We start from the raw sequence: 72089 nt of genomic DNA on the forward strand, positions 1-72089 counted from the left end.
ATCATATTTTCAAAAATCCTTTTTCAAAATTCAAGTGATCTTAAATATCTTTTTCAAATTCTATTTCAATTCCTCAATTCTATCTCAATTTAAAAATTCAAATTTCAATTTCAAAAGTCCAAGTTGACTTTGGAATTTCAAAATTTATTCTTATATTCAAAGTTCCATCTCCAATTCAAATTAAATTTCAAAAATTCAATTCAACTTTGAAATTCCAAACTCATTTTGTTTAGGATTCAATTTCAAAATTCCACCTCAAAATTCAATTTCAAAGTTCAAATTAACTTTGAAATTTCTGATTCATCTTCTTATTCCAAATTCAAACTTCAAATACAAATTCCAAATCGACTTTGAAATTCATTTATATATTCAAAACTCAATTTCTAATCAAAGTTCAATTCAACTTTGAAATTCCAAATTCATTTTCAGGAGTCAAATTCAAGTTCAATTCAAATACCTCAAATTCAATTTCAAAAGTTCACAGTAAAGCTTTGAAGTTCCTGATTCATCTTCTGATTTCTAAATCCAACCTTCATTTTGGATCCCAGACTTTGGATCCAACTCCATTTAGGATTCCGGAATTCACCTTCATTTTGGATCCCAGACTTCGGATCCAATTCCATTTAGGATTCCAGAATTTAATCTCATCTTGGATCCCAGACATCGGATCTAATTCCATTTAGGATTCCAGAATTCAATCTCATCTTGGATCCTAGACATCGGATCCAATTCCCTTTATGATTCAGATCTTGTATTCAAAATCCATCTTGGGTCCCAGATTTTAAATCCAATTTTCCCAATTTCAGATTTCAAATCCAAATCTCTTTTAATTTCCAAGTTTCAAATCCAAATTCCATTTTCAGATCCCATCTGGACTTCTTAAATCCAATTCTATCTTCAAACTCCATTTGGATTTATCAAATCCCACCCTGATTTCAAACTTTAAATATGGAATTCAATTTCACTTCAAATTTCATTTCCTTTCCTAAATCCAGGTTCAAATTCAGAAGTCCATTTCTGACTCTAAAACTTCATTTCTTTTTATCTCAGCTTCAAATCATTCTCTTCAAAATCCGGATTTATCTTCCCAAAACCCTGATTATTTCAAAGACTTAGAACTTCAAAAATATCTTTTCCTGATCTATCTCAAGTTCTAAGTTAGATTCAACTATTCAAAAATCATCTCTTTATTCCATCATCACATTTTCACTTGGAAAGTCTCAGATTTCCAAAATCATTTTTTTCAAAAGAACATACATCCTTGCATTGTACAAGCATGATTCTTTGTGCATTTAGACTTAGAATAAATTCTTAGATAATCTTTTAGCAAAGCAAAAAGGCATAAATTCGACCCTTAGTTTGATTACCCCTAGTAAAGGCCCCAGGAACGGTCGAACCTCGTATCGACGAGCGATTCCTGTCTCCCAATTTTCCCGCAAACATTTCAAAAATGGAGGCGAGTAATCTTTAATTTTTTTTTCAAAATTAAGGTCAAGTGAGACCTTCGCAAAAGAGTGCCTCTCTCTCTTCTTTCTTTTCTTTTCTCTTCTCTCTTCTTTTCTTTCTTTTTATTTTCTCCCTTCAAAAAGGAGGAAATAGAGGCTGGAAAGGAAAAGAAAAGGAAGAGAGAGAAAAACCACAAGAGGAAAAAATTTGCGATGATCACAACTCTCTCCCGAACTATGGTTCAGTGAGACAACCCAGCAACGTGAAGACCGGGACAATATAGGTAGGGAGGTTTTCAAAAACATGTTCAACATGCAATAAAACCAGAAAGCTCTAATGCAATTCCTAAAGAGATAGATTTATATGAATAGAAGCATACACTTGCATACATTGTTTACATTCAATCCCTAGAATTGAGGAGAGTTGTATTTCAGACCTAAATCTAATGTGAGCATAGAATAATCTCCTCAATATGGTCCTACCAAACCATACTTAAATCCTATATGCAATGATGTCATCTTAGGACAGAGTTTAGGCTCCTAAGAATTACATGGAAATGAAGCTGACATTTGTTAGAATAAAGACTTAGATAATATTAAAGCAAAAGCAAAAGGCATAGATCCAACCGGACGAAGACGTGTCCCATCACGGTCGCCAAAGCTGTGATCATCGCAAAAAAAAAATTTATCTCGTGTTTCTTTCTCTCTTCCTTCTCTTCGCCTTTCTAACCTCTATTCCCTTTTTGAAGGAGAATAAAAGATAGAAAAGAAGAGAGAATGAGAAAAAGGAAGAAGTAAGAGAGGAACTCTTTTGCGAAGGTCTCACTTGACCTTAATTTGAAAAATATTTAAAAAAATTACTCGCCTCCATTTTGAAATATTTGCGGGAAAAATTGGAGAGACGGGATTCGCTCGTCGGTACGAGGTTCGACCATTCCTGACGCCTTTACCAGGGGTAATCGAACCAAGGATCGAATTTATGCCTTTTTGCTTTGCCTAAATATTATCTAAGAATTTATTCTAAGTCTAAATGCACAAAGAATCATGCTTGTGCAAAGTAAATGCATAAATATATGCTTTTGAGAAAACACTTTTGGAAATCTGAGTTTTTCCAAGTGAAAATGTGATGATGGAATGAAGAAATTATTTTTGAATAGTTGAATCTAACTTAGAACTTGAGATAGATCAGAAAAAGATGTTTGAAGTTCTAAGTCTTTGAAATAATCATAGTTGGAAAAATAAATCTTTGAATTTGAAAAGAATGGTTTGAAGCTGAGAGGAAAAGAAATGAAGTTTCAGAGTCAGAAATGGACTTTTGATTTTGAATTTTGAACTTTGGATTTAGGAGAAGAGATGAAAATTTAAAATGGAATTGAATTCCATATTTGAAGTTTGTGAAATCAGGATGGAATTTGGATTTGAGAAATCCAAAATGGAATTTAAAAATAGAAAAGAATTCCAGATGGGATCTGAAAATGGAATTTAGATTTGACATCTGGAAATCAAGATAGATTTGGATTTGAAATTTAGAATTGGGAATGGAATTGGGTTTAAACTCTAGGATCCAAGATGGAATTTGAATCCAAAGTCTGAATCCTAAATAGAATTTGGATCTGAAGTCTGAGATCCAAGATGAAGTTGAATCCTTGGAATCCTAAATGGAATTGGATTCGAAGTCTGGAATCCAAAAAATGAAGTTGAATTCTAGATCTATAATCCTAAGTGGGATTTGACCCGAAGTCTGGGATCCAAAATGAAGATTGGATTTAGAAAATCAGAAGATGAATCAGGACTTTCAAAGTTTTAATTTGAACTTTTGAAATGGAATTTGAGGTATTTGAATTGAACTTGAATTTGAATCCTGAAAATGAATTTGTCATTTCAATGTTGAATTGAACTTTGATTGGAATTTGAGTTTTGAATATACAAATGAATTTCAAAGTCAATTTTGAATAGAAGATGAATTTAGAAATTTCAAAGTTAAATTGAACCTTAAAATTGAATTTTTGAGATGTTGAATTGAATTTGAAATTGAATTCTGAAGATGAATTCGGAACTTTAGAGTCATTTTGAACTTTGAAATTTGATTTGAATTGGAATTGGAATTTGAATTTGCAAATGAATTTTAAAGTCAAATTGGACTTTGAATTTGCAAATGAATTTTAAAGTCAAATTGGACTTTGAATTTGAAGTTAGAATCTAAAGATAGTATTTGAATTTACAAGAATTGAAAATTGATTTGAAAAGTGAAGAAGATATTTGAAGGAAATCACTTGGATTTTGAAAAAGAATTTTTGAAAACATGATATAATTTTATCCTAAATGATGAATGAATTTAAAGAATTTTAAAATTGGATTTGAAAGGCATATTTCATTCTTTAAATGAATTGAAATAAGATTGAAGATATAATACACTTCTGACTATGGTTATTTAATGTATTATATAATAATCATATTTAAATTCAGATGAAGAATAACATATATTTTGGTGCTTTTACAGAGTTTAAAATGAAATTAACTCTCAATATATCCTGACTATGGCCATTGATATATATTTTGAGTTAATTTTAAGCTAAACTCTAATAAAGGAAGAAAATATTTAAAAATATGATGATTTTTGAAAGGGGACCCAGTGTGGATCCAATGTTATTCCATAAAAGATGAAAATCCTAAGCATTGTCCACATTTTGACTATGACCATCAATGTGGGTCATTTGCTTAGGATTGATTACCTCTTATTAGAATGGTGCATATGTCATTCGTGTTTCACCATTGTGGATTTTCAGAAATAAAAATGAAAATGATATGGAACACACAATTCTATCAAAGTGTATGCTCATACATTCTAATCTATGTTGGAAAGCAAATATTCTCATTGATATCTAGCTATTACATCATTTTAAAAAGAGATTTGAAATGATAAAATTCTAATCTAAGAGAGGAAATCAATGTTTTTCATACATCCCTGCAAAACAAGGTCAATGTGAAGCAATAGGCCAAAGATATGGAATATACCATGACAAAATTGACATATTTAAAGATAAGTGTGACATCTACCCCTGATATATGTATGTATGCTAATGAGAGAAACATATGCAGATATATACATTGATTAAAGAGATGTGTAGGCAAGTATTCATGCTAAAGGGGAAAATACATATGAAAAGAAATGCTCATAGCATGAAGAAAGATGTACATTCTAGGCTAATGAAAGGAACACCTATATATATACATATATATATATATATATATATATATATATATATATATATATATATATATATACATATATATATATATATATACATAGAGAGAGATACACGTACATATATATATCCAAGCATGAAATTTATATACATATGCTCCTATTCAATATGTGTGACATATTGTGATAGCAAATGAATGACATCTGCCATGAGAGTGAAGATGTGATAATGAATATAGCAATGGAAAACTGAAATGGCTGGGTGCTATATGATTGCCGTGAAGGTATCATGATGGTGAAGATGCATGCTGCAGTTGATAAGAAGTGATAGCTAGATGTTGAAGGAAATGAAGATATTATGTACAATGTTATGTATAGGAAGGGATAGATGTGTTGGGTAGTGGTACACAAGTGGGTGACAGAAATGTGCAGTGCTGTATATGGGGGATGCTATGACAGATGGACCGAAATACTATTGAGGGAGTGAGAGTGTACAACAGTGAGGCAGAAGGTGTGAGATATACTGTGTATTGATGTGATGTAACAAGTGTTGGTGAGTGTGGATGTGAAGTAAAGAAACAATGTAGTTTACAGATGTTGTTTGGAGGCAGTGGAAAAAGGGATGCCTTGGAATAAACAAAGGTGATAATATAACATACGACTAATTTAAAACATGAAAGAGAGGAAATCCTAACCAAGGGAATCTCATTTTTTTGCTGCTATTTCAGTTTAACCTAAGACATCTTGCTAAAGAGTACTTCAACTAATGGAATCGGGTTTGCTCAAAAGTTAACAGATGGCAATTCAGCATAGTATGTTGTTGTAATCGATGGCACAATGCTTTTATCAAACAAATGCTTCTGTCTTTGAATAGGGGATCATTGATTATCACATCTCTTTTTCCCCTGAGATCCGAACTTGAACGAATTTTAGGAATAAGGATGACATTCAGGTAGCCCCCTGTATCCTATCTATGTCATAATGTTCCTGAACTTCATCACAAAACCCATATGTTGCGATGAACAATACTTACCTTGTCACTTAATAATTTGATCCAGTAAGGCCCTCCTATACGCCATATCATATGGATGCTTTTTTTTTTATTATTCCAGTTCTGCATCCTTACATGTTAGTCACATCAAAATAAAATTAAAAAAAAATCTATGAAGATTGATAGATTTCAAAATCTCTAATTATATCCAAGTGATAACTATTTTAATAAAATAATCTAAATATGAAAGGCATATTCCTAGATGAATTCCTCTCATCATCCTACTGATAATCTACAGTTCAGGTCTTATTTAAGTTTAGCTATGTTGATTAGAACATTGTAACGACTATAGTGTAGAGAAGAGCATATCATGTTCAAGCATACACTCTACCTTACCAGCAGATGTACGATTGCAATGCTTTAATTCCAAAAGGAGAATATCTGACGATTTCAAAATCGCACTTAAAGAAAGTTTTGATTCCGTAACAAAATCTCCCACACGCAAGAGCATTGGATATGTTCATTGATGGCTTCCATTCTCAGTTTTTGAAATGTGAACAAATGGCAGTGAGCTTATCTAAAATCTCACATATATTATACAATCCTGAGGCATGCATACCATATCCAAAATTTCTATAAACAAGGGAAGCAGGAAAATAACATGAATAATTGTAAATCAGACTGTGCATAAGGGTTAAATGAATATTATAACTGAATCAATCTTCTTAAAATCGAGATATGCATGTTACCATGAGCGTATGGTCGATGGCCACAAGAAAAAAAAAGACTAGATAACAATGCAGAATAAACTAGCATACTGATATCTTATATGCAGAATAACTTTATCACTTAAAAGCACCCACGATGTCTGGTTAGAGAACATGAACAACAGGTTTTGCTTGGCTGGAGGTAGAGATGGTATCCACTTCAATATAATATTTATCAAATTCAGTAAAACTCAGTAAGATTTAATTAACGATATTCAAATCTGATCCTTATATCTGAACAAAGCTTGTCAAATGACCTTTGTTGGAAATTAATACCAACTCTTGCCTGAGATCAATAATCTGACGTTTAATAATCAACAATGGAATTCAAGCACGATGATGCCATTATTCAGATGCCTCCAATGGCTACAGGATTCCGGCAGATGAGCGTCAGATCAGAGTTCCGACAGGCTGTCTACAACAGATCCAGAAGACTCAGGCAGGTTATCCTCGGCAGATACAGAGGATTCAGACAGATGAATCACTGTATCCGGATTCCAGCAGGCTAGATTTCAATCTAGGTTTCCGATTGTTACCAGGAATCTATTTCAATTAGATTTGGAAACAAAAACGCCGAGAATCGATTGTAGTTCCAAGGATTAAAATAATGAAGGGACCAATAATCGATCAAGGAATCAATTATCTTTCAGATGAACCATGCTTCAATTATCGGGAATCCAATGATCGATTGCTGGGAACACAGTGATCGATCGATTAATCTAAAAAAAAAAATGCCGAAATCCCACGAATGCACAAAACACAGATCTGATAATCTAAATGCAATACTACTCTGGCCCAGATAGCAACAGAAAATACCAGAGTTCTAATGCTAATGCCTCGATGAATTTAAAATGTAAAACGGAATTGAAGTTGGCATTGATACTTACTAATTTCAAGAAATCGTAAAGAAGTAAAAAGAAAAACAAAGGAAAGAGAAGAAAAAAAAAGGGGAAAAGAAAGTGTTGGAATACAATTATCCCATTGATGTTGCAACATGTAGGTTGATGCTGCTATATGCAGATCAAGCCTACAAATTATGCTTCGTGATGAATCGTAAAGATCAAAATAAAGAAATATAGGATCAAAACGAAGGATCATAAATTTACAGAAAAGGAAAGAGGAAGAGATAGAATGGTTATTTACCATGGCTTCGTTGTGGAAGATTGGTCTCCTTGCCTTGAGAGATCGTGAAATGGAAGAAAAAGGAGTACCTGATTTATCTGCAAAGGGGAAGAAGGAACGCTGCCCAACTCCCTCCAGAAAACCAGAGAGAATGCTTGATAGAGAGAGTTGTTTGCCTGGCTGTTGATATTAAACGAAACTCCTTCGGTGATGAGAGGGAGAGAGAGAGAGAAAAAGCTCAGAAGAATGCGTAAGTCTGAAGGGGTGAAGGCGGATGGATCCGGGTGAATGAAGTGGAGAATGGATGCGGAATGGATGGCAGATGAAGTGGTGGAGAATGGATGCCTCTCTTGACCCCCTGAGGGCCGATCTTTATAGGAAGTGGCCGTTAGGCCCCTTTCAGATCGGGTCCCCCTTTTCTATCAAATTTTCCAAAAACGGGGGTTTTAACAAAAATTTTCTAAAGAGTGTTTTCACAAACTCGGTTTTCAAAAAGGTGCTTTTAAAAGGGCCATTTCTTGGCATTTTCTTTTTCGATTTTCTTATTTTTTTGCTCTTTTCTTGAAATTTTTTATATTTTTTTGTATTTTTTTAAAAAATAGAAACTCTAAAACTATGGGATTTCTAAACTATTTATAAAATTTTGCAAATATTTACAAAAGAAGGCTTTTCTGAGAATTCGAGTTTATTTTTAGAAACTTTCTTTAGAAGATGGGTTTGGATCCAGTTTTTGAGAAAATATTAGAGTTTTGAACCTCAAATTGAGGAATATAGTGCGATGGATCCAAACGGATACCGAACAAACTGTCTAAGCCTTTCAAAAGGTTATTTTGGTAATTTTGAGAATTTTGATTTTAAAAATTGGATGACAAAGCTCAGATTTGGATTCTGATATCGGATCCAGATCCGAAATAGAGTCAAATATACATAAAATGAATTTAATTTCAGTAAAATTTGAGAAATAAGGTGGAATTTAGATTTAAAAGTGACTCAATTACTCAGAAAATGGAATCAGGGGCAAAAAGAGAATTTTTACAAAATTTAGAAAAATTTGCGGTGTTCACAAATCACCAAGAACAACATGGGTTCGGTAGGGATTCAACCTAAGAATGACATTGGTTCAGTTGAGAATGACATTGGTTCACTAGGAACGACATAGGTTCAATAAGAATTCAGCCTAAGAACGACATTGGTTCAATTGAGAACGACATTGGTTCACTGGCAACGACATGGGTTCAATAGGGATTCAGCCTAAGAACGACATTGGTTCAATTGAGAACGACATTGGTTCACTGGGAACGACATGGGTTCAATAGAGATTCAGCCTAAAAACGACATTGGTTCAATTGAGAACGACATTCGTTCATTGGGAACGACATGGGTTCAATAGGGATTCAGCCTAAGAACGACATTGGTTCAATTGAGAATGACATTGATTCACTGGGAACGGCATGGGTTTAATAGCGATTCAGCCTAAAAACGACATTGATTCAATTGAGAACGACATTGGTTCACTGGGAACGACATGGGTTCAATAGGGATTCAGCCTAAAAACGACATTGGTTTAATTGAGAACGACATTGGTTCACTGGGAACGACATGGGTTCAATAGGGATTCAGCCTAAGAACGATCAATTCCATAGGGATTTAACCTAGGGATCGCATCGGTTCCGCAGGGGTTCGACCTACGAACTATCAATTCCATAGGGATTTAACCTAAGGATCACATTGGTTTCACAGGGGTTCGACCTACGAACTATCAATTCCATAGGGATTTAACCTAAGGATCGCATCAGTTTCGTAGGGGTTCGACCTACGAACTATCAATTCCATAAGGATTTAACCTAAGGATCACATTGGTTTCGCAGAGGTTCGACCTACAAACTATCAATTCCATAGGGATTTAACCTAAGGATCGCATCGGTTCCGCAGGGGTTTGACCTACGAACTATCAATTCCATAGAGATTTAACCTAAGGATCGCATCAGTTCCGCAAGGGTTCGACCTACGAACTATCAATTCCATAGGGATTTAACATAAGAATCGCATCGGTTCCACATGGGTTTGACCTATGAACTATCAATTCCATAGGGATTTAACCTAGGGACCACAATCTAAGAAGGAAGGGTTCAACTTGTGGGCTTTGAATGAACCAGGTGCTAAACTGGGTTTTTAAGGAAGATTCGAATCAGAATTCAAATCTTTAAGGGAAAACTAAATGAATTGGGTTTTGAAAGAAAATTTGAGTCGGGACTTCTATCTTCTAGACCAATTACTAAATTGCAAAAAAGTTTGAGTAGGAGTGCAAACCTTTAAAGGAAAGGCAAGCAAATCGGATTTGAGAGAAAATTCAAGTCGAAACTCTAATTTTCTAGACCGGTTCTAGACATTTGAATTGGATTTGGAAGAAAATTTGAGTCGGAAGTCTAATTTTCTAGACCAATTTAGTAGGAAAATAAAACTTGGGTCGGAACTCAAATCTTCGTAGGAAAACTAGATCCATTATGGAAGGAAAAGAAATTTGAGTAAGAACTCGAATCCTGAAAGAAAAGTAGATCAATTTGGAAGGAAAAGCAATTCGTGTTAAAACTCGAATCCTGAAGGAAAAATAGATCAATTTGGAAGAAAAAGAAATTCGAGTCGGAACTCGAATCCTGAAGGAAAAGTAGATCAATTTGGAAGGAAAAAAAAATCGAGTCGAAACTCGAATTCTGAAGGAAAAGTAGATCAATTTAGAAGGAAAAGAAATTTGAGTCGGAACTCGAATCCTGAAGGAAAAGTAGATCAATGAGGACACTGAATTTTAAAGAGTACCAGTGTAAGCACTGTGTTTTGAAAAATTACCAGTACGAACACTGGGTTTTAGAGAATTATCAGTATAAACACTGGGTTTTAAAAAATTACCATCACGAACATTGGATTTTGAGAAATTACCAGCACGAATACTGGGTTTTGAAAAATTACCAGCACGAACACTGAGTTTTTTAAAAATTACCAGCATGAACACTGTTTTTTTTTTAAAAATTACCAGCACGAACATTGGTTTTTTAAAAAATTACCAACACGAACACTGGGTTTTAGAAAATTACCAGCACAATCACTGGTTTTTGAAAAATTACCAACGCGAACATTGGTTTTTTTTTTTCAAATTACCAGCACGAACACTAGGTTTTTTAAAAATTACCAGCACAAACACTGGGTTTTTTGAAAAATTACCAGCACGAACACTGGTTTTTTAAAAAATTACCAGCACGAACACTGGGTTTTGGAAAATTACTAGCACAAACACTGGTTTTTAAAAAATTACCAGCATGAACACTGATTTTTTTGAAAAATTACCAACATGAACGCTGGGTTTTTTAAAAATTATCAGCACGAACGCTAGTTTTTTGAAAAATTACCAGCACGAACACTAGTTTTTTGAAAAATTACCAGCACAAACACTATGTTTTGGAAAATTACAAGCACGAACACTGGTTTTTAAAAAATTACCAGCACGAACACTGGGGTTTTAAAAAATTACCAATTGATTCTGACAGAAGATTTTCAGTCTTCACCCTCACAATGACTTGGACAACTGTCGGGGTCTCAGGATTTATCCCTTATCCTGAATGGGTAGTTCAGGTTTATCCCTTAACGTGAAGGAGAATCTTGATGCAAATGCAAATTGATGACAATGAATGCAGATGAATGTGAATGAATGCATGCAAATGCAAATGTATGCAAATGAATGTGAATGAATACATGCAAATGCAAATGTATGCAAATGAATACACGCAAATGCAAATGTATGCAAATGAATACATGCAAATGAATGCAAATGTATGCAAATAAATGCAAAATGATGTAAATGGATGCACATGCGTGCAAAATGAGAGATTTGTTTGATCTTTCCTGCATACAGGACGTTTTGAAGACAATTTTCAAAATAATGCCCCAGTGTAACTGAGAAAGAAGAATTTGACCATTATTGAAGAAAATATATTAAGGAATTACAAAGGATGGAATAGAGGATTTAAGTATAGAAAATTTTCAAATGTTGAGCATTGATGGGGTCTGATAATTCCACACCATCGGCATTGATGAGCAGATATGAATTGCGGGGTAATGCTTCCTCGACAACATAGGGTCCTTCCCAATTCGGCGACCATTTGCCACCTGGGCGGTGCTTGAGATAAGCCATGGATCTGAGCACTAGATCATTGACTCAGAATTTTCTTTCAATTACAAATTTTGCATATTGTCTGGCTACCCTCTGTCAATATGATTGAGTGTGCTTTGCTACTCTGAGCCTCTTTTCATTGAAAAAATCAAACTATACTAGCCGCTATTGCTGATACTGATCAAGTGGCAGCTCCAGAAGTGATGCAAGTTTCAGAGCGGGTTTCTGAACATGTAAAGGTAGTACTACTTCAATTCTGTAGACAAGTTCTGATGGAGTAGCATTAGTTGGAGTTTGAATGGTGGTTATGTATGCTCACAATGCATCATGGATCTTCTCATGCCAGTCACGACCTGTTTCTAAAGTTCGCTCCAGGATTCTAATCAGAATTTTATTGGTGGCCTCTGCCTGACCATTCCCTTGAGGATAATAGGGAGCAGAGAAATGATGCTGAATTTTGAACTTCAAGCAAAATGTCCTCATTCTCTCATTCTTAAAATGACTGTCATTGTCTGACACGATATCATGCTGTATGCCAAAATGACAAAGGATATTCTTGTGGATGAATGAGACCATGTGTCGACCTTCTACTGTACGCAAAATGATAGCTTTGACCCATTTAGCGAAATATTCTGTTGCGGTAAGAAAATATTTGTAGCCGTTTGAAGCAGGAATGATGGGGCCCACAACATCAAAGGCTCACATAGAAAATAGCCATGGAGAGATGGCGGTTTGCAAATATGTTGTTGGCGCATGAATAGAAGGTGCATGTATCTGGTATAGAGCACACTTCTTCATAAAATGGTAGCAATCTTGCTGCATAGTCTTCCAATAATATCATGCTCGGATGATTTGCTTGATAAGAGTTTGGTAGCCGACGTGACCACTGCAAATGCCTTAGTGTACCTCCCGCACGACTTCTTTGGCATCATCTTCGTCTAGGCATCTGGAATATTCAGAACTGAATCCATGATGATAGAGGACATCAACGAGAATAAAATATCGGGCAGACACACGCCAAATCGCTCATTACTCTTACCAGTGATATTCTGAGAGAAGGAGACATATGTCTTTTCCTTGATGGGAGCCTTTCTGAGACTGTCTTCAGCTTGCTCAGACATCATCCTAATCATCATTTTCTTGAATATCTGATATGCAGCAGGATCAATGTCATCCCTATCATTCAGACTCTGTCTTCTAACAATTCTTGGAGAATTCATCTCTTTTTACTTGATGCTTTAAAAATCACGGATGCACTTGATATAGCAACGTCTTCTTATCTGATCTGGACCACTTGAGAATACCAATATTCTCTACAGAATGTGATGGATGATTAAATTTTGATGATGAAGATTCAGGATAGAAATGAATATAGGAAAAATATTTAATGAGAATTTGGTAGATAATTGGAAGAACATCCCATTACTAGAGATTGGGTCACCGCTAGAGTCACGACAATTGTATTGCCATTCTTTGCGAGGAGAACGAACAACTGCAAATGTGCCTTGTCACCTAGGCGAGGTCGTCAAACCATGATAGAATGAAAATTGAAAGATTTTTTTATTGAACGAAAAATATGATTGCATCAATAGTGGACTTGAGAAAGAGGGGGGCATATAGACAGTCTGCCACCATTCTTAATGATCAGCAGAGACACGAGGACCAGCGAAAAGAGTGAGAATGATGAAAGAATCCCAGCCATATCTAGAAGAATGGTATGTTTCAGACCACTGCGCTGATGCAAGGTCAAACTCTGGCATAACCCCTGATAGTAGCCGAGTTTCTACGCGCTTCTGTCTCTGAGAAAATTGTCTGACACATTACTCTAGATAGTAGTAGGTACAGGAAAATGGGTCAAGTAGCTTGAACTGCTTGCCATACACATATGTATATCTGGAAAGAAAGTGAGCCCTGCAGTGCATACGACCATTGCATACTGAATTATTTCTTGAGCTGTTTTGGATAATGAGCTGACTTCTGCGAATGCCCCATACTGTCGGTAGATCTCAATCAGGTTCACATATTCATTCCCATTTTCTTCAATCAGTGGCCAAGACTTACGTCCTGTCATGCAAGCTAAAGCATCTTTAGGGTCCAAACCCTTAACATTGATAAAAAATTGCTGCTCCAATGGATCTCCAGGTTGACTGGCTGGCTCGGGCAATCCCATGATCTCTAAAAATTCATCTATCAGCAGGGTCATCTCGCCCCATGGGAACCAGAATGTGCAAGTGCGTGGATTCCACCACTCTGCCAGTGCATGGATCAGATTGTTATTGACTGTCAACTTTCCCATTGCGGATGCGAGTTCCAACCCGCAATCGCTTAAGTGGTTCGAAAACATACGGGAGAAGTTTTTGAACCAAATGTAGTACCACTAGGGGAAGAAGGGTCCTGTGCTAAGAGCTTGATGCTCGTGAAGACTTTGTCGCACCTCGTAGAAGATGTGACCTTCAGGAAAGACAAAATCGAGCTGAATGGATGCCATTGGACTGAAAGATAGGAATATTGGAATTAGACTTAGGAAAAATACAAGAATTTTGAAAATTGCAGGAAGGATAAAATGGAGAAGCTGAAAATTCGAAGTCTAGAGGAACGAAAGAATGGAAAATCACCTGAAGTTTTGAAGAAAAAGTGGATAATTTGAAAAAATTGTCCAGGGTTTACAAAAAAATGTTTCATAAATTGGAAAATGAAGTATTTTGGAAAATTGTCCAGTATTTTGGAAATTTTGGAAAAATATGGGAAAATAAGATGAAAATGAATATCATATATTCAATCACAAACAATTATGCACATATAACATTCCCTAAGAAGGTGACTCTAAATGCATCAATTTTGAAAGAGCTTTAGGATCCTAATCCTCACTCTAGGCTCAGATCAACTGTGTCCAATCATGCTATGCCGATATACTCGAGTCGAAACTCGAAGTACATGGCATAAAAATCCATCTTCGGTTCTAGGCTTGTGTTTTCCCAACAGCCTTGAGCGCCTGCTGATATACATTAGACTATGACCCTTGGTACGTGGCAGGGGGCGTTAGCCCAAATAAGTGGCCCAGTTGTGAGGCTCTGTTCCGAACTATGGTTCTGGAAGAGAGCTCAGCAACATGAAGACCGAGTAGACATAGGTGGGGTGGTTTTTGAAATATGATCACATGCAAACAAAAGGCTCTAAACCTAAAGAGATAGAGATTTTAAAAATTTTGAGGGAGCAAACATTGTTTTCACATAAATCCTACATTAAGGAGTGTTGTATTTCAGACCTAAGTCTAAGTGAGCATGAATAATTCTCCTTAATATGGTCCTACCAAACCATGCCTAGTCTACATGCAGTTCATGTCAGCTGGGTTCAAGTTTAGGCTCCTAGGCTCACATGATATCAGAAATTAAAAGATGACACTTCATAGGGCATGATTTTGATAATTGAACTAAGTCAAAGCACATAATTGATCAGACGAAGATAGGTCCCAGCATGGTCACCAAACCTGTTATCATCGCAAAATTTTTCCCCTCTCCCTCTACGAGAGAGAGAAACGATTCTGCGAGTCAAACTCGACCAAAGTTTTTGAAAATGGTTTTGAAAATTACTCGCCTCCATTTTGAAAATTTGCAAGAAAATTCTGTGGAATGGGATCCGCTTGTCTGTACCAGGTTCAACCATTCCTGGCGCCTTTACCAGGGGTAATCGAACCAATGATCAAATGTGTGTTTTGACTAAGTTAAATTATCTAAATTATGCTCTATTTTCCTAGAATGCACAAAGAATCAGGCATGTGCTATGAAATTTTGAAAAGATGCAAGTTTTGAAAGAATGATGTTTGCTTGGAAAGTTGAAATATGCTTGGAAAATGATTGGAATGTGCCTTGAAAATGGAATTCCTGGGAAAATCATTGAACTTAATTGGAAATCAGAAATTTGCATTGAAAAATAGATTCTTAGGAAAACTTGGACTTTAGGAAAATCGATTTTGAGATTTGAAAATGAAATTCAGAATATGGAAATCTTGGAAAATCTTGATTTGAACTTGGAAAATACTTTGAAATCTCATGTGAAAACTTGGAGTTCTGAGAAAATCAGATCCCGAGAAAGACTTAGAAATTTTTGGGAAAACTGATTTTTCTGAAATAGAATTGGAAAATGAATTTGAAAATGAATTTGAAAATAGTGCAAATTGAATGAATGAATGAATTTGAAAGAGAATTTCATTGAGGAATTGGGAAAATCTTTTTGAGTTTTGAGAAATGCAGTGCATTTTTGAAGTTAGCCTAAGAGTTTAGGCTAAATGTGGCTAACACGAAGATCATAAATCTTGGTTTTCTTCGTATTCTGACTATGGCCATAAATACGAATCCCACCAAATTTGTGAACTTCATAAGAGATTGTGCACGTGTCAACCATAGTGATTTTAGAAAATGTGCATACGCAGCATATATCAGATATCAATTTTTTCAGAAATTAAACTATATGCAATGCAATCCTATTCTAAGCTGAAAAGTAACTCATATTCCAAATTATTACAACTTGATATTATATTGAATTGAAATAAAAGAAAATAGTTAAGTCTTCTTCTTGAATGTTCCTGCAAAACTAGAAAACATGTTAGCACAAAAATGTAGGTTTTCCTGAATTTATTTGAAAATATTGGAAATTATCAGATATTATTCAGATATAAACCCAAATTTATACCCCCTTTGATATAAACATAAGAAATAATGAATAAATTTTGAAAATAAACTTGGAAATTTGAAATTGAGGTCAAAATGACCAAAATGCCCTTAATAACCTTGAAATCTGGGTTTTCTGAAAGAATTTTTATAAAATTTGGAAATTTGGAAATTTGAAAATCAAATGAAATAAATCAAACACAATATGATGAAATATGATAATATGCATGAAAATTTATGGAGTTAAAAATTAGAATTTCGAAATTTAGGTCAAATGACCAAAATACCTGTGATAACAAGACTATGGCCTTAAAACCAGGGTTTTCTGAAATAAATTTTGCAAAAATGAGAAATTTAAATATAAATGACATTGAAATTAACTCTAATATGATATGACATGCTTATTTACATGATGAAAACCCCAAAATGGCGAAAATATCATAAAATATCAAATTTAACATGATTTTCGCTTCTGAATTTAAAATAAACTAACATACAATGCAAATGAACTTGGAATTGAGCCAAATTTGGCATGGACACCTAGAATAATCCTAGAAACAGAATGGAATCCGAAAATATATTTTTTTGGTATTTTTAAATATGGAAATTCAAATAAAAACCTTAATTTTTGTGATTTTTGCCTAAAATACTAATTCTAAATTGGATTTTGGATACTAAACTTCCATAAAAATTTCCTAAATTTTATGGGGTGATAGTGGGAAGTTAGGAAAGGATTTTTGTCTTTTACGCATTCTGGTTTTTACCTATGGTCGGAGCTGGACAACTCTGGCAAGTCGGATCGGAATCCGACGACTCTAGGATTTAGAGCAGACAGACAAGTTTTGGGAGAAATTAAGAGAAAAATAGAAGGCTGATGGAAAAATGGCTGAAATTATGGGAAAATGTCTCTGACAAATAGAGACAAATTTCATCTTTTTACAGCATTGGGATTTGGATTACGGTTTGGAAATGAGCACACTATTATCAGAGACCTGAATCTCTGGAATTCTCAGGCATGAGAATTTGTCAGACAGAAAAGATAAATCCGAAAAAAATACTTGGACAATCCCAAAAATTCCCAAATTTTTGTAAATGACAAAGGAATGGGTTAAGAACAACTTTTATGTTGAAAGGTTTTGCATTTGGACTACGGATTGAGCGAACACATCACCTTAGGATCTGTCTATACCCTGACAAGGAAAAATTGAGGTTTTCCCAATGCCCTAGGAAAATCGATTTTTAACAGAGGTCAAATCTACTTATAAAGATCCCAAAATTTTTAGAAAATTAGTAGATTCCACGTGAATTTATGGTAAATTTTAGAAGGAGATTGGGATCTCCCATCTAGGGGATCTCAGGCCGACAAGTTTGCTGAAACAGAAATTGGAAATTCCAGGGGGGTTAAAATCTGGTTTAGGAGTTCGATTTATTTAGGGGAATTCTGGAACCCGAATTAATCCAAACTTTAGGCAGGAAAACAAAGACAAGGGCTAAGAGTATTATGCATTGCTTTGGATTTTTTTAACGGAAAATTCTACATAAGATCATAACTGGACTGCATACGCTTAAAACCATATTTCCTTAATCAAATGCTAACTATGAATAAAGCTATTATGAAATGATGAAAATATCCTATATGTAATATGCAAACTACACGAAACATGCTGATTAATCAGAAACAAAAAAATGGGAGATATAATATTTCATTAATGTTGGCTATGGGTGAGAAACTTCATCCATAGAACGAATGAAATATCTCATTCGATAGCCTTATCATGATAAAAAAAGAGAAGAATAAACAAAATTTCAATAAACCAAAGGAGTCTCACCTTGGGTTTATGCTGTCACCGGCTGGAATGGTTGCAACGGAAGGTCTGAACCTTGCAGTTCTTGCTGGGGAAGGAGGAGATGCAGATTGCTGTGGTGGCTGTCACCACTTTGATGTAGATGAAGTCACTGCAATGAAGGGACTGGAGATGGCGCTGGAGCAAGGATGAAGGTAGTTGAGTTGCCGTTTAGTGGTGATGTTTGGGCTGGCTGGAGCTACTGCCATGGCTGGAGGTTGGTGATGGCTGAAGCAGATGGTTGGAACGGATGCTATGCTGCTAAAGACGGTGGCTGAAGTCCTGGAGGAAGTGACACCTGCTGGAGGTGAGTGGTTGCACTGCTGGAAGAGAAGGTGGCTGAAGTAGTGGCAGCACTTATTGGAGAAGATGGGGGCTACCGGTGGGGGGCTGTTGTTGTGCTGCAATAGAAGGCTGAAGATGGCAGCTGCTGTGATGTTGTTGGGTGATGGAGATTGAGATAGTACTGAACCAAGAGAGGGAGAAAGGGAAGATAGAGAGAGGGAGTTAGGAGAGAGGTGAAAAGCATCCACTGTCCCTTGCTTGGGTGATGACTTAGGGAAATTAAAATAAAAAATCCCTAAGTTTTTAATGGGAAGTAGGTCTAATTAGAGGGAATGAAAGGTTTACATGAGATGGGCTGGAGAATAGGAAAAGGAATGGAACGGAAGAAAGAAAGAAAGAAAGGAAAGAAAAGAAAGGAAAGAAAAAGAAGGGAAGAAAGAAAAGGGGAAGGAAAAGGGAAAAGGAAAGAAAAGAGGGAAGAAAGAAGAGGGAAAAGAAGAGAGGGGGGCTGGAGGTTTGGTTGACCACCTTGTGGGTCCCACCTCTCTAAAAGCGCAAAATAAAATAGAATAAAAATAAAAAAAATAAATAAATAAAAAGAAAATTGAAAAGAAACATATATATATTTTTAATAAAAAGAAAATGCAAATGAATAAGCCATCTCAGAGTGGGCCCATTTGTCAAAATTTAAATTCGTTTTGAGAATCATAGGGGTAGGATAGTCTTTTTAGAAAATTTTCGGACAAAATGAGCTATTTTTGATAGTTTTTGAAATGAGCTCGGAATTTGAAGTTCAATACCCCGTTGCGAAGCAAATCCAGTGTAGAATTTGAAAATTTGAGTTTGAAAGAAATCCATATTGTTTTTCTCAAGAAAATATTTCCAAATTTAGACACTCGGGGGTAAAAATATCAATTTTGAAAACCCAGGGTTTGAAATTGATTTCTGAAAACTTTTAAAACTCAATCTGGATTGAAATTTATAAGACTGGAGTTTTAGACTTCGAAAATGAAATGAAATATGATGAAATGTTATGAAATGCCAAGAAATGATATGAAATGATGAAAAATGACATGAAATGTCATGCAAAATGCTAACCCTGAATGAAGAATTTTGGATGTTAGACCCCGATTGGTAGTTGTACCAGTTCAAAAATTGTTAAAATTGATAAAATTTGCAAAATGATTCAAGAAATGGTTTTTCGACTCTACCGAGCTAGAGTGACACTGAAAATTAGGGTTTGAGCTGAATTGAACTGAAATGAGCTGGGTTTTAGAGTTTCAGAACTCAAATGAACTGACAAGACACTGACTCAACTAAACTCTCAGACTAAATTTTCGAGAAAAGCTGCCATTTGTAGAGAAATTGTACAAAATGGTCACTGGAGTGAAGTGAATTACAAACCTGAGTTGGGTTTAAGCGAAAACAAAGGTCAGTAATACTAAGATGAATTAAAATCAAAGCTCGAACACTAGCTCAAATGACTGAACTCAGCTCAATTTCAGCTGAAAGAGCTGAAACGGGCTAAAATGGGCTCCTAGACACTAGGAAATAGTTTTGAACTGAAACTGGAGCACTTGAACTTCTGGTGAGCTCAAGTTAGACTCTGGGGAATATGACTGACTCAGAGACAATTGGCTTGGATTTAAGTGAGAAATGATCCCATTTTGGCAGGAATGGTCAGGAATGAAAACGGCCTTCTCACTGTGAGCTTAGGTGAGCTTAAAATGACTGATATTCTAATTGTTCTGAACTGACCAATGAGCTTAGTTGACTCCGACTGACTGGGGTCCAGGATGACCTAGGGGTAAAATGGTAATTTTCGTAATAAAAGTGTGTAAAATGGTAGTTTTCTAACACAACCGCGGGGTTTGACTCCTACACTGACTTAACAGGGTTGGCACTGCACGAGGAGGATTGTATGAGAATGGATGAGGAAAATTTGGGGTGTTTACAGGTCAGAGCTAGACAACTCCGGCAAGTCAGATCGGAATCCGGCGACTCTAGGATCTAGGCAGACAAATAGGTTTCGGAAAAAATTATGGTAAAAATAAAATACAGATGAGAAAATAGCTAAAATTCTGAGAAAATGACCCTAACAAACAAAGGAAAATGTCCTCTTTTTACAGCATTGGAATTCGGGTTATGGTCTGAGAGAGAGCAGAGGGTTATTTGAGGCCTGGGTCTCTGAAATTCTCAGACATGGGAATCTGTCAAACAGGGAAATTAAATTCGGGAAAAATACTTAGTCTATTTTAAAAATTTCCAAATTTTGGGAAATGACTGATGGAAGGGTTAGGAACAACTTTCATGTTAAAAGTTTTAGCATTCGAACTACAGGTTGAGGCATCACAGCGGGTTAAGGTTGGTCTAGACCCTTACAAGAAAAAAGTAAGATTTTCCCAAGGGTCTGGAAAATTGATTTTTAGGAGAACCTAAATCTCAATGAAAAAATCTAAAAATTTACTGAGAAATAGTAAAATTTATTAGGGACTCACTGTATTTTTTTGAGGAAAAGTTGGTTCGTCCATCTAGGAGATCTCGGAGGTTCTTGTCTGCTAAAACAGTAATTGAAATTTCTGAAGGGTTCAAAACCTGATGTTAATCTTTTATTTTTTTATGAAGCTCTGAATTTCAAACTAAACCAATTTTTTTACAGAAGCTTAATGACACATAAATTTAATGAAAATAAAATTTATAGAGTTTATTGACAAAATAATTTACATGAAATGATATATGGACTTCATACATAAATGATAATTTATGAATCCTAAGTTAAACAACAGTGAAACATATATAAAATGAATGATGACCTAATCTAAATGCACATTTTAATGTGAAATGACATGGAAAATGAGAATCAATAGGGGGCATAACCTATTTTTGTTGTTGGCCTATGGGATGAAAGATCCAATCCATCGATTAGATGAATCTTTCATTCCATTGGCTCATACATATAACATGCATGCATTTAACATAGAGGAATGCTTGAAATGAGATTAAATATAAATACATGATGAATCTAAAGTATTAGATTCAAACTCCTATTGTATCATAACATGGTATAAAATGGAATTTAAATCATACATGCCAATATATCCAAAATTTTCACCTTAACCCCTTTGACATGATGGATTCAAAACATTGCCATGGTTGGATTGGCATCAAATCATGCTCATATCTTCTTAAAAAGAAAACAGTATCTACACTAAACGGGAGCCAAAATGGGAAATCACTAAGTTGTGAGCAAGGAGGGATCAAACATGAGAGTCTGGTAGGCTTAAGGGGCCCTACCTTGGATCGGCAAAGAGGGGAAGGGCTACACTTCAGTGTGGTTGAACCAGTTGAAGGATGCTTGAAAGGGGTGACGCCGGCTGAGAAGGAGCTGCTTGGCTGGAGTGCTGCAGTAATGGCTGGCGTGAGAAGAGGATTGCAGCTGAACCGATGGTGTTGTTGGATGCCTTGAAGATGCTGGAATGGCTGCTATAGAGAGGAGATGGTGCTGAACCGATGGTGAAGGAACAGTGGAAGTGCTGGTAGGAGTCTCTTAGCCATCCCAATGAGAGAGGGAACTTGAGAGGCTAAGGGAGAGAGAAGGAGAGCAAGAGGGCTGAGAGGGATAGGTTGGGCGTCTGATTCTCTTTGGTTGCTTGGGGGAATAGAAAGAAAATATAGGTCTTATGGTGGCTGGAACAAAGAAAAAAGAAAGAAAGAAAGGAGGGGAAGAAAGAAGGAAAGAAAGGGAAGAGAAGAAAGGAAAGAGGAAAGGAAAGAGAAAAGGAAAGAAAAGAGTGAAGAGAGGGAAGAAAGAAGGGGGAAATAAAAGAGAAGGAGGGAAGCTGGTCGACCAAGGGGGAGAGGGAAGGAAAGAAGAAGAAGGAAGAAGAAAAAGAAAAGAAGAAAGGAAAGAAAGAAGAAGAAGAAAAGGAAAAGGAAAGAAAGGAAGAAGAAGAAGGAAAGAGAAAGGGAGAAAGAAAAAGGAAAGAAGGAGAGAAAGAAGAAGGGGCTGGAGGCTTGGTCGACCACCTTAGTGGGTCCCACAAAAAAATAGAAAAACTAAAAAGAAAAAAAATAAAAAGAAAAGCAAATAGCATAAAAATATTTCTTTTTTTTTATTTAAAAAGAACATGTACATGGAGGAACCATCTTAGAGTGGGCTCACTTTTCAAATTTGAAATTCATTTTGAGCATCATAGGGGTAGAATGGTCTTTTTAGAAGATTTCTGAACGAAATGAGCTATTTTTGACAGTTTTTGAAATGAGCTCGGAATTTGAAGTTCAATACCCCGTTGCGAAGCAAATCCAGTGTAGAATTTGAAAATTTGAGTTTGAAATAAATCCAATTTATTTTTCTTGGGAAAATATTTCCAAATTTAGAATCCTGGGAGTAAAAATGTCAATTTTGGAAACCCAGGGTTTGAAATTGATTTCTGAAAACTTTTAAAACTCAATCTTGATTGAAATTTATAAAACTGGAGTTCTGGACTTCGAAAATGAAATGAAATGTTATGAAATGCTGAGAAATGATATGAAATGATGAGAAATGACATGAAATGCCATGCAAAATGCTAACCCTGAATGAAGAAATTTGGATATTAGACTTTGATTGACACTTGTACCAGTTCAAAAAGTGTTGAAATTGATAAAGTTTGCAAAATGGTTTAATAAATGATTTTCGGGTTCTACCGGGCCAGAGTGACACTGAAAATTGAGGTTTGAGCTGGATTGAACTGAAATGTACTGGATTGAGATGGGTTTTAGAGTTTCAGAACTCGATTGGACTGACAAGGCATTGACTCAACTGAACTCCCTGAATAGATTTTCAAGAAAATTTATCATTTTTAGAGAAATGGTCACTAGAATAAAGTGAATTGCAGACCAGAGCTGAGCTTGAGCTAAAACAAAGGTCAGTAATACTGAGATGAACTAAAATCAAAGCTCGAACACTAGCTCAACTGGCTGAACTCAATTCAATTTCAGCTAAAAGAGCTGAAATGGGCTCCTGGACACTTGGAAATGGTTTTGAACTGAATCTGGAGCACTTGAACTCCTGGTGAGCTCAAGCTAGACTCATGGGACTAGGATTGACTGAGAATGACTGACTCAAAGATAATTGACTTGGATTTAAGTGAGAAATGAGCTCATTCTTGAAGAAATGATCTCATTTTGGCAGGAATGGTCGGAAATGAAAATGGCCTTCTCACTGTGAGCTCAGGTGAACTTGAAATGATAGATATTCTAACTGTTCTGAACTGACCAATAAGCTTGGTTGACTCTGACTGACTGGGGTCTGGGATGACCTAGGGGTAAAATGGTAATTTTCCTAATAAAAGTGGGTAAAATGGTAATTTTTTGACACAGACTCGGGGTTTGACTCCTACACTGACCTAACAGGGTTGGCCTTCACACGAGGGATGTGTCTGAAATGAGTGAAAAATTTGGGGTGTTTACATCCATAGATATAATGATTATTTTAGAAAATGATGAGTAAGATGATGGTAGAGCAAGCAGGGGCCAGTTCAGAAAAGATTTCTAGCTAGAAAAAGGTCAAAAGCCAGATAGTCAAGAAGCCAGTAAAGATAAACAAGAAGCGTATTCAACATGAAGATACTTTTGATAAAACTGAGTCAGGGGTGACACCGATGAAGAGTGTGACGCTCAGCCAGCTTTTCAGAAGATGGCTCAGGGGCAGGGGGCAGCCATCAATTCCAAGGATCAGTCTGTTAACGACCCTGACCAGTCACAACTCAAAGACGTGCTCAAAATAGTCAAAGATCTGCAAGCTTACGATAAAGGCAAGAAGGTCTTCACTAGCGAAGACTTCTACGATGGTTTAGACGAGGATGACAGCCTAGAGGATCTCCCCTGTAAATTTGTCAAATTTGATGGGACTGGTGATCTCAAGGCTCACCTAGCTATGTTCTTTGCAGAATGCAATCGATTCAAAAGATACAATTGTGCTCTGTTTAGGTGTTTTCCTCGCAGCCTGGAAGGCACAGTCGCCAAGTGGTACTCCGAGCATATCAATCCAATTGAGCTAAGAGAGTTCGATAAAGTGGTCAATCTGTTCATTGAGTGATTCCTTTTCAACACTGAAGCGTTGCCAACGCTCAACCACCTCTACAATACAAAGCAAAGAGATAATGAGAAGGCTAAAAACTTCATCCGCAGATGGAGAGGCACTTGCAATAAAATGAGAAATCCCATCTCAGAGGAGCACGCACTCCAGATTATTCTGAACAACTTCTCACAACCTTTGAGAGGTCTTATCTCCACCTCTCGCCTTCCAAGTTTTTCATTGAGCTTACTGAACGAGCCAAGTGGCTCAAGACGGGAATGGAGAATGGGGTCAATGATGGCATCACCCTCGTCAAGAATAATCAAGATTCAAAGAAAATGACAAATTTTACCTTCTCTGTCAATGTCGGTCGCACTGACTGCAAAAATAGCAAGGGCAACCATACAAGTTAGAAAGAAAAGTCTTCAAAGCAGAATGAAAAATTGGGTCAACAGAAAGAAAAGATAAAGCGGGATGGTTGGGGTAACGATCGCCAGTTTACTCCTCGTGAGCAGCCTCTTGATGAAATTCTCAAATATATGTTGACCAAGGAATTGGTAAAGCTCCTCAGAACCACGGATCCTCCCACGATCATGGGAAGATTCTTGCACCAGTTTTGCAAATTCCATCGCGCAGTAGGACACAATACTGACCATTGTTTTGTCTTTGAGAACATCGTTTAGGACTGCATTGATAAGAATCTTCTCGTTGAAGATGAAAAATAGAACCAATCATCCTGACCAAGTTTTTCCTCAATCATTCAAGAAGCTGACAGTGCCAACACTTTCCCATTTCTCATCTTGCTTTATCATTTTAAAGGGATGATGTAATCCCGTTTGTCTTTCCTTAATTTATCATTTTTTCTTCAATGCATCAATAAAATTATCAATTTTCCTCATAATCTTGATGCCACCTTTTGTTCTCCTTCTCTGCAAATTGTCCTTTCATGAGGAATGACCTCCTTCAGAGTCTCTCCTGAATCTATCAAAAGTCAGTTGTCTTGTCACCTTCAGAGAGCGTTTTTCGAACGACAATCATTTATCCTTTTGTTCAAAATCTTCTTCCCCCATTACACTGGGGCAATTTTTTAAATTTTTTTTTCAAAACATCCTGTATGCACGAAAGATCAACCAAATCTCTCATTTTGCACACGTGCACAAAATTTTCATCAAATTTTTATCAATCTTTTATCAATTTTATCAATTCTTCTCAATTTTTATTCATTTCCCCCTTCAGGTTAAGGGATAAACTTGAGACTCCTCATTCAGGATAAGGGGTTAATCCTGAAACCAAGCCATATACAATTAACTATGACGGTCTATTGAAATTCCAAATTTTTATCAATCTTTTATTATTTTTTATCCATTTTATCAATTCTTCTCAATTTTTATTCATTTCTCCCTACAGGTTAAGGGATAAACCTGAGACTCCCCATTCAGGATAAGGGATAATCCTGAAATCTTTCATCGCCTTTCAAACATTATCAATTTTTCATCAATCTTTGTCAAATTTTATCAATCTTTCATCAAATTTTATTCATTCTCATCAATTTCCAATAAATTCTCATCAATCCTCCTACCCATTCATGATAAGGGATAATCTTGAAAATCCGGCAATCATTCATAACAATTTCTTGATCAAAATTTTCTCATTTCAATATCTTGAGAGTGTCGGACTCCTTCCAAAATTCAACTCTCAATTGGAAAATAGTATGCATGCTGGTCCATTTTCAAAACCCAGTGCTTATACTGGTTCATTTTCAAAATTCAATGTTTACACTGGTACACTTTAGAATTCAGTGTCCACACTGGTGTAGTTTTCCTTCGAAGATTTGATTTCTGACTCGAATTTCATTTCCTTAAAACCAAATTGGTCTAGTTTTTCCTTTAGGGATTCGAGTTCCGACTCAAATTTTCTTTCCTTCAATTGATATATTTTTTCTTCAGAGATTCGAGTTTCAACTCAAATTTCCTTTCCTTAAAACTAAATTGGTCAAGTTTTTCCTTTAGGGTTCGAGTTCTGACTCAAGTTTCCTATCCTTCTAAATTTTCCAATCTTTCCTTTAGGATTCGAGTTCCGATTCAAATTTCTTTTCCTTTAAATCCAAATTGGATAAGTTTTTCCTTTAGGGTTTGAGTTCCGACTCGAATTTCCTTTTCTTTCAAATTGGCTTAGTCGTTCCTTTAGAATTCGAGTTCTGACTCAAATTTTCTTTCATTTCAAATTGGTTTAGTCGTTCCTTTAGGGTTCGAGTTCCGACTTGAATTTATTTTCCTTTAACTCCGAATAGGATAAGTTTTTCCTTTAGGGTTCCAGTTCTGACTCAAATTTCCTTTCCTTCCGAGTTGGTTTAGTTTTTCCTTTAGAATTCGAGTTTCGACTCGAATTTTCTTTCATTTAAATCTGAATTGGATAAGTTTTTCCTTTAGGGTTTGAGTTCTGACTCGAATTTCCTTTCCTTCTGAATTGGTTTAGTCTTTCCTTTAGGATTCAAGTTCTGACTCGAATTTCCTTTCCTTTAAATCTGAATTTGATAAGTTTTTCCTTTAGGGTTCGAGATCCGATTCGAATTTCATTTCCTTCCGAATAGGTTTAGTTTTTCCTTTAAGATTCGAGTTTCGACTCGAATTTCCTTTCCTTTAAATCCAAATTGGACAAGTTTTTTCTTTAGGGTTAGAGTTCCGACTCAAATTTTCTTTTCTTCCTAATTGGTTTAGTCTTTCCTTTAAGATTCAAGTTCCGATTCAAATTTTCTTTTCTTTAAATCCGAATTGGATAAGTTTTTTCTTTAGGGTTCGAGTTCTGACTCGAATTTCCTTTCCTTCTGAATTTTCTAATTTTTCCTTTAGGATTCAAGTTTCGACTCGAATTTTCTTAACTTTAAATCCGAATGGGTCTAGTTTTCCTTCAAAGATTCGAGTTCCGACTTGAATTTTCTTTTCTTCAAAACCGAAATTTCTAGTTTTCTTTTGAAAGACTCGAGTTCTGACTCAAATTTTCCAGTTTTTCTTACAGGATCTAAGTTTCAACTCGGTCGTTCTTTCAAAACCAACTTCTGAGTTGGACTTACCTTCAAAATCCAACACTGTGCCAGGACTTACCCTCAAAATTCCAACTTTATATTAGATTTACCTTCGAATTTAAGCCTCATCCCATGGATGTGTCAACGCGGATGTCGAGCGATTTCTTTCACGCAGGATTTCAAGAACATTTTGCCAATTTGTCATCAAATATTTGTTGATTTCAAAACCTTTATTGCACAAAGAATTACCTCATATTACCTTCAGCATTACTTTCGAAAGAGGAAAGCTTTTGCGAAGAAAGATTTAAAATACAAATTCTTTCTATTGGCCAACCAAAGGGATGAAGATTAAATCCTCGATATGGCCAGCAAGGAAAAATTCAATGTTGTCGCAAAGCCATAAGTGATTGATATTGATCGTAGCTATGACACATCTTTAAAGACCATTCTTTTAAAGACAAGGCAGTCAAAATATCCTGAGCGATAAAGAAAAATTCACTCAATTCCCATATCTCCTCAATTATTTAAGCTGCAATTAAATATCTGCAAAAGGGATCTCTCAATCATCGTCAAGTTGAAGACTGGAGGATGAGTTAGACCTCCAAGGTCAAAGAAGACTTAGATCATCTCCAAGATGAAGGAGTTTGTGATGGATCCTTCTAGGAAAAGTTCAGATCGCCTCGAAGTTGAAGGCAGATGCGACGAACCTCCCAACAAACTCTAAAAGATATTTGATTTTTGCTATCATCAAGAGATTTTCAACCAAAGAGACAATATCATCAGTATAATTTCTGAGACAAAGAAGGATCGAAACATCTCCAAGTTGAAGGAGTTTGTGACATACCCTTTCAAAAAAAAAAGTCAAGACATCTCCAAAATGATGGATAAAAGATTAGCCTTCTCTTCGAAAGGATAGCCTTTGTCGTCTTTCCCATTGTTGAAAGATTAGCCTTCTCTCTGAAAGGATAGCCTTTGTCATCTTTCGCGTTGTCGAAAGAATCACCCTACTCCTTTGGATCGCCTTATTAATCTTTCGCGTTGTCGAAAGAATCACCCTGGTCCTTTGGATAACTTTATTTGTCTTTTGCGTTGTCGAAAGAATTGTCATGCTCCTTTGGATCACCTTGTTTGTCTTTTGCGTTGTCGAAAGAGTTGCCTTACTTCTCTTTGAAAGGATTGAAATTCCACTAGAGGGGGGGGTGAATAGTGAAATACTAATTAAATCGATAAATTAAAAATATAATGCAATAAAGGCACAACACATAAACACAAAATTTATACTGGTTCGGTCAAAACCCTGACCTACCTCCAGTCCCCAAGCAAACCACTTGAGCTTTCCACTATAACATCCGAGTTACCGGATAAATAGTACAACACCCTCTTCCTCAGAGGTCTTCTTCTCTCAACAGAGAAGGGGCACACCCTCTTCCACAGAGGTCTTCTTCTCTCAACAGAGAAGGGGAACACCCTCTTTCACAGAGGTCTTCTTCTCTCAACAGAGAATGACAACACCCTCTTTCTCAGAGGTCTACTTCTTTCAACAAAGAAGAAAAATAGTGAATAATAGAAAGATACAATACTTCCTATAGAACCTTCAGAATGATATGAATACACGAATGAAGGATTCTCAGGATGTTCTGTTCTTTTCACTCAGAAGATACTCTTTGTCAAAGAGTTATTCTTGACTTTTTCTCTTTCTTTTCTTTTTCTTTTCTCTTTCTTTTTCTAGGCTCTCTTTCAAAACTCTAATAGCAATTTTTCACGTTGTAAGCTCACATGTCCATGTCTGAATAGTTTATTTGAGTGTGTTTATATAGCTTTAAAAAAGTAGTCGTTGCCTTTTTGAAATGATAGTCTTTTTGAGATGTGAAATGTCATGTCATTTCAAAAACCATCTTTATGGATTTTTGAGAAAGTCTTCTTTCCATAAAAGTAATATATGGGGTACAGTAGTCGTTGTAATATTTTAGGTATTATATATTTTATGTAAAAAGTCTATTTCTTATAATAGTACATTGAACGTTGGATTGTAGGCTATCATGTAGTTTTGTCTTTATTCTAATTAATGATTTGTAGTACATAAGTACTTCTTTACTTAAATGAGTGTAAGTACAATAAATGCTTTGAGATCTTTATTTGTACATAGTCATATCAAGAGTTTTCTTTATGATGTGTTTTTCAATGTCTACAGAGAGAATGAAGACTTAAGCAAGTCCACATTCTTGAGATGGTTATTTAAAAAGGATTTTTAGAGGAGGTATTTAATGCTATACAAAGAGAATGATGACTTCAAGTAAGTCGACATTCTATGGGTTGTAAAAAGGTAACAAAAGTATTTTCAAAACATATTATATTTGTTTTTCTTTGTCTAGCCGATTTTCATGTTTTGTCTTTTTCTTACACATTTGAAATCATTTCTTTTTAAGTTGTCTTATACATGATAGAAGGTACAATTATTGCTTTTTGAAATCATGAGCTAATATATCATGTCAAAACACCTTTTCCATAAAGGTTTGTAAGAAGGTACAATTATTGGTTTTCAAAAAGGTGCTTTTTTGAAACTATCGTATACTTTTATGAAATATAGCTTTTATGAATGAGTATGTAATATGCAATATGCATGCTTCTGAAGGTTCTGTTACATATGACTCTAAAGAAGAAAAAAGTCTTCATCTTGAGGTAGCCGATCTCTTTAGATGATCTTTAGGAATGCATGGCTAATCAAGCTTTTTCTTCAAGGAGTATGATTGCACCATAGTTGTACTTGAACAGGAGGTCTCCATCCTTTTTGGGTGAGATATCCTTGCATCAAATACTCGTTAGATATATGGCAAAACATATCCAGTCATAATATAACATTTTTCAAGAAGACATATTTTCATATCATATGAAATCAAATAAGACAGTGTATCATATTATGTGACATCAAAACAGAGTTTCCCAACATTCTCTCCCTTTTTGATGATGACAAAACATGCTCCCCTTGTCAAAAAGACATTATGCATAGAAATAATAATATCATAAAAATATTGAAAAATGTTAGAGTATTTTTCTCCAATAATGGAGACAGGTTTTCTCCCCCTTTGTCATGGATAAAAGGAGGGGATCAGAGTAAGCAGAGTTATTACAGACCAAAATAATGTAAAGTTATTACATTCCAAAAAAATAAGTTTACTCCGAAGGTGGAGAGGATTGATGTGTTCGAGCGTCGTGATCCTGCTGGAGAGTTTGTAGGGTCTGCTGTATCGAGGCTTGATTCCGAAGGATAAGATCCTGAGTCTGCTGTCATTCATGATTACAGAAAGGTAATCATATTCGGATGAGGGATCTGCTTCATCAAGACCAGTATTGGCAGGGTGCAGGGACCTTGGATTGAAGGAAGAAGCATTGAGGATCTGCGAAGGATAGAGGATAACTTCATTTTGAAGAGGTACCTTGAAGTATTTTAAAATGGGAGTTATAAAACACCCGAAAAGAAGAGGCTGAAATTTTTGATAGCGAATGAAGTGGGCGAAGATGATGTTGGACCAGTTTATCGGAGTAGAGCAGAAAATTGCGTAGAGGAGGAGAGAGATTTTTCTTGGCACTAATCCCTTGCGAGGAGGCTTGGGATAGATATTATGAAGAAGAATTTGAGCAAGCAGTTGAGCATGAGGTTGGAGATTTCTCATGTGCCAGGGAAGGTGTGTGAAGTGGGTACAGAGGAGAACTTTTTGAAGTACCGAGTGGTCGAGTGGTACTATGTTAGTTAGATCTGTGCCGGTGGAAGGAAGGTTGAGAATGTCGCCTAGTGAGGAAGCATTGAAGAACATCATGCGTCCTCGGACCTTGGTGGTGATGGTAGTGTGGTTATGATCAGTGGGAAGATTTGTGTAGAAGAGACGAACAAGTTCGGGATAGTAGGCAGCTTGGGATGAAGATCCTAGTAAGTGTTTAAGTTCGGGGAGAGATCTTTCGAGGTTAAAGGATGCGAAGTCTTCGTAGTGAACCAATTCACCTTCATGAATTGGACGTGAGGAAAGTGAGTTGTAATGGTGAAATAGATATGGAAACCTGAGATTAGCGGCAGTGACCACATTGGTTGAGGAGGAGGCCATTGCAAGAGCTTAGAAAAAGAGAGACCAAGAGAGAAGAGCTTGGAAGGAGTAGTAGTTTGTAAGAAGATAGAGAAATTTGTGTAGAATCAGTGAGGGATGAACCAATCTATTAAATAGAAGTAAGAAAATAATTGCGATAATAAATGAGTGTCATTGGAAGTGAAGGATTTTTATATTTTAGTTGGATAAGGAAATTCGTGAGTTGTAAATTAAGAGGCTTGTGAATGACAAATCAAATCATTTTTTGGAGGATAGTGTTAGTATGTATGTTAAGAAGGACATGGTTTGGAAATAATGTTTCTATGTATAGAAAAGTTTACTATGGGAGAGATTGTCGAAATTTGAGATGTGTCATGTATTGAGTATGGAGTATCCTATAAGACTTGGATTTTAAATATTTTCAGGTGATGAAGAAATGTAAGAATAGTTATAAAGTGAAGGAAATAATGGCCTAATAAAACAAACAACTTTTTATACAAAATTTTACTTTCTGAAAAAGCATTCTAAATATGTGAAGAATGAGATGTGAATAAGACAAACAAGGATATATGAGTGAGATTTAATAATTTCTTATTTAAGAAATGTTTTTATAGGTATGCGTGGAAGGAGTGTGAATAGTCATAAGGAAAGGTGATTCAATATACGAATTTGAAAGAGAGAGAGATGATAAAGATCATAAAGGACAACAATCACTTGATGTGTGACATAAAGTGAAGTTATAATTAATATGAATTGATGTTTTGCTCATAGGACATGGTTTTAATGGAGGGAGTTCATGGGTTTTGAAAATGATAATTTTAAATATGTAATGGTCACGGATGGAGATTCACTTCGTATTGAATGGAGAGAGAAAGGGTGGTACTTAATAGTACTCATGAGAATAAAAGAATGGAGGACATGTTTTCGAAAAAGAGTTTCTATAATAATTTTTCATAAAAAGGTGTGAAGGATGACAAAATAGATTATACTTAAGATATGATATAACAGATGATATAGTAAAATTATACGTGAAATACAACAACTTAACTTTTGAAGAAGGTGGTGAAAAACTAAGAAGGACAAACACTCGATTATGACTCAAGTTTGAAAAGTAAGATTTCTCATAAAGGTATGATACAATAAGTGAGGAATACAATATCATGTTGAAGTTCGGCTAGCTTATCGTAAGAGAGATTTTAACAAAAGGACAAAAGTGATAAAAGGTGTTATGAGATGAGTGATGTGAATAAAGTCATGATAGCTTTTACTTAATATAAATAGTTCTTATGGATATGAGTGAAAGGAAATAGGACAAGGAGTCATTAATGATGTGTACTTGAAAGATGATAAGTTGAAAGACATAAAGAATGTATCATGATGAAAATGTTTAGAGTATACGTGAATATAGAAACATAGTTTGACTTTGAATAGTAAAAAATTATATATAAGAATTCAATAAGAATGAAGCCGATTAAAATTTAATAGAACTCATAAGATGTTTTAGTCTTAGTAAGTGAGATTTAATTATAAGTCACTTAGTTTGCATATTCCTAGATCTCTTCTAATTCGTGTAAAGTCTTCATGTTTTAATGGTTTAGTAAAGATGTCTGTTAACTGTTGACTAGTGGGTATGAATTCGAATTTAATTATGTTGTTTAAGACTTGTTCTCTGAAGAAGTGGTGTCTTATTTGAATATGCTTAGTTTGTGAGTGTAGAATAGGATTTTTAGATAGGTTTATAGCACTAGTATTATCACAGAAAATAGTTGTATTTTCAAAATTTAAACCAAAATCTTTCAAAGTTTGTTTCATCCAGATGACTTGTGTACAGGCTAGGCTAGCAGCTATGTATTCAGCTTCAGTAGTAGATAAGGATACACAGTTTTGTTTCTTACTGAACCATGAAACTAGTGAGTGCCCTAACATATGACATGTTCCACTTGTGCTTTTTCTGTCAAATTTACTTCCAGCAAAGTCAGCATCGCTGTATGAGATTAGATCAAATGTAGAGGATTTTGAATAGAATAATCCAAAATCAACTGTGTCTTTTAAATATCTCATTATTCTTTTTACAGCTATAAGATGTGATTCTTTTGAATTTGACTAAAATCTAGCACACAAGCAAACACTGAACATAATATCTGGACGGATAGCAGTTAAATAGAGTAGTGATCCTATCATACCTCGGTATACCTTTGTATCAACAGACTTACTATCTTCATCTTTGTCCAAAACAGTGGTTGTGCTCATAGGAGTGGTTTTTGAAGCAGTTGAGTTCATGTTGAACCTCTTTAGAAGTTCATGAGCATACTTGGATTGATTGATGAAAACTCCATCCTTGGTTTGCTTAATATGCAGTCCAAGAAAATAGTTGAGTTCTCCCATCATACTCATTTCAAATTCTTTCTGCATGGACTTAGAAAATTCTTCACAGAGAGTGTTGTTAGTAGATCCAAAGATGATATCGTCCACATAAACTTGAACAATTAAGGTATGATTATTCACCATTTTTACAAATAGAGTAGAGTCTGCTTTGCCTACTGAAAAATCAGTTTTTAATAAAAAGGTTTTCAGTCTATCATACCAAGCACGAGGTGCTTGTTTTAAACCATATAAGGCACGTTTTAGTTTGAAAACATGATCTGGATATAGTTCATTTTCAAAGCCTGGAGGTTGTTTTACATAAACTTCTTCATTTATAAAACCATTTAAAAATGCACTTTTAACATCCATTTGATATAGTTTAAAATCCATATAGCTTGCATATGCTAAAAACATCCTAATAGATTCAAGTCTAGCAACAGGAGCAAATGTTTCATCAAAATCAATACCTTCCTCCTGGTTGTATCCTTGAGCTACTAGTCTCACCTTGTTTCTTATAACATTACCTATTTCATCTAACTTGTTTCTGAATATCCATCTTGTCCCAATGATCTGATGATCCTTTGGTCTTGGTACAAGATCCCAAACTTCATTCCTTTGGAATTGATTCAGTTCTTCAGTCATGGCTAGCATCCAGAACTCATCGATGATGGCTTCATCAATCTTCTTTGGTTCAAGTTGAGAAATGAATGTCATGTTTGCAATCCGTTCTATCTGAGCTCTAGTCTGAACCCCCTTGGTCAGGTCTCCCAAAATTTGCTTTTGAGGATGATCTTTGATTTCAACAAATGTTCTTTGATGATCATCTTCATTGGATTTAGCTGTGTTATCTAGGAATAAATCTGTACTTTCAACATCATCATCGTTAGTTTGCTTAAGAACAGATTGATCAATAGATTCACAAAAACTGACATGCATAGATTCTTCAATAGAATATGAACTCTTATTAAAAACTCTGTATGCTTTACTATGACTTGAATATCCTAAGAATATGCCTTCAATAGATTTTGCATCAAATTTATCCAGGCTATCTTTTGTGTTAAGGATAAAGCATTTACATCCAAAGACTTTAAAATAGTCTATTCTAGGAGTTCTGTCATAGAATAATTCATAGGGAGTTTTATTTAACAAGGGTCTAATAAGAACTTTATTTGTTATATAGCATGCAATATTAACAGCTTCTGCCCAAAAAGATTTGGCAAGATTATTATGTTGGAGCATGGTTCTAGCAGATTCCTGTAGGGTTCTATTCTTTCTTTCCACTACACCATTTTGAGGTGCAGCTCTAGGAAAGGCAAAGTTATGAGAAATGCCATGCAAGTTACAAAAATTTACAAAAAGTTCATTATCAAATTCTCCTCCATGGTCACTACGGATTTTCACAATAGAACAAGATTTTTCATTTTGTAATTTTTTGCATAAAATTTCAAATTGATAAAATGTGTCACTTTTGTTTTTCAAAAATATTACCCAAGTAAATCTTGAGTAGTCATCTACAATGACAAAAGCATATTTATTATGATTAAGACTAGCTACTCTAGAAGGACCAAAAAGATCCAGGTGGAGAAGCTCTAAGGGTCTTTTACTTGAAATGATATTTTTTGATTTGAAGGATGATTTAGACAGTTTTCCAAGTTGACATGCATCACAAAAATAATCCTTTTTAAAAGATATTTTGGGTAACCCACGTACTAACTTGTTTTTAGCTAATTTAGACATGTATTTGGAGTTGACATGACCCATTCTCATGTGCCATAAATGTTGGGTATCATTATTAGCTATGAGGCAATGTTCAGTAATGTTTTCTAAATATAATTCATATATATTATTTCTTATTATACCCTTTAAGATGATGTTTTTGTTGATATCTGTTATAAGGCATGCATCATGATTAAAGTTAACATTATAACCTGTGTCACACATTTGACTAATACTTAGGAGGTTATGTTTTAAGCCTTTAACAAGAAGAACGTCTTTGATAAGAGGTTTATCAATATTATCAATATTACCAATACCAATTATCAAACCTTTATTGTTATCTCCAAAGGTGACAGTTCCTCCTTCTTTATGATGAAGAACAATAAAAAGGTCTGGATGTCCTATCATGTGCTTTGAACATCCACTGTCTAGTATCCATCTGTTCTTCTTCTTTGGAGCTTGTAAAACATTAAGTAAAACTTCTTTTTGGTACCCAGTCGGGTCCCTTTTTGTTAGACTTTGGAACCCATATCCATTTTGATTTGGTTTTGTCTACAACTTTAGAGGAGTTCAAGGAATTAAAATTATAATACTCCTTTTTAGGTTCAGAAGAACCTTTCACAAAAGTGGTCTTTTGATTCATACAAGAAGGCTTGTTGAAATGAGAGTAGCCAATACCATTCTTGTAGAAAAAGACTTTTTGATAGGATAGGAGTTTATCCAAGTTCTCTTTTCCTTTAGTAAACTTAAAAACCGTTTTCATAAGGTTCTCAGTTTTACTTTTTAATTCTGAAATTTCTACTTGCAGATTTTTAGTCTTGGAGCTAGTAGAAGAGATTTCAGAAGTAATAAGAAAAATTTTCTTTTGTAACTCAGAATTTTCAATACTGAGTTTTTCATTTTTTTTAATAAGCTCTAGATTTTCTGATTTCAAATGTCTATTTTTGAGAATCGTTTTCCTTGATTCTTCAAAAAGTTCCTGAAAAGCATTTTGAAGTTCTTCAAAGGAGAAATCAAAGAATTCACTTACAGAGCTTTCTGCCATGAAGCACATGTTAGCGGTTTCTGCTTCATCATCACTTGACTCTTCACTTGTGGATGGTTCTGAATCATCCTATTGAGCATGCAGAGCCTTTTTCTTAAAGAACCTCTTCTTTGGTTCCTCAGTCTTGGATTTTCTTTTGAGAAGAGGAGAGTCACGTCTCAAGTGACCTGGCTTATTACACTGATAGCACATGGAATCTTCCTTGGGATCTTTTCTTTCTTTGTGCTTATTTGGAAGCCGGTTCCTTCTCATAAAGCACTGGAATTTTCTGGTGAGTAGCGCAATTTCAGTTTCTTTTTCTGAGTTCTCATTCTTAGAAAGGGCTGTGAAGGCTAGAGTTTTCTTTAAGGGTTGTTCCTCTTCCCTTCTTTCCTTCATGTGGACTTCATAGGCCATAAGATTTCCTATTAAGTCGTCCAGGGTAAGCTTGGACAAATCTTGAGCTTTTTCAATAGCAGTAGTCTTTTTCTTCCAATTAGTTGTGAGAGATCTCAAGATTTTCTTCACCTTATCTATCTGGGAATGGGTTACACCCAGAGATTTCAGATCATTGGTGATGTTGGTGAATCTGGTGAACATCTCTGTGATGGGTTCATCTTTGTTCATTTTGAACAACTCATATTTTCTGACAAAAGATGAGATTTTGGCTTCTTTCACTTTGTTGGTTCCTTCATGGATAACCGCCAAAGAATGTCAAATATCATATGCAGATTCACATATAGATATTCTATTGAATTCGTTCTGATCAATGGCACAATATAAGGCATTCATAGCCTTTGCATTTAGGTTTGCCATTTTCTTTTCTTCATCAGACCATAAGTTATAGTCTGCGGATGGAGATGTGTATGGATGCTCAACAATTTTTCATACAGCAAAATCTATGGATTTGAGAAATATAGTCATTCTGCATTTCCAGTATCCATAGTTGGAGTCGTTGAAGAAAGGAGGACGAGATGCGTGTTGACCTTTAATATCACGAGCATAAGAGGTAGATGCTATTTGTGTTGGAAGACTTGTTATGTCGAAACCAGCAAACCTGCTCTGATACCAAATAAAATTCCACTAGAGGGGGGTGAATAGTGAAATACTAACTAGATCAATAAATTAAAAATATAATGCAATAAAGGCACAACACATAAACACAAAATTTATACTGGTTCGGTCAAAACCCTGACCTACATCCAGTCCTCCAGCAAACCACTAGAGCTTTCTACTATAACATCCGAGTTACCGGATAAATAGTACAACACCCTCTTCCTCAGAGGTCTTCTTCTATCAACAGAGAAGGGGCACACCCTCTTCCACAGAGGTCTTTTTCTCTCAACAGAGAAGGGGAACACCCTCTTTCACAGAGGTCTTCTTCTCTCAATAGAGAATGACAACACCCTCTTTCTCAGAGGTCTACTTCTTTCAACAAAGAAGGAAAACAATGAATAACAGAAAGATACAATACTTCCTATAGAACCTTCAGAATGATATGAATGCACGAATGAAGGATTCTCAGAATGTTCTGTTCTTTTCACTCAGAAGATACTCTTTGTCAAAGAGTTATTCTTGACTTTTTCTCTTTCTTTTCTTTTTCTTTTCTCTTTCTTTTTTTAGGCTCTTTTTCAAAACTCTAATAGGAATTTTTCATGTTGTAAGCTCACATGTCCATGTCTGAATAGTTTATTTGAGTGTGTTTATATAGCTTTAAAAAAGTAGTTGTTGCCTTTTTGAAATGATAGTCTTTTTGAGATGTGAAATGTCATGTCATTTCAAAAACCATCTTTATGGATTTTCGAGAAAGTCTTCTTTCCATAAAAGTAATATATGGGGTACAGTAGTCGTTGTAATATTTTAGGTATTATATATTTTATGTAAAAAGTCTATTTCTTACAATAGTATATTGAACGTTGGATTGTAGGCTATCATGTAGTTTTGTCTTTATTCTAATTAATGATTTGTAGTACATAAGTACTTCTTTACTTAAATGAGTGTAAATACAATAAATGCTTTGAGATCTTTATTTGTACATAGTCATATCAAGAGTTTTCTTTATGATGTGTTTTTCAATGTCTACAGAGAGAATGAAGACTTAAGCAAGTCCACATTCTTGAGATGGTTATTTAAAAAGGATTTTTAGAGGAGGTATTTAATGCTATACAAAGAGAATGATGACTTCAAGTAAGTCGACATTCTATGGGTTGTAAAAAGGTAACTAAAGTATTTTCAAAACATATTATATTTGTTTTTCTTTGTCTAGCCGATTTTCATGTTTTGTCTTTTTCTTACACATTTGAAATCATTTCTTTTAAGTTGTCTTATACATGATAGAAGGTACAATTATTGCTTTTTGAAATCATGAGCTAATATATCATGTCAAAACACCTTTTCCATAAAGGTTTGTAAGAAGGTACAATTATTGGTTTTCAAAAAGGTGCTTTTTTGAAACTATCGTATACTTTTATGAAATATAACTTTTATGAATGAGTATGTAATATGCAATATGCATGCTTCTGAAGGTTCTGTTACATATGACTCTAAAGAAGAAAAAAGTCTTCATCTTGAGGTAGCCGATCTCTTTAGATGATCTTTAGGAATGCATGGCTAATCAAGTTTTTTCTTCAAGGAGTATGATTGCACCATAGTTGTACTTGAACAGGAGGTCTCCATCCTTTTTGGGTGAGATATCCTTGCATCAAATACTCGTTAGATATATGGTAAAACATATTCAGTCATAATATAACATTTTTCATGAAGACATATTATCATATCATATGAAATCAAATAAGACAGTGTATCATATTATGTGACATCAAAACAGAGTTTCCCAACAAGGATTACCTTGTTCGTCTTTCGCGTTATTGAAAGAGTTGCCTTACTTTCCTTCGAAAAGATTGCCTTGTTCGTCTTTTGCATTGTTGAAAGAGTTGCCTTATTCCTTTTCAAGAAAGTTGTCTTATTCGCCATCCAACTTACCATTTCCATTTTCCGATCAGGTTAAGTGTTTAAACCTGAGCCTCATTTTGATGAGGTATTTCGTCTCCTGATCATGTAAAGGGTTAAACCTGAGCTTCATTTTGACGAGGTATTTCGTTCCCGGTCAGGTTAAGGGTTTAAACCTGAGCCTCATTCTGATGAAGTATTTCATTCCCCGATCAGGTTAAGTGTCAAACCTGAGCCTCGTTCCTACATGAGATATTTTTTCGTCCCATTCAGGTTAAGGGCAAAACCTGAACTTCACTTGTATAAATTGAATCTTTTTTCTTCATTCTCCATTTCATATCTACCATTCTCATCAGGGTTAATCTTCTCATAACCAGTCATATCATTCTGACTGAGACATTTTTATAGCCCAAATTTGGTGTGTTTTTCTTTGCCACTAAGCTCGGCCCTAAACCGGCTTAGTAGCAAAGAGGGGCATCTGTAAACACCCCCAATTTTCCTAATCCATTCTCAGACAACCCCCCTCGTGTGGATGCCAACCCCGAGTTTATCTTAGGAAATTACCATTTTATCTATTTTTACCTAGAAAATTACCATTTTACCCCTAGGTCATCTTAGACCCCTGTCAATCAGAGTTGATCGAGCTCATTCTCAAGCTCAGAACAGTTAGAATGTCAGTCATTTCTAGCTCACCTGAGCTCACGATGAGCCGATCATTTTCATTTTTATCAGAGCCACCACAAAATCTTACACTTTTATCATATTTTTAGCATTAAGTTTTTAAATTTTGGTAAGTGAGCCCTATCCTGAAGCGTCAGCAAGTCGTGCCTCGTACTCCAGAGCAGTCTCCTTCACTGGTAAGACTATTTAATACTTTTATTTAAATCATATGAACTCATTATGATTGATTGCATTCATAGTTTAAATTTTTATTTGGTGTGAATTTAAAAGTCTTAGTGAGATTGTATGAAAGCAATCTGTCTGGGATCAATCCTGAGGGGTTAAGGATGTAATATCATGTATTTTCGTACTTAGTCATTTCAGGAGATTTTCAAAAACTTGGCTATGTCTAGGAGAAAAATCATTTGAGTCTCGATTTTTAGACCGATGTCTAGGATTGGCCCTGGTCCCATCGACATGGTTGTAACGAGCCAATCGAAGCGAGATAAAAAGTTTTATTTTTTACCTTAAAATTCAAGTGATAGCTGAGCAAAATTTAGGTTATTTTTTAGCAAAATTTGGAATTTGGTATTCATGTAGTATAGCGTTGGATGTATCTCAGAATTCTTAATGCTATGATATTTTACTTTTCTAAATTTGAGTCCCAGTTTGCCCATAAATCACGTTTTTCTGAAAATTGAGCTGTTTGTCGAAATGGATTAGGAGTTGGATTGGATTGGATTGGATTGGATTGGATCCAAGGCCTATGATCCAAACTAATATGGATTTGGGTCTTATGTAAGTCCTACGTAAATTTGGATTTGATCCAGATCTTGATTTATTTCCGTTTTGGGTTTGGATCTAGATCCAGATCTAAAACCAAGCCGAATGTTTTTCCTAGCTTTAAATTCAATATAAGGCCTTAATTTGGAGTTTAATAAGGTTGATTGATATGGTTAGTTATGAATTTATAGATTCGCTTTCTGTTGTAGATCGATTAGAGAATCATATCTTTATTGATCTTACATCTTGATATGAGGTTATGTCTGGGTTTTTTGAGGAAAGATGGGGTCATTTCTGAGAATGACACCCTAAGAGAAGTCATGACAGTTGGCCGCACAAGGCCTTGAGATATGGGAATAAGTTAAGGTTATTTCAGATAAAGAGTCTGTTAGAAATGACAAGGATAACAAACGATAACTCGATTATGATAAAATACATAGACCCCATTCAAGAAACAAAGGTTTATTAAGAAAATCACACAAATATTTTGTCCAACTGAAACCTTTCTTAGGAACTCATTATGAGTTGTCCTGATCACTTTAAAAACATACATGTTTGGGATCACATACACATGTTGTGCATCTTTGTCAATACCGATTAACTCAGACTTTGATCTTTACGAGGAATCATTCAAGGAAATTTCGCGAACGAAATTCTTTTAAGAGGGTAGGATGTAAAACCTATATTTTTCGAAAAAAAAGAAAAGGAGAGTTTTAGTACATGGATCCACAGTTGGATCCAACCTGTGGATCCACATTGCTAGTGAGGAGAAGATCCAACACTCGGTTGGATCTCGGGTCTCGAACCCAGGTTGTGCCCCGTGTAACAAAACAGTTAAAAAAAAATCCTTTTTCGGACCTAGGCTGGACTCGGACCCGACCCAGGCCCGATAACCCTTTAGGGTTATAACACCCGACACAAGAGGGGCGAGGGTTTTTAAAACCCTCTTCCTCCACCCGCACTGCTCTCCCTTTCCCCCTCTGCAAGGAAAAAGGAAACCCTTTGGGGTTTCCTAAATCTCCCCCTTTCGTGCCTCTTTAAAAGCGTGTAAAGGGGAGGGAGGGCTCTCAATCTGCGCCCTCACTGCTCCCACTTCTGGCGACCTCTTCTCTGTAACCCCCTAGCGAGCCAGACACTCACCTCTCCCTGCGCTCCTCCTCTCTCACCTCCCTCTCAGCTTCATGCGTGCGACATCGATGTTGACGTCGACGACCTCCCAACCGCGGTGGACGACCCCAACTCATACCGCTTGAAAATGCATTTTTTTTTAAACAAGTTGTGGAAATATTCCCAGAGATCCGGGGTCTTTACAGTTCCACTCACAATTGGATAACCACACACCACAATAGAGCCTACACTTATCATTCATACCAAACCAAACCAAACCATTATTCATTTATTTGAAAGAAAGAAGGTTTAAGCAATAATTGTAAGAGACATATCAGAGTTGTTTAAATGACATAAAAGTAAATAACAAAAACTGAGTCACGTTGTCCCTCTGTGAACCGTCTAGCAAGAATGTGACATATGTAACTCTCTCAGAAGCTAGTCGTTTCACTTATTTACTACTCCCGCGTAAACAGGACGAGTTTGAGGGAGAATTGGACGACTTTAATGGGGCTTCATTTTTTGGTGTTGTGTTCAATCTCTCTACCATAGTTGTTGGTGCCGGGATCATGACTTTACCAACCACCATGAAGGTTCTTGGGCTCCATTCTCAGACAACCCACCTCGTGTGGATGCCAACCCTGGTAGGTTAGTATAGGAGTTCAACCTCGAGTCTGTCTTAGGAAATTATCATTTTACCCGTTTTTACCTAGAAAATTACCATTTTACCCATTTTTACCTAGAAAATTACCATTTTACCTCTAGGTCATCCTAGACCCCTATCAGTCAGAGTCGATCAAGCTCATTCTCCAGCTCAGAACAGTTAGAATGACAGTCATTTCTAGATCATCTGAGCTCACGATGAGCCGATCATTTCCATTTTTGATCATTTCTGCCAAAATGGGATCATTTCCTCAGAAATGAGAAATGAGCTCATTTCTAGCTCAAGTCCAAACCAATTGTCCCTGAGTCAGTCATTCTCAGTCAATCATATTCCCCTGTGTCGAGCTTGATCTCACTAGGAGTTCAATTGCTCCAGTTTCAGTTCAACCCCACTTCCAAGTGTCTAAGAGCCCATTTTAGCCTATTTCAGCACGTTTAGCTGAAATTAAGCTGAGTCCAGTCAGTTAAGCTAGTGTTTAAGTTCCAGTTTTAGTTTATCTCAGTATTACTGACCTTTGTTTCAGCTCAAACCCAGTTCTAATTCATAACTCACTTCACTCCAGTTACCATTTCTCTAAAAATGGCAGTATTTCTTGACAATTCAATCTAAGAGTTTAGTTGAGTCAGTGTCTTGTCAGTCCATTTGAATTCTGAAACCTTAGAACCTAGATCAATCTAATGCATTCTAGTTCAAACTAGTTAAAACCCTAATTCTCAGTGACACTCTCGGCCCGACAGAGACAAAAACCATTTCTTGAACCATTTTGCCCATTTTTATCAATTTTACCACTTTCTGAACTGGTACAACTGTCAATCAGGTCCAATATCCAAATTTTTTCATCCAAGGTTAGCATTTTGCATGGCATTTCATATCATTCCTCATCATTTTAAATCATTTCATTATATTTCATTTTCGAGATCCAGAACCCCAGTTTTGAAAATTCTAATCAAGATTCGAGTTTTAAAGTTTTCAAAAATCAATTTTAAACCCTGGGTTTCTAAAATTGACATTTTTACCCCCAAGACTCTAAATCTGGAAATATTTTCAAGAGAAAAGAATCTGAATTCTTTGTAAACTTGATTTTTCAAATTCTAAATTGGATTTGCTTGGCAAAGGGGTACAAAATTTAAAAATGTTAAGCTTTATTTCAAAAGCTGCCAAAAATAGTCCATTTTATACAAAAAATTTTCTGAGAAGCCATTCTACCCCTCTGGCCTTTAAAATAAATTTCAAAATGATGTATGGGCCCACTTCTAAGGTGGTGCCACATTTTGAGTTTTCAAAAAAGAAAATAAAAAAAAAAATCTTCCTTTTTCCTTATTTATTTGCTTTTTTTTCATTATTTTTTTTACCGTCTCTTTTTCCACCTAGGAGAGGTGGGACCCACAAGGGGGTCGACCCCCTCTCTTTCTCTTCCTTTCCTTTTCTCCCTCTTCTCTTTCTTTCCCTTTTCTTTTCCCTCCTCTTTTCCTTCCTTTTATTCTCTTCTTTTCTTTCTTTCTTTTTCCTTCTTCTTCTTATTTCCTTCCTTTTCTTTCTTCCTTTTCTTTCTTCCTTCTCTTTCCTTTCTTCCTTCTTCTTCCTCATTTCTTCCTCTCCTTGGTTGACCATCCCATTTCCCCCTTTCTTTTCTTCTCTTCCTTCCTTCTTTCCTTTTTCCTTCTTCCCTTTTCTTTCCTTCCTTTCCCTCTTTCCTTCCTTTCCCTCCTTGGTCCAGCCCACATTACATTACCTATTATTCCTTTCTATTCCACTAACACTCATACGGTGGCCTCTCATTCTCTCAGCCCTAACTCTCCTCTCTCTCTCTTGGTTCCTCTTTGGATCTAGACAGCATACTCCCCCTTTGTGGCTACAACCACCTCCACCATAGCAAGCTCCAGCCTTGCCACAATCTTCAAGACCTCCAGTCTTCATAGCAGCCACAACCACCATCTCCTTCCACCTTGAAGCATCTCAATTGGCGCCATCATCACTGCAGCATCCTCTCCCTTGGCGGCAGCAAGTTCAACCTCCACCTTCAACCTTGGAAGTAGCACCCTCAGTACCACAACCAGCCACTCTTCCTTCAGCCAATCCGGTGCTTTCATTGGTTTCAATCCATCTACTTCCTCTTGCTCCTTCAATCTATCCAATCGAAGCTTTCCAAGGTAAAGCCTTTCTCACATCTTTTTCATTTTTTTTATTATTGTTCCTATGAACTCACCATGTAAATCTAGTTTAAGACTGGATTTACATAGCTAGGAAGCCATCTCTCATGGGTTTACAAGGAGGTGACCTCAATCAAGGCTATTGAGGAAAGGATCCATCCAATGCATGGATCGGATCCTCCCTTCCTACGACCACAAAAAAAAAAGATGATTCATATGCCTCTTTTCATTTTATTTTTATTTTTACTATTTTCATATAGATGGCATGCTTTAGGAATCATATTTACTTTATTTAATTGTTTTACATGCATTCCAATAGTTCATTAATATCTACCTATATAGTTTATAGATCTTTATTTCATGTGTGTTGTCCAATTATCATTTTATGCATACTTTCTTGTCAATAAATATTGATATTTTTAGGGTAAATGCATATATGTATTTGCAATTTCCTGTAAAAACCCAGCATGATTTGATGTCACTAACCCCATTTCAAAAATCTAACACAAAATCAGGTTTTAACACCTGTGAAAATTCCAGATTTCTCTGTAGAAGACTTGGTGATTTGAGATCTCCCCTATAGAAGATCTGATTCATTTTCAAAAAAATACAGTAGATCCATAGAGAAATCTACTATTTTTCTGCATTTTATGGGATTTTTATAAAAAGGTTTGATGTCTGTCAAAATTTGGGTTTTGCAGACCACTGTGAAAAGCCTGTTACAAGCTTGTCAAGGTCTAGACCGATCTTAATCTGCTATGGAATTCCAATCCGTAGGTTGGATGCTCTGACTATAAAAAAAAGAATTATTCCTCAGAACATCCTCTATCATTTCCCAAAATTTTAGAATTTTAAAACTTAGATTTATGTTATTTTTAGATTTTACAATTTTGCCTATCAAATCCCTGTCATTTCAATTTTATCAGAATTAGAGGTCTGATAATCCTATGTGTCCTCTGTAACCATAGGTACAATTTCAAAATTGCAAAAAAAGAAGTTTTTCTTACTTGTGTTCGGAACATTCCCTTAAAATTTCAGAGGTTTTAACCACTGTCTGCTATTTTTCCTGCAATTTTTACCAAAACCTTTCAGTTTGCCTTCAATCCCAAACTCACCGGATTCTGATCCAACTTGCCGAAGTTGTAATTCTCTGACCATAGCTCGAGTTCTAAATCTATAAAAGACAAAAATCCTTGCCTAACTTTTCTCTATCACCCTGCAAAATTTGGTGCATTTCCATGGTAAGTTACTATTCGAAATTAGGTTGTCATTAGGGCAAATATAGGCTAAAAGGCAAAATCATCCATTTTTAGAGCTTTTATTTGAATTTCCATATTCAAAAATACCAAAAAAAATGGTTTTCAGATTCCATTCTATTATTAGGGTTAATTTAAGTATCCATGCCAAATTTGGTCCAATTTCAAGTTCATTTGCCTTGTGTGTTAGTTAAACTGTCAAGTTCAGGCGAAATTCAGTGTTTTTATGATATTTTTGCAATTTTAGGGTTTTAACATGCATATCATCATCTCATATTATATTATAGTTGATTTCCATATCATTTGCATTCATTGAAATTTTTAAATCCTCATTTTTACAAAAAATCTTTCTGAAAACCCTGATTTCAAGGCCACAATCTTGCTATTAGGGGCATTTTGGTTATTTTTATCTCAATTTCGAATTTCTAAACTTTAATTTTTGTATTTTCACCATATCATATCATCTTGTGTTTGATTTTATTTTTATTTGGATTTCAAAATCTCATTTTTACAAAATATCTTTATGAAAAACCCTGATTTCAAGGCCATAGTCTTGTTATCAGGGGCAATTGGGTAATTTTTATCCCAATTTCGAATTTCTAAATCTTATTTTCATATTTTCAATCCATTTTCATCATTTATTTCTTATGTTTATATCAGGGAGGTATCAATCAAGGTTCATATCTGGATAAAGTCTGATAATTTCCCAATATTTTCGGATAAATCCAGATAAACCTACATTTCTGTGCTAACTTGTTTTCTAGTTTTGCAGGAACATTCAAGTGAAAGACTTTATTCTTTTTATTTCTTTTTCTTATTTCAATTTAATGTAAATATTAGATGTAATATTTGGAATAAGAATTTACATTTTCTGTATAGAATAGGATTGCATTGCATACAGTTTGCTTTCGTAAATTCAATATCTGATATATGATTCATGCACATTTTTCCAAATCCACTATGGTTAATATGAATGGCACGTGCACAAGCTCTTAGGGAGTTGACAAACTCGGTGAAATTCATATTTATGGCCATAGTCAGAATACAAATGAAACCCAGATTTATGATCTTCATATTAGCCATATTCAGCCTACACTCTTAGGCTAACTTAAAAAATGCACTACATTTCTTAAAAAAAAAACTCAAAAGGATTTTCCCAAATCCATCAGAAAATATTCTTTGAAATTCCATTCATTCATTCACATTGGAAAATTTGCATCATTTTCTAACTCATTTTCCAATTCCATTTCAGAGAAAGCGATTTTCTCAAAATTTTCCAAGTCTTTCTCAGAAATTGATTTTCTCAAAACTCTGAGCTTTCAAATGATATTTCAAGCATTTTCCAAGTTCAAATCATGATTTTCCAATATTCTAACATCTTCAATTTCAAGAATCAAATCTCAAAAAAATTGATTTTCTCAAAATCTTTGAATTATCTTTGAAATTGGTTTTCCCAGAATTCTCAAATCTCCTTTAGAAATTGATTTTTCAGAGTTCCAATTTTCTTGAGAATCAATTTTCCCTTCAAAAGTTATTTTCCAATGCAATTCCTGATTTCCAATGAAATTCATGATTTTCCCAGAATCATCACTTTTCCAAAGTATTTTTCAAGCACATTTCAATATTCCAAGCAAACATCATATTTCTCAAAATGTGCATCTTTTCAAAATCTCATATCGCATGCTTGCTTCTCTGTGCATTTAGGAAATAGAACATGATTTAGATATTTGAGCCTAGCTGAGCACACTTTTGATCCTTGGTTTGATTACCCTTGGTAAAGGTGCCAGGAATAGTTGAGCCTCGTACCGACAGACAAGTCCCATTCTATAGAATTTTCCCGCAAATTTAAAAAATGGAGGCGAGTTATTTTCAAAAATCATTTTCAAAACTTTGGTCGAGTTTGACTCACAGAATCTTTTCTCTCTCTCGCAGAGGGAGGGAAAAATTTTATGATGATAACAACATGTGAATGTGATCTTCTCTTGATCATCAAAATGGACAACTACTTGATTATATCCAGAGTATCCATCTAAGAAACAGTAGTAGCTCTATCCAGTGACTCTTCAAAATCTGATCTATGAATGGCAACGTGAAATGGTCCTTTCATGTTGCAACATTCAACTTCCTATAATCTATGCAAGGTCGCCACCCCATGGTGGTCCTCATCAGAATACTTTCCCCCTTTTCATTCTCTACAACAGTGAGTCTCGATTTTTTAGGCACAACCTAAATCGGGTTGACCCACTAGCTATCAGAAATGGGGTATATGATCTTAGCATCCAACCACTTGACCACCTCATTCTTCACCACTTCTTTCATGTTGGGATTTAATCTTCTCTGCATATCTTGCACCAGTTTGAATTCCTTATCACAATGAATCCGGTGCATGCAAAATGATGGATCTATCCCCCCTCAAATCCGCTACCCCCCAACCAATAGCTACCTTGTGCTCTCACAAAATATCAATCAATCTACTCTTCTGCTCCTCAGTGAGCTGCAAAAAGATTATCACAGGCAATGTCTCCCCCACTCCCAAATATGCATACTTGAGTGAATCTGGCAAGGGATTTAGCTCAAGCTCTGAGGGAGACTCTATCGATGACCTAGCTGGGATCTCGGCAAGTGGTGGGAGAGGCTCTAAACTCCCTCTCCAAGAACGGGCACCTGATTCTATAGAAGACACATCTATACTATCACTATAACTATCCTTTACAGTATAATACAACTCTAACGAATCATTTGTCATGTATATCTCGGGATGTGCTTTCACTAACTCCTGGACAATATTAACCTAGAAACACTCTTTATCTCCAACTGGACCCATCACGGCATTGAAATTGTTTAGTCTGACCTTTCGGTTGTCGAATGATAAGTCTATGGCTCGGGTTCTACAATTGATACATGCATTGACAGTTGCCGAAAATGGACTGCCCAGAATGATCAGAGTTTGGTGTTGGCTATCCACTCCCTCCATATCAAGGATAATGAAATCGACTGGAAAATAGAAATCCTCCACTTTTACGAGCATGTCCTCCAAGATACCTCTCGGTACCTTGACAGAATGATCTACTAGCTGTAGTGTGATTGGGGTCGGTCTCTTTTCTCCTAGCCTAAATGAATCATAGAAATATCCAAGCAGAATATTCACGCTTGCTCCAAGATTGAGCAAAGTGCATTCTATCTGAATGTTTCCTATGATACATGAAATAATTGGGGCACCTGGGTCCTTAAGCTTTGGTGGTGTTTGGTGCTGGAGCATTAAACTCACCTGCTTAGTCAGAAGAACCATGGTAGGAACTCTTCCTCTAGATTTCCTCTTCTGAATGCATAGTTCTTTGAGGAATTTGGCCTGAGCCAGCACCTGCTGAATAGCATCAAACAAAGGTAGGTTTATCTGCACCTGCTTGAAGATCTCAAACATGTCCTGGTTCTTCATACCTTGCTTTCCTCTACCTATTGGAGATTCTAAGGCTTTCGGATAGGATGGTTTGGAAATATACATTGGAGGGTCCTTCTCCTTGTGAGAAGACTCACCACTATCCTTAGCCTCTACAAGGGATGATGACTAGGCCGCTGAAGATGGTCTGATCAGCTCTGGATCATCAGTCATCAATCTACTCTCGACATGATACTCATGTCCTCTCCTAAGAGCCATAACTGCTTTGGTCTATTGCCATGAATCTGTCATGTACAGGCCACCTGACATCTTCTCTTGCCCTTAGGGTTCATGATAGTCTGGCTCGACAAACTTCCCTTAGGCCTCCTATTTAGCTTTTTTGCTAACTGTCTCATTTGCGTCTTCAATTTCACAATGGATTACGTATGGGAGTTTAGCATTTGGATATACTTCTTGAAGACATTCTGATTAGAGGCTTTCACCTCTTATAATGCTTGGAGAAGTCTCTCCTCAAATGATGTTTGTGAAGCATACTCATGCGAAGGCTGGGAGGAGTAAGGAGTGGCTTGAGGGAAGCTCGACCTCTAAAATGTCTGAGTGAATGGAGGCGACCGAGCAGGTTGTGACGGAAAAGTCTGAGTGGAAGCCTGGGGGTTCTTCCATGAGAAATTTAGATGATTATGCCACCCCGGATTGTATGTAGATGAAAATGGGTTGTTCATGGGTCTGGCGTATCCCTGAGCGGCTTGAACTTGCTCTTCCACAGATTCAGGATACTGAGTTGCCAACGGGCACTCAGTGAAGACATGTATTAGACTGAAACATAATGCGCACATCGGATAAGGTTGACATGGGCTCGAGAGAAGTTGGTCCAACTTCTACGAAAGTATGTCCACCTTGCTTTATAGCTCAACAGTTGAACCAATCTCTAAAACACCATCTCACTTGGCTCCGTTGGGTGTGTCTCTCTCATAACGAGAGGTAAAGGCATGGTGCAATGAGTTCTCGGCAAGAGTATCAAATAAATGTCATGCCTCATCCTGGCTTTTCAACATGAATGTTCCCCCACATGAAGCGTCGATCATCTAACGATTTCTGTCAAACAATCCATCATAGAAGCTTTGCACCAGGTGTCATCTAGGCACCTGGTGATAGAGACATTTCTTGAGGAGATCCTTCATCCTCTCCCATGTCTCATGAAATTGCTCGTCATACAGTTCAGAAAAACTGGTGATGGCTCACCAAAATTGGTTGGTCTTGCCTATGGGAAAGTACTTTTTCAGAAACTCTTGTTGTAACTGATCCCATGACCCTATCTCTATCGTGTCTAAGGATTTAAGCCAATACTTGGCTTTATCCTTCAATGAAAATGGGAAGAGGGTCAACTTCATCGCGTCGTTCTCGAAATTCTGTATATTTACTATAGAATAGATTTTGAGGAACTCATCTAAATGCCTGTAGGGATCCTCATGATTAAGGCCATAGAAAGATGGGAGCATCTGAATAACACTGACCCTAATCTCGTAATGTGGTGCCCCTACATCAGGTCTCCGAATGCACGATGGCTGGGTGTACTACATGGGAAGGAAGTACTCCCTCGATGGGCGTGTAGGAACCTCGGGTTCTAAATCCCCTATTTCGATTGAACCTCAAGGAGAATATAAAATTCTCTCCGGTCCTCAATGAAAGGTTGCAGTGGGATACCTAAAGTCCTTCGCCTACACTGGAACTAAGTCTAGATATACGCACCCTAACCTAATTTATCTAACTATGCACCCACGTAAGCAAAAATCAAAAAGCTTGAAGCAATAACAAAAACAGGAACTAAACTAAGCACAATTAAACTATTCTAATCATGCTAAAGAAAAGCAAAGCTAAATCTAAATCTAAATCACAAAATTAGTATATGAATAAGAAATCATGACTATGTTCTCTAGAACTCACCTATCTAATCGCTCCTGCAACGTGTAATATTGCGAATCCTAAATAAACAATATGTGAATCCTATATATACTAACTATGTGAAACCTATATTTACTTACTAATCCTACTAACTAAAACAAACAAAACACAACTAACTAAGAAAATGTCAATAAACTAAAAGATTAGAAATAAAAAGAATATATTCGTCGTTCCTCGACAAAGATGCCAAAAACTTGGTTGCTCCTTTGTATTTGATATTTTTAACACATAATTTTCAATAAAATGTTTTGGAAAATCAACAACCAAATAATAAAACTGACTTTCCACTTTCGTAGCGAGTATGAGTCGATCCACAGGGAACGTGAAATATTCTACTTACTTCCAAAATTTTAATTCATTAATATTAACAATGTCTACACTTGCTCAATTGCAAGAAATTATACAATGAAGATGAATTAAACAAGTAACGAGAGCAAAAACTATTAATTAACTTGAGCCATGGGTTGTAAGTCAACCTTCATCTTCATACAACCTACAAGAGAAAAACCAAAGTTAGTAAGGATTATGACAACAATTAGGAAAACTAGACCTATGCTAATGCTAAAACTACACTTAAACTCAAAGGAGCATGAAATAACAAAAGTTAATTATGCGAAACTAAATACACTAAGCTGAATACAATAATAATATAATCATGCTAAGATTCTGATAAAATTTATAGAAATATTACAACACCTAAATACGAAAGAAAATGATAATTTTACCCTTGCGCAACACTAAAAGCCTAATTTCTGATAGACTCTTGAAAGCTGAATAGTTGAACACCCAAACAAATTCCAAACAGAGTGATTTTTGTTTCGTTGGATTCCTGATTCGTCTAGAAATCCACCAGAACTTTCTGAATGTGAAAATCACTTCGGGAACTCTAGATACATGCATCATAAGTTTAGACAAATTCCTACAAATGGTCTATTGTCAAAACAATTTCGTAAGGAGTAAAATGGACACTTAATCTTTAATAAAATGCTAATTACACTAACACATGCACTTACTATATACTTTAGGATAAAGAAAGAAAGAGAAGAGAAAGAAAGAAGGAAGGAATCTCTTTTGCAAGGTCTCACTTGACCTTTATTTGAAAAAAAAGATTTTTGAAAAATTAACTCGCCTCTATTTTGAAATTTTTGTAGAAAAATGGAGAGACGGGATCCGCTCATCTGTACGAGGTTCAACCATTTCTGGTGCCTTTACCAGGGGTAATTGAACCAAGGATCGAATCAATGCCTTTTGCTTTTGCTTAAATTTGTCTAAGTGATTATTCTAAAATCTTAAATGCACATTGAATCATGCTTGTTCAATGAACTTTGAAAATGATGATTTGAAATATGATACATGTTTTGGAAATACTTCAGAAATTTGGATGTTCCAAGTGATTTTGAAATAAGTTTGAAAATACCTTTGAAGAAGTGGTTCAGAAATTAAACTTGATTTGGAAGTTTTGAAATTTTAAATTCAAACTTGGATCTGAGATGAAAGTGAGATTTGAAAAGGAAATTTAAAATTTGGAAATTGAATTTGTAATTGAAATCAAAGATTGAAATGAAATTTTAAGATTTTGAGAGTTTTTGAATTTGAATTGAAAAGGAAGATTTTAAATCAAAAATAAATTTTGGAAAAGAGTGAAATTTGAAGAATAAAGGCTGAATTTGGAGCTTTGAAATTGATAAATCAAAATTTTGAAATTGAAATACAATCTTGAAATTGAGATTTAGAATTGAAGTCTAATTGAAATCTGGCTTTGAATTTGGAATTTAAAGTTGAATTTGAAAAAAATGAAATGGAGATTGGATTCAAATTGGGAATTTGAAATTGATTTTGAAATTTGTTTTGATGTTTAAAATCAAAATTGGACTTGGAAATTGGATTGGAAATTCAAGTTGGAACTTTGAAATGATTTTGAACTTGCAATTTAACTTTGAAATGGGAAATGAATTTGGAAATTTGAAATTGAGTTTGAAATTAAAATAAGAATTTAAAGAATGAATTTAGAACATGAAAATTTGGAATTTAAAATGAACTTTGAATTAGATTTCAAAATTGGAATTTGAAATTAGACTTGGAATTTGAAACTGAAATTGAATTGAGAATTGAAATAAAGTTCAGAATTTAAAATCTGAATTTATAATGAAAATAAGATTAGAGATTTGAAATTTTGAAAAGAAATGAAGAATTTGAACTTAACATTTGAATTTGAAATTCAAAGTTTTAAAATGTGAAATTCCGAAAGGTGAAATTCAGAAATAAGAATTTGAAAGTTGGAATTTGAAATAAGATGGAGTTGGGAATAAAAAATGAATTTGAATTTGTAAATAAGAGTTGAAAAATGATTTTGAATTTAGAAATGAAGATTGTGTTTTTGAAACCTTATTTCAAAAATCACTTGGAATTTTGAAGATGACTTGAAATAAGAATGCAATTCTATCCTAAATGCTGAATGCTTTGAAATTTATTCAAAGATTGGAATTTAAAAGCAAATTGTATTATTTAATAGAATTGAAATAAGATTACATCATAATACATTCATGACTATGGTTACAAACATATTATAATCTAATCTATATCTAAATTCTAATAAAGAATAAAATAAATTTTTGTGCCTTTATAGGATTTAAAATAAAATTAACTTTTAATATATCCATGACTATGGCCACAAATATATCTCAAGATAATTTATATCTTAAATTCTGATAGAGGAAGAAAAGATATTTAGAAAAATATGATGGAAATCAAATGTTATTCCATAAAAGATAAAAATCCTAAGTATTGTTCACATTTTGACTATGACTGTAAGACCCACGATTTTTTTCTAAGGAATTCAATTTTTATGTGATTGCGAAATGAATACTTTCATATGTTTACAAGGTTGTAGCATGCATAATTTGATATAATTTGATATATGCTTTGATTTTTTATTCATAATGAGCGAGGTTCGAAATCGCGTAAGTAAAATATACAAAGCAATATAAGTATAATTCTGGATGAATTAACTTCTGAAAATTTAAGGGTAAATTCATAATATATGTATTTAGTTTATCTCCGAATTTGAGACCTAAATGATGAAAAAACACCGTCAGTGCATGTGAATTACTAGAAATTACATATCGATAGTACATGGGTCATAACGAGAGCATTTCTCGCAAACGATAGAAAATATTTCAAAGGAGATTTGAACATTTCATGGCAATTGGGAATTTAAAAATGAAAATATGATGTGATAAATCGATCCTTGGTTCGATTACCCCTGGTAAAGGCGCCAGGAACAGTCGAACCTCGTACCGACGAGCGAATCCCGTCTCTCCATTTTTTCGCAATAATTTTCAAAACGGAGGCGAGTTATTTGCTAAATATTTTCAAATTAAGGTCAAGTGAGACCGCATAAAATAGTTCCTCTTCTCTCTTTCTTTTCTGACTTTTTTTTTTCTCCCTTCAAAAAGGAGGAAAATGGAGGTTAGAAAAGGAAAAGAGAAGGAAGAGAGAGAAACCACCAGAGAGGAAAAATTTTGCGATGATCGCAGTTTTGGCGACCGTGATGGGACATTGTCTCCGTCTGGTCGAATTATGCCTTTGCTTTGCTATAATATTCTCTAAGTCTTTATTCTTCTATGTCAGCTTCATTTTCATACAAACCTTAGGAGCCTAGACTCTGTCCTAAAGCTGACATCATTGCATATAGGATCTAAGTATGGTTTGGTAGGACCATATTGAGGAGATTATATCCATGTTCACATTAGATTTAGGTCTTAAATACAACTCTCCTTAATTCTAGGGATTGAATGCAAAACAATGTATGCAAGTGTATGCTTCTCTTTATTTAAATCTATCTCTTTAGGACTTGCATTAGAGCCTTCTGATTTTATTGCATGTTGATCATATTTTGAAAACATCCCTACCTATATTGTTCTGGTCTTCACGTTGCTGGGTTGTCTCACTGAACCATAGTTCGGGAGAGAGCCTCACAACTGGACCACTTATTTGGGTTCGCGCCCCCCTACCACGTACCTAAGGGCCATAGTCCGAGGTATATCAGTAGGTGCTCAAGGATGTTGGGAAGCCATTACCTTAGAACCGAAGAGATATCTTTATGCCACATACTTCGAGCTTCGGCTTGAGTATATCGGCATACCTTGATTGAAATCAGATGATCTAAATCTTAGAGTTAGGATTAAGGTCCTATCATCCATTTCAAATATTGCATATAGAGTCAGCTTTAGGGAGTGTTGTTTGTGCATCCTTGCTTGTATATCTGTGATTGTGTGATATTTTATATCTTCCTTATATTTTCCAAAATCCTGGGTATATATTTCAAAATTTCCTCTTTGTTTTTAAAATCTAGGTGTATTTTTTTTCTTCTTCTTCTTCTAAATTTTTTTTTCAAAAAATTCTTCTGAACCTGCCTACAAGTTCTTCAAAATTTAAATCTTTACCATCTATTCTCAAATTCCATTTTTCCTCTTATTTTTTCTGATTTTATATTCTTGTTTATATTTTCATAAAAATCTCTTTCCGTCAAGAGATATCCTTTTTAAAAAAATGGTATTTTCTTTCATATTTTTTTGTTACTCTCCCTCGTAGAGTAAACAATACAATTGTCACAAATTTTGTGGCGACTCGATCCCTAGTAATGGGATACAATTTTTAGATTTCAACCTAAATCCTTCCTCTTGTCAAAACTTCTCCATAAAAGTTTCTTTGGTCTAAAAACCTCCACTTTCCTCCACAAAGAGAGCGCTGATATTCAAAATGGTTCAGACAAGAGCGAGAAAAGAAACAGTTCCTCAACTCAGCGACAGTGAGGCGGAAGGGATGAGCTCTCCTAAATCAGTCAGGGTACAGGGTCAGAACAAGAAAGATGACATCGATCCCGCTATGTATGATATGTTCCAAAAGATGATGGTGAGGATAATGTTGGAGCAAGCCGAGGCCAAGCTGAAAGAGGCAGTTCCTAAAAGCAAGCTAAGGAAGAAGCCTGTAAAAAAGCAAGTCAGAATCATCAGGAAGAAGGTACAACCAGACACTACTTCCGAAGAATCAGAGTCAGTGGAGGAAGAATCAGAAGAAGAGCAGATTGTCTACAAACAAAATCCTCCGAGGCAGTCCGCGAAGATAGCTGCAGAAGAGCCCGAATCCGTCAACAAGTCCAAGTCTGGGGCTCCAGCTGAGGACCTGATGAGCAAGAAGATGAAGGAGATGAATCGAGCAATCAAGGACATTCAAGCCAAGGGTAAGGGCAAGTAGACCTACACTGGCGAGGATTTTTACGATGGTCTAGATGGGGACGATAACCTGGAGAATCTTCCTCGCAAGTTTCTCAAATTTGACGAAACTAGCAACCCTAAAGCCCACTTAGCCACATTTTATGCAGAGTGCAGCCGTTTCAGGAAAGATAACAGGGCTCTGTTCATCTGTTTTCCCCGCAGTCTGGAGGGTGTAGCATCTAGATGGTATGCCGATCATATCAATCCTATCGAACTACGAGAGTTCGATAAGGTAGTAAATATGTTCATCGAGCGCTTCTTATTCAACACTGAAGCCTCACCTACATTAAATCATCTTTACAACCTAAAGCAAGGACAGACCGAAAGAACATGTGATTTCATTCACAGGTGGAGAAGCACCTGTAATAAGATGAAGGTATCCATTCCTGAGGAACACGCATTGCAAATAATCCTCAACAATTTCTCCCAGCCTATAAGGAGCCTCATCGCCACTTCCCCGGCAAAATCTTTCATCAAATTGATTGAGCGAGCCGAATGGCTCGAAGCAGGAATAGAAAGCGGACTTTACGAGGGCACGCCTCTGGTCAAGAATGTCCAAGACCAGAAGAAGAAGGCGCAATTCGCTCATTCAGTTGATGCCTCCTGTAATAATCTTGGCAGTAGCAGCAAAGGAAACAAGAACAACAGTGGTAGCGGCCTGAGAATAGATCAGAACAAGGGACAGAAGGAGAGATCCTTTAAAAACAATGATAAACCACTTCCAATTGGCCTTCAACAAAAGGGTGATCTTCAAGAGAAGCCCAAGTACATCAAGTGGGAGAAAGATCGAGTCTTCACTCCATTATCTGAGAGTTTAGAAGTGATTATGGATTACCTTTTGAAGCACGGGATGATCAAGCTCCCTAAAATAGTGGATCCTCCTGTAATCTTGGGAAAGTTCAAGGACCAATTCTGCAAGTACCATAGGGCAACAGGGCACGACACCGAGCACTGTTTTGTCCTCAAGCACATGATACAAGACTGCATTGACAGAAGTGAGCTGATAGAGGACGAGGAAGAAGGACAGCCAACAGTCCTGACTGAGCCATTTCCGGATCACTCCAAGAATTGAGGATGCCCAAGTTCTTCTGCACTGTCATTTTCTTTTGTTAGTCATCTTGTAGGGGCTAGTCAGCCCAGTCTTCTATGAATCTTTTCCTTCAAAGTTCTTGTAAATATTCAGTTGTTATCAAACTTTTGCTTATCAATGAAATGTCAATTTTTCTTTATATCTTTGATATTCAAATACTTCCTTCTTTTGCCATACTGGGGCATTTAAATTCCTGTTCTTTTCAGAATGCGAGACAATCCTGACATCATTCATGAGAGAAATATATTACCTATGAGGGCTTTTCAAAAAAATCATGAAATTTCAAAAAATCTTCGTTATGACCAAAGAGTTCAAATATTCTTTGGTCCAACCTTTGTCAAAGATCAACCCTCATGTTGGTCATATCTTCAAAATAAGTTTCTGAACCATTGCATTAAAAATTTAGAACTCGTGTTGATCCTATCTTCTAAGATCGGTTTCAAAATGTTATATTCAAAGATCAACCCTTATGTTGGTCTTATCGTCCAAAATTGATTTCAAATCTTTATATTCAAAGATCAACCCTTGTGTTGGTCTAAATCTTTCAAAATAGGTTTCGAATCATTAAAAAATCAATCCTTGTATTGATTTTAAATCATTATATTCAAAGATCAATCCTTGTGTTGGTCTTATCTTCCAAAATTGGTTTTAAAACATTATATTCAAAAATCAACCCTTGTATTGATCTTATTTCGAACTGATATTTTTAGAAATCAGATCTATTGTTGACCTTCTTCAAAAATAGGTTTTCAAAGCCATTGCCTTCAAAAAATTAACCCTCATGATGATCTCTCATGGTTGATTTAAAGGATCAGATCTCGCGCTAATCATTCTTCTCGTGGTGGATTTTCTTCCCCCAAAATGATTTCTCATTTTCTTTTAAATAAACATTTTTCTTTCAAAGATCCCATATGCAGGCAGGATCAGAAAAACTCCTTTTTTCTCTTAAATCTTATAAATTTTCAGTTAATTTGGATATCTTTATCAATTTCATTCATTTTATTCATATTTTTGTCAAGTTTACATCAATTTTATCAAGTTTTATCGAGTTTTATCAAATTTTCCTCAATTCTATTAAATTTTATCAATTCTATTACCCTTTCAGGTTAAGGGATAAACCTGACCCTCGTTGTCCGAGGTGGGCCCTTTCAGGTTAAGGGATAAACCTGACCCTCGTTGTCCGAGGTGTTTCCCCCTCAGGTTAAGGGATAAACCTGACCCTCGTTGTCCGAGGTGGGCCCTTTCAGGTTAAGGGATAAACCTGATCCTCGTTGTCCGAGGTGTTTCCCGCTCAGGTTAAGGGATAAACCTGACCCTCGTTGTCTGAGGTTTTCCCATTCAGGATAAGGGATAATCCTGAGACCCCTCGTAGGAGCAATAACGCTACCGATGAGGATTCTTTTGTAAATACAAGTTTTGTCAATCTTTGTTAATTTTTTAGAGTTATATCAATTTTCCTTCATTAAATTTTCTTAAATTCTATTCTTTTTCCCATTCAGGATAAGGGAAAATCCTGAAACCCCTCGTAGGAGCCACAACGCTACCTATGAGGATTCTTTTGTAAATACAAGTTTTGCCAATCTATATTCTATATTTCTAGATTTATATCAATTTGCCTTCACTAAATTTTCTTAAATTCTATTCTTTTTTCCATTCAGGATAAGGGAAAATCCTGAAACCCCTCATAGGAGCAAATAACGCTACCTATGAGGATTCTTTTGTAAATATAAGTTTTGTCAATCTTTGTTGATTTTCCAAATTTATATCAATTTCTCTTTATTAAAATTCCTTAAATTCTTTTTCCCATTCAGAATAAGGGATAATCCTGAGACCTCTCGTAGGGGCAACAATGCTACCTATGAGAATTCTTTTTGCAAATACAAGTTTTATCGATCTTTATTGATTTCTAAATTTATATCAATTTCTCTTCAAATTCTATTTTTTTTCCATTCAGGATAAGGGCAACCATGCTACCTGTGAGAATTCTTTTTACAAAAATAAATCAATTTCCTCAAAGGTTCTACATTTTTTCAAAGTTCTATATCCTTTTGTCTTCTCAAAGTTTATTCTTTCTATATTCCTGTTATCGTCGCAAAAATTTTCCCGTCTTCCCTTCCTTGCGGAAGATAGAGGAAAATGCTTTCGCGATTCAAACTTGACTGGATTTTGGAAATTGTTTTGAAATACTCGCCTCCGTTTTGAAAATTGCGGGAAAATCCATGGGATGGGGCTCGACCTGTCGGTACGAGGTTCGACCGTTTCTGCCGCCTTTAACAGGGGTAATCAAACCAAGGACCAAAATTATGCTTGACTTAATAAAATCATTGAAATTATGTTCTATCCTAAATGCACAGAGAATTCAGGCATGTGCTATGAGAATTTTGGAAAATGTAAATTGGAAAATATGATGTATGATTAGAAAATATTTGGAATTGAAAAAAATTTCTCAGGAAAAAGATGGAAATCAATCTCTCAGGAAACTCAGACGAAGAAGGTTTGAAATCTCGAGAAAGTTTATAAAGATTTAGAAAATCTTGAAGAAGTGAGAATCTCAGGAAAATTTTTGAGAAAGTTTAGAAAGACTTAGAAAACCATGAAAAAATGAGAATCTCAGGAAAATTTTGAGAAAGTTTAGAAAGACTTGGAAAACCATGAAGAAATAAGAATCTCAGGAAAATTGAAGGAATTCTTGAGAAAAGATGATCATTTGAAAAGAAAAACACTTATCAGGAAAACTTGGATTTTGAGAATTTTCTTAGGAAAATGATAGAAATTTTATAGGAAAACTCATTGGAGAAGAAAATTCAAAACTTAGGAAATTGAATTCCTAAGAATTTTGTCTTTTGAAATATCTGAAAATCAGCTTTGATTCTTGAGAAAGATGAAAAATTCCTTTTTAAAAGAATCTTAAGAAATTAACATTTTCATGGAAAAATCACGGGAAAACTTTGATTTGGGAAATCCAACTTCGAATATCATCATAATTTCTTGAGAAATCGATTCCATGAAGTAAAAATTTATTGAGAAAATCATGAGAAAAACAGATGATGTAGATGATTTGAATGAATGAATGCACTTTGAAAAAGATTTCTGAGAAATTTGTTGGAAAAATGTGTATTAAACCAAAGTAAAATCTTCACATGTTCTGACTGTGGTCATGAATATGTTCAGAGTTTACTTGAGTTAATTCACAATATTTTGAAAATATTAGAAATATGAGGTGCATTTTTAAGATAGCCTAAGAGTGTAGGCTCAGTGTGACTGGTAGAGAGATGATGGATCTGGATCTCATCCATATTCCGACTAGGGCAGTAAATATGGATTCCATCGAGTTCATCAACTCTCTAAGACTTGGTGCATGTGCCATTCGTGTTCATCCATGGTGAATTTTGAAAATTGAGATATATGCATCATAGAATCAGGATATTACTGAAATCAAACTATATGAGATGTGGCCTAATCTAAGCAGTAAAAATAAATCTTATTCCAAGGTTTACATTGGATTGTTATATTACTAACATAAAGTAAAAAAAAATGAAATGGAGCCAAGGAATCAGCATCTTCTAGATTTTCCTGCAGAATGAGAGTTAGTACAAGATAACCAAGGAAATGGGTATATATATACTATATACAACAAAGATATACATGTAGATATAAAAATACTTGAATTTATGATGAATGATATATGATAATGAAGATATATTTACAAAAGTAAGAGAAAAGAAAAATATATGTAATAACAAGTACACATGAAGGGATATATATATAAGTATATATATACATATATATATATATATACATATATATATACATATATACGTATACATATAGGTAGATATACAATAGATATACATATCTATAGATATATATATACATGTAATGAGAAAATATACATATTAATGGAAAATCTATATAATGGGTAAAATCAGAAAATACAGGTATATACAGTTTCTGTAGGTGATTTTACACAGCCGTAATTCTCAAATTATAGCATATTTCTCAGTAAAAATGGGTATGGAGCTTCCCTATATATCAATAACGAAGCATGCCAAAGATGGTCCATAAATCATGAATGGATACTGATATATCCGTTCATGAATATGGCTGATTTTCAAGACTGCACACCTGCAGAAATGTGGAATGGGTATAGCCATTGTAGGTGTTGTAACAGATGTCGTAAGCCAAGAGCTGGTGCTGGTGCAATATAACTGGCGACCATGGATGTTCTCTTGGCATTACAGCCATATTGTGCAAAATTGAATCCACCTACACTTTGTTTTCCCTAATCTCAATTTCTAACTATTTACCTGCCACAGGACCGGAAGCTGATATACAACATACAATGAATATGTAGAGGATATAATACATATTAAAACAAGAATTAGTCAATAAAATACATCTCATAGTGCTTCCAAATTTGGTTTTAAACTAATACTTCAATGTGTTATCAGCAAAAAAGCTTAAAACCTGATTGGAAATTTCAAGGAATCAAATGATCTATATATCACATGGCAAGTAAAGGTGGGTATAGCAGCAACAGGCCCTGCTATAGGGCAAAATACTGAAACTGGTTATAGGTGATGGGTAGCAGTTGATGCTACTGAGATAACTGTGTGTGCAGGGCTGAAAGTAAGTGACAACCATGTGTACCATGGCTGTGATGGATAGGTACAACCAACATCTGTGAAGGGCATGGGTGCAGGAAATAGTGAATGAGATGACATATAGGTGGCTAATGAACCTCCTACAAATGACCTATACATATAGATAAGGTACCAATTTATTGAATCCAACTGGGTTGTAGACTTCTTGTCTTTACCACCATAAAATTCTGAAGGTATAGAGCCCTGACCTTTTCTTTTTTTATCTAGCAAACTGGGCTCAAAAGCATCTGCTTCAACTTCTTCACAGAAACCCAGCATTTTAAGGGCAGCAGAATGAAAAGAATGACCTGCTGGTTCAAAATTTACAGCCTTCACAGGCAGACAATTTGAAACAACATAGATAGGCTGCCCATCAACAAGATCCGCAGAATAACAAATTGCAAGGAAATTTCTGCCATGATCGTCCATTATACCCATGGTAAAACCTCAAATTTACCCAACAGAACAAATATCTATAGTTAAATCCAATTTCCTGAAGTTCTCAATGTCCAAGTCCTGCTATGAATTCGCTTCAAAAGTGACTCTAAGATATATAGTAATTTTAGAACTGAACCAAACACAAAACAGATGTCAACAATAATGAAAGCCTAACTTTTTCAGAAAGAGTAAATGGAGAAGCTCAACCAACGGAGATAAAAGCATTCAAGATGGTGGCCACGATCAATCACACCGCAGAGAGAGAGATCACGCTAACTAGATGGGCAATGACAGATGATGGCAGAGAGAGAGAGTGTCTTTACCTGGGTTTGGTGGGAATGCAGGAACCGTTGAAAGGCCTGGTGGCTGATCCTGTGGTCGGTGGGCTGAATTAGATGGGGAAAACTCTGGTGGGCTGAAGGAAAGGTGGGAAATGCTGGATGGATTTCACGCTGGGTTGTGGCTGAAGGAAGTGGAGATGGATGATGGCCGATCTTCTGCTGTTGAGCTGAAGAAAGGGTAGTAACCGTTGGAGGTGGATGTACATCAACACGTTGGAGGTGAAAGGCTCAACAACAAAGCAACTTCCTCTTCCCTTTGGCTGAAGGAAGTGACTCCAAAGCTTTGTGAATTTTGTGTGGAGCTCTTCAATTTGGACGGCAAAGACAAAATCCCCAAAGCGGCAATCTCCACGGTAGAGCAGCCTCTGCAGAAAAAAAAATCTAGAAATTAATCGATCATCTGTAGCTGATGGACCCCTTTGCAGCTTACGGTGATGGACCTCCCTGCGCCTGTAGATGAGAGACTCCCTGAGGTTGGGCTGAAGGCCCAGGTGAAGCGGCTGGGTAGCCTCTCCTTTGAGAAGAAGACCCCTGCACCACCGAAAAAAAAATCAATTTCTCCCCCTCTCTCGATCAAATGGCTGGGTCTTTTAAAGACCTTCAGCCTCTTTCCAAAAGAAAAACAAAAACGCAGCTTCTTGTTTTCAGTTATGGTTTTTGAAAAAAAAATCAAATTGGAACTTCAATGCTGCCGTTTTCAAAAGGGCGCATCTTGGGTTTTTTTTTTTTTCAAATGTTTCATTTCATTTACCTAAGTTCTAGGTAAAAATGAAATTTATTTGTTTTTTTTTTATTTTTTTGGGAAGTTCGGTTGTACCATTTAAGGCTGCCTCCTTCTAAAATTTTTTTTTATTCAAACAAATCAATAAAAAGTGAGTATTGAAATAAATGAGAGGCTTTTATGGAAATGCCATCTCAACCCACTTTTAAAATCCTTTTGAAAATAAAGTTTTTGTTTTATTTTTGCAAGTCTTTTATTTTCAATTGGGGTGCCACATGTGTGTGGGCCCGCTAACTAAAAATAAATAAATAAATATTGAGAAATCAAGAAAAAATTGCAAATTGGTATGAACTTCGGGTGGGTCCCGCTTGAGAATAAACAACTTACCTGAGAGTCTGAGTATGATGCTAGTCAAAAGGCGGGTCCCGCTCTGTTTATTTGAAAATATGAGATAAAACATTATTTGTTTTCAAGAATTTGGAAAAATTGGTTTTTCAGAGCAAAATATGGATAAAGTAAATGTAAAAAATTTTGTAAAGAGATTTAAAATCCTTTTTGCAAAAAGTTTTGAGATAAGATCTTTAAAATCAATATCCAAATATCCAGATTGTTTTTCTTGAAAAAAAAAATTTGTAATTCAATGTTCTGGGGGTAAAATGGAAAAATTTGGTAATTTTGAATACCCAGGGTTTTAAAAATCAATTTAAAAAGGTTTAAAAATCAAATCTGGATGGACAATTTTGAAAATCAGGAGTTCTGGATCTCAAACTGACATGCTATGCAGTGAAATGATGCAATGCTATGCAAAGACATGTTCAGTGAAATGTCACTCTGAGCTTAGACTTGGAAATTCTAACTTTTTGTCCAGAAAGAGGATTTTGAAATTTTGCAACTTAAAGATGTCTCTGAACCTAAATATAGAAATTTTGAGGCTCAAGAATGAAATTTAGGACTTTCTGCAAGGTTCAATATCAGAAAATAACCATTTTGCCCTTCATTACATCTGAAGAACTGAAATATGATGATTGAGAGCGATGTCAAGAAGGTGAGTGAAAATTTGGGGTGTTTACAATTCCACGTCAGGATAAGGGTTTAATCCTGAAAATGGGACCACATACAGCTAATTGTGCTGCTCCATCTAAATCCTAGATCATAAATTCTAAATCTTGTCATATCCCTTCTAAATTCAAGTCTCAAGTTGTCTCTTCATAAAATCTCCTTTCCCCTTCAGGTTAAGGGATAAACCTGAATCATTTATTCTAAATTCTACATAAATGTCTATTCTATATTTTCCCTTCAGGATAAGGGATAATCCTGAAACTTCGGCAATCATTCCTACTTCAATCTCTAAATATCTTAAGAATGTCGATCTCCTTCCCGGCTCTCAGTCGAAAAACCTAGTGTTCGCACTGGTTATTTTGCTAAGTTTTCAAATCTAAAGATCAAGTTCATCAGTCCTCGTGTTGTTTGTCTCTCAGAAAGTCTCAATTCTAGATCAAATCATTAAATCAAAGGTCGTTAAATGATTAAATAAAAGTTCCAGCTACTTCGCTGGTCGTTAAATGATTAAATGAAAAGTTCCAGCTACTTCGCTGGTCGTTAAATGATTAAATTAAATGTCCCAGCTACTTCGCTGGTCGTTAAATGATTAAATAAAATGTCCCAGCTACTTCGCTGGTCGTTAAATGATTAAATGAAATGTCTCAGCTACTTCGCTGGTCGTTAAATGATTAAATGAAATGTCCCAGCTACTTCGTTGGTCGTTAAATGAAATGTCCCAGCTACTTCGTTGGTCGTTAAATGAAATGTCCCGGTTACTTCGCTGGTCGTTAAATGAAATGTCCCAGCTACTTCGCTAATCGTTAAATGAAATGTCCCAGCTACTTCGCTGGTCGTTAAATGAAATGTCCCAGCTACTTCGTTGGTCGTTAAATGAAATGTCCCAGCTACTTCGCTGGTCGTTAAATGAAATGTCCCAGCTACTTCGCTGGTCGTTAAATGATTAAATGAAATGTCCCGGCTACTTCGCTGGTCGTTAAATGAAATGTCCCAGCTACTTCGTTGGTCGTTAAATGAAATGTCCCGGTTACTTCGCTGGTCGTTAAATGAAATGTCTCAGCTACTTCGCTGATCGTTAAATGAAATGTCCCAGCTACTTCACTGGTCGTTAAATGATTAAATGAAATGTCCCAGCTACTTCGTTGGTCGTTAAATGAAATGTCCCAGCTACTTCATTGGTCGTTAAATGAAATGTCCCGGCTACTTCGCTGGTTGTTAAATGAAATCTCCCAGCTACTTCGCTGGTCATTAAATGAAATGTCCCAGCTGTTACGACAATGAAGCCATACATGATACTTCAAGTACAAGGTTTTGATGATGAGCAAGTGGAATCAACTGCATTTCAGCTAAGGCTATGAAGAAATTGAAGAATCTTTGAAGACTAGTGTGCAAATGTTTATTTCATTAAAAGTCTTAGATTCTTGTAAGAGCCTTACTTAGAGTGCATATTTAGGTTGCATTTCACCTTAAAAGTCTTTAGAAAAACTTTTCTAAAAAGAACCCTCATGAAAATCTTTTTAGAAAACTCTTTTCTTAAATTTTCATGTTTATTAGTCGACCAATAGACTTACCAGTCGACTAATCCTTTCGCGCCATATTTTCTAAAAAGTCATTTTTGTCGAATTAGTCGACCGAAGGTTTTATCAGTCGACTGGACAGAATGTCTGTTTTCTGGAAAATTAGCAGCAGTCGACTAACGGTTTTATCAGTTGACTGAACAGAACATGTGTTTTCTGAAAATTTAGCAGCAGTCGACTAATGTTTTTTATCAGTCGATCAAACAGAATGTTTGTTTTTCAGAAGATTTTAGCAGCAGTCGACTAAAAGGTTTTTCAGTCTACTGATGATATTATCAGTCGACTAACTTTTCTCAAGTCGACTAAGTTTCAAAAGTTCAGATTTTCAAACGGCTCGATTAACAGATCAGTCGACCGACGATAACTGTCAGTCTACAAATAACTAACTATTAGTCGACTAACTGATGTTTCAGTCGACTAATTTTGTCGTTTTCCTGAAACTTCAAAAAGGCGTGTCTTTTCATTTTTCAAACGTTTTGATCGTTCGAAATGGACAGTTTTGATACCCTTTCATACTCTCAACATATGGAAAACTTTAACTATAAATATGAGTGCATTGTACACTAAAAAACAACAAGAATTCAATCGATTTGAATCATTTACTTAGTGCTTTTCACTCCTATTCATTCAAGTATTTGTTTTCTCACTCACGTGATATTTTCACTTCAGTTTTTCACTCAAATCACTTTGAGAGATAGTGAATTCGTGAGTAGAGTATTTCAACAACCTCAAAAGCCAATAGCATCTCATTTGCATTCAAAAGGAAGGCTCATAGGTTGTTTTGTAAGTTGTTACTTATTTTCTGTAAAAAGAAGGACTCCTTGGTGTAAAGGAGTTGTTTGCTTTCAGTAGGGTTGTTACTGAAAGTGGAACCAGTTATGGTCTGTGTGATCTTGTAGTTTACAAGGTTGATAGTGAAAATCTCAAGCGGGTTTTGCTTGGGGACTGGATGTAGGTCGGGTTAGACCGAACCAGGATAAAATCTTGTGTTGTTTGTGTGTTTGCTTTGAGATTTGTAAAATCCTTCAATATTCCACAGATTATTTTTAAAAGCACTATTCACCCCCCCTCTAGTGCTCGTTGCCTCGATCCTAGTGCACTTTCATTTGGTATCAGAGCACAGGTTTGCTATTACTTTGATTTGACCATCATCTAGCATGACAACTACAACATCTCAGCACAAAGAAGGAAGCTCCTCTGTTCGTCCTCCTCTCTTCAACGGAACAAACTATGGATACTGGAAAGTAAGAATGACAATATTCTTGCAATCCATAGATCTCTATATCTAGAGAGTTGTTTCAGAAAAGTACCAAACTCCATCAACTGATTTCAGCCGATGGACCGATGATGAAAAGAAGACTGCTTCACTGAATGCCAAAGCCATGAATGCATTATATTGTGGCGTTGACAAGGTAGAATTCAATCGCATCTCTCAATGCTCTACAACAAATGAAATTTGGCATACTCTTCTAGTAACTCACGAAGGTACGTCAAAGGTAAAGGAATCTAAAATTGCTTCTTTAGTTCATAAATTTGAATTGTTCAAAATGAAGCAAAATGAATCTATATCAGACATGGTAACTAGAATGACTGATATAACTAACACTTTGAAATCTCTTGGAAAAGAATATTCACGAGTGGATTTAGTCAGAAAGATTCTAAGGTGTTTAACTCCTGAATGGGAGAGAAAAACCACTGCTATTGAAGAAGCAAATGATCTCAATACTCTCACTCTTGAAGACTTAGTTGGTAACCTAATGGCATATGAGGTCCAACTTCAAGACAGATAAGAAGAAGAGCCTAAGAAGAAATCTCTTGCTTTTAAGGCTACTTCTGACTCAGAAAATTCAGAAGAAGATGAAGATGAAGATATTGCCCTCATCACAAGGCAATTCAGAAGATTCATCAAAAAGGGAAGATTTCAAAGAAAGGTAAAGAAAGCAGATTCTTCCATTCCCAATGAAGTAAAGTACTTTAACTGCAAAAAGGCAGGACATATCAAGAAAGATTGTCCTCTTCTCAAAATCAAGCCCAAGGACCAATTCAAGAAGAAAAAGGCATTTCAAGCATGTTGGGATGATAGTGACTCCTCTTCCGATGAAGAATCAAATGAAGAAGTCGCCAACATGTGTTTTGTAGCACAAGAAGATTCGGTAAGTCAATTTGACTATGATGAGTTATTTGAAGTATTTAATGATTTATATGCTAAATTTAAGAGTCTTAGTTCTAAAAATAAAGAGTTAAAAACTGAAAATTTAACTCTTGACTCTCAAAATAAAGTGTTACTTCAAAAAATAGAAGATCTCAAGAAGGAAAATTCTTGCCAAGCACTTGAGATAAAAGAAATTGGAGTTAGAACCAATATCTTACAAAAAAAAATATCTAGTCTTAAAGAAAAGTCAAATGATCTTCTTTCTATAGTGACCAAATTCACAAATGGTCAAGAGAATCTAGAAAAACTTCTTGGTTCTCAAAGATGCTCGGTTAATAAAACCGGATTGGGATATAGCTTCTTTGATACTCAAAATAGACCAAACTATGTGGTGAAAAATCAAAGACATTATTCTCAACCTTTTGTTCATAAAACTAAACTTTCTAGTTCTAATAGAAATGCATCTAGATATGATTATTCTAGACATGTTTATTCTAAATCCCTTTATAGAAAGAATATTTATTATTAAAGGAAACCAAAATCCAAATGGATATGGGTTCCTAAGACTAACTCTCATGAACCCGAAAATAGAAAGGGGTCAAATGCTCTGTTTTCTGATTTTGTTGTAGGTACACAACATAAGTAGCAAATGGATATTGGACAGCAGTTGTTCCAAACATATGACTGGAAGGCCGGAGTTATTTTCCACCCTCCAAAATAAGGATGGAGGAACCGTCACCTTTGGTGACAATAACAAGGGAAAAGTGATAGGTATTGGTAATATTGGTAATCCAAAATTTCCCTTGATAGAAAATGTTCTTTTAGTAGATGGTTTAATGCATAATTTAATATCTAATTGTCAATTATGTGATAAAGGTTTTCATGTGTCTTTTGAAAATGATTTATGCTTAATTTCTGATTTTCAATCTAAAAATATCATTTTTAAAGGTAAAAGAAGAAACAATGTGTATGAACTATATCTAGATGAATTACCCCTTTTTAATGAAAAATGTCTTATTGTTTCAAATGAAATTCAATGGTTATGGCACAAGAGACTTGGACATGTTAACTTTAAAATTATTTCAAAGTTATCCAAGAATGATCTTGTAAGAGGCCTACCTAGAATACCATATAAAAAGGATCACTTATGTGATGTTTGTCAAAGGGGTAAACAAATCAAGAGTTCTTTTAAAGCAAAAGATATAGTTTCAACAAAACGTCCTCTTGAACTTTTACATTTAGATCTATTTGGACCATCTAGAATTCAAAGTTTGAATGGTAGCAAATATGCTTTTGTTATAGTAGATGATTATTCTCGGTTTACATATGGGTGATTTTTCTAAAAAGCAAAAATGATGCTTTTTCAGAATTTTCTAAACTTTGTAGAAGAATTACAAATGAAAAATCTACATCTATTATTAAAATTCATAGTGATCATGGTGGTGAATTTGAAAATGAATCTTTTCTAAAGCTTTGTGATTTACATGGTATATCTCACAACTTTGCTTTTCCTAGAGCGGCTCCACAAAATGGAGTTGTTGAAAGAAAGAATAGAACTTTGCAAGAATGTGCTAGAACCTTGCTTCAAGATAAAAATTTACCAAAATACTTTTGGGCTGAAGCAATTAATACAACATGTTATGTCTTAAATCGTGTTCTTATTCTACTAATTTTACATAAAACATGTTTTGAATTGTATTATGATCGTATACCAAAGATCTCATATTTCAAAATTTTTGGTAGTAAATGTTTCTTGTTAAATAGCAAAGATAATCTTGATAAATTTGACTCAAAATCAGATGAATCAATATTTCTTGGATATTCTTCTAGAAGTAAAGCATATCGTATTTTCAATAAAAGAACATCTTGTATTGAAGAATCTTTACATGTTGCATTTGATGAGAATTGTGAGCAGGTTATACCTCTTAGCGAAGGAGAAGAAGTAATACTTCAAGAAGAACCCTTGATAGAGAGTACTTCTCAAGAAAATATTCCTCTTCAACCGGTTTGGAAAGAAGTTCCTAATCATCCACATGAACAAGTTATTGGTGAAATAAAGAGTGGTGTCCAAACTAGAAGGCAGTTAGAAAAATATATTGCAAATGTTGCTTTCATATCTAAATTAGAACCAAAGAATATCAATGAGGCTTGTGTTGATGAATTTTGGCTTTTGGCCATGTTTGAAGAACTTAACCAATTTACTAGGAATGATGTTTGGGATCTAGTTGATAGACCAAAGGATCATCCGGTAATTGGAACAAGATGGGTCTTCCGAAATAAGCTGGATGAAAATGGTGAAGTCATTCGTAACAAAGCAAGGCTAGTGGCACAAGGCTATAATCAAGAAAAAGGCATAGATTTTGATGAAACCTATGCACCAGTGGCTCGATTAGAGTCAATTCGAATGATGCTTGCTTTTGCTAGTTACATGAACTTCAAGTTATATCAAATTGATGTTAAGAGTGCATTCTTAAATGGACACATCAATGAAGAAGTTTATGTAGAGCAACCTCCAGGCTTTGAAAATGAGAAATATCCAGAAAAAGTCTACAAATTGAAAAGAACTTTGTATGGACTCAAACAAGCACCAAGAGCGTGGTATGAAAGACTACAAAATTTTCTAGAACAATCTGGTTTTTCCATTGGTCGGGTAGACTCCACTTTATTTATTAAAAATCTTAATTCAGATATTCTTATTGTGCAAATTTATGTTGATGACATAATATTTGGTTCTACTAATGATTCTCTTTGTAAAGAATTTGCTAAGGCTATGCAGGAAGAGTTTGAAATGAGCTTGATGGGCGAATTAAACTACTTCCTTGGACTTCAAATAAAGCAAACTGAAGAAGGAATCTTCATCAATCAGGCTAAGTATACAAAAGAACTTCTCAAGAGATTTGGGATGGACTCATCGAAATCAAGAAGGAATCCTATGAGTACAACTACTTCTCTTGATAAAGATGAAAATGGTAAAAGTGTAGATACTAAGCTCTACAGAGGTATGATCAGATCTCTATTATACTTAACTGCTAGTCGACCTGATATTATGTTTAGTGTTTGTATGTGTGCAAGATTTCAAGCTAATCCAAAGGAATCTCATTTAACTGCAGTAAAAC

This window comes from Nuphar pumila, chromosome 5, assembly GCF_984573655.1.
Source record: "Nuphar pumila chromosome 5, dmNupPumi1.hap1.1, whole genome shotgun sequence".
NCBI lineage: Eukaryota > Viridiplantae > Streptophyta > Magnoliopsida > Nymphaeales > Nymphaeaceae > Nuphar > Nuphar pumila.